This window comes from Diadema antillarum, unplaced genomic scaffold, assembly GCF_040938485.1.
Source record: "Diadema antillarum isolate AM-2024a unplaced genomic scaffold, OU_Dant_1.0 scf00000047, whole genome shotgun sequence".
NCBI classification, from domain to species: Eukaryota; Metazoa; Echinodermata; class Echinoidea; order Diadematoida; family Diadematidae; genus Diadema; species Diadema antillarum.
In genome coordinates, this window is record NW_027270936.1 from 607,025 (window position 1) to 667,972 (window position 60,948).

At 37.8% G+C, this 60,948-nt stretch overlaps 2 protein-coding genes across 2 annotated transcripts; both read right to left on the reverse strand.

The window, feature by feature from the left end:
* Positions 1 to 21,792: 21,792 nt before the first annotated feature.
* Positions 21,793 to 24,716, reverse strand: LOC139715365 (putative defense protein 3). The gene is made up of 4 exons (XM_071626939.1): positions 24,515 to 24,716; positions 23,170 to 23,389; positions 22,214 to 22,281; positions 21,793 to 21,797 (listed from the first exon to the last, which is right to left on the reverse strand). Exons 1-4 carry the CDS (start codon positions 24,714 to 24,716, stop codon positions 21,793 to 21,795), a joined length of 495 nt encoding a protein of 164 aa, XP_071483040.1.
* Positions 24,717 to 34,640: 9,924 nt separating this feature from the next.
* On the reverse strand, positions 34,641 to 59,056 carry LOC139715352 (coiled-coil domain-containing protein 22 homolog). Its single transcript, XM_071626930.1, has 17 exons — positions 58,968 to 59,056; positions 57,855 to 58,026; positions 57,116 to 57,248; positions 56,158 to 56,285; positions 53,630 to 53,714; positions 52,178 to 52,347; positions 51,037 to 51,240; positions 48,770 to 48,835; positions 46,305 to 46,424; positions 43,362 to 43,481; positions 42,084 to 42,200; positions 40,805 to 40,906; positions 39,669 to 39,776; positions 38,342 to 38,437; positions 37,521 to 37,580; positions 36,512 to 36,586; positions 34,641 to 35,959 (listed from the first exon to the last, which is right to left on the reverse strand). The coding sequence occupies exons 1-17, from the start codon at positions 59,015 to 59,017 to the stop codon at positions 35,846 to 35,848; spliced, it is 1,920 nt and encodes a 639-aa protein (XP_071483031.1). The 5' UTR covers positions 59,018 to 59,056; the 3' UTR covers positions 34,641 to 35,845.
* Positions 59,057 to 60,948: the final 1,892 nt, after the last annotated feature.

Below are 60,948 nucleotides of genomic sequence, written 5' to 3' on the forward strand. Positions count from 1 at the left end.
GAGTGAACTTGAAATTTGATGACGTCATTTTGAAAATTTACTTTTTTTACTTTATTAAGAAATTTGATATCTTTTAATCATTTTGTCAACATCGCCAACCCATGACATGACATGGACAACTCATCAGCTTTCAGAATATGTCAAAAAAATGGGAGGTCACCGTCCATCCTGACGAGTAAAATCCGATTTAAAATTGGCGGTTTTTTGGCATAGTTGCACTGTGTATCCCCATTGACGCACGCGCGGAATTTTGATTTTGACGGGCCTGTATGACGTCATATTGAGTCGGATCGACTTGAAACTTGGTAGAAATATTCCTTGACAATTTGGACATCCGAACCGTGTGAAAAAACTGAAAATTTCTATTGCATATGAGCTGTGCATGGGAATATGTGCGCGCGCGTACGCGTCCGTCCAATTTTTTTCAATTTTTCAAAAATGCTCCAAATGGTCTGAAACGTGTGCAAAAAAATTTTGAGCTCGATTTGAGCATACAAATATTTTAACGCGCGCGTACGCGCGCGTTTTGAGATAAAAATGAATTTTGAGAATATGAATAGAATCCACTTAACTTGAAATATATGTGACGTAAATTTCATTGAAATATTCTATTCCATTAATGAGATATGAATGAAAATGTGTTTTCATATAATGACGTCATAGTGACGTCACGGTCGACTGATCACAATGATACATTAGATTTGTCGTCTTTAGGACATGATGCATACATGGTATAAGTTTGAACTTCATAGGCATAGCACTTTCTGAGCTAACCTCTGCACAAATTTTGGGGAGAAATAAAGAAAAACTAGAGATTGTAATTTGTCATCACTGACAAATTAAGGTGATCCGATCTTTTTTTTAATCAATGATTCGAGTCCTGATACTGCAAAATCTCAGCTACAACATATTAAAATCTGAGAGAAATTCACCGAAGCATAAGTAAGATAGTGCTCGATAAAGAGAGTCATGTCAATTTTCACATCTAAAAAATTCCCTCCCATAGAGATAACACGTCATAGCAAAGATAGAAAAAGAAGTACATATGACCTTTGACCCCACTTTGCACAGACAAGATGGCATCTGAGCAAAAAGTGGTTATATTATGAAATGATCCCTGCAACATGGTCTTTACGTGTGCAAAATATGGGAAAGATAGGACATGTATTCACCAAGATACAGGATGAAACATCTATGACCTTTGACCCTAATTTACATACCCAAGATGGCGTCTGATCAAGTAGTTGTAATTTTATGAAATAATTTTCGTGACATGAACTAAACATGTGCAAAATATGAAGGTGATAGGGGCTGTTTTTCTTGAGTTATTGCAAAGAAAGTTGCAAAAAGAAAGAAATATTTCAATACATCGAAGATAAACTTTAATTTCAACCAAGTTTTTTCACGTGATCCCGACAACGTATGAAAAAACGAAGGGCACACTTACGATAGCCCTACATCTCAGCTACAACATATTAAAATCTTAGAGAAATTCACCGAAGCATAAGTGAGCTAGTGCTCGATAAAGATAGTCATGTCAATTTTCATTTCCATAAAAATTGCACTCCCATAGAGATTACACGTAAACTGGTCAAATTTGACAAGGTTACCTTCAATCCATTTTTTCGAGGTGATGTCGTCATCAAATCAAAATTGTTTAATTACATTTATGAAAGAACATTTCATAAGCTACAACATATTGAAATTTGAATGAAAATTGGCAAAGGATTAGTGAGATACGCTCGAGTAAACTTGAAATTTGATGACGTCATATTGAAAATTTACTTTTTTTACTTTATTAAGAAATTTGATATCTTTTAATCATTTTATCAGCATAGCCAGCCCATGAAATGACATGTACAACTCATCACCTTTCAGAATATGTAAAAAAAATGGGGGGTCACCGTCCATCCTGACGAGTAAAATCCGATTTAAAATTGGCGGTTTTTTGGCATAGTTGCACTGTGTATCCCCATTGACGCACGCGCGGAATTTTGAATTTGACGGGCCCGTATGACGTCATATTGAGTCGGATCGACTTGAAACTTGGTAGAAATATTCCTTGAAATTTCGGACATCCGATCTGTGTGAAAAAATTGAAAATTTCTATTTCATATTAGCTGTGCGTGCGTATATGAGCGCGCGCGTACGCGTCCGTCCAATTTTTTCAATTTTTCAAAAAATGCTCCAAATGGTCTGAAACGTGTGCAAAAAAAATTTGAGCTGGATTTGAGCATACAAATATTTCAACGCGCGCGTACGCGCGCGTTTTGAGATAAAAATGAATTTTGAGAATATGAGTAGAATGCGCTTGACTTGAAATATATGTGACGTAAATTTCATTGAAATATTCCATTCCATTAATGAGATATGCATGAAAATGTGTTTTCATATAATGACGTCATAGTGACGTCACGGTCGACTGATCACTATGATTTTACTTGCGCTGTCGTCTTTGCGACATGATACATATATGGTATAAGTCTGACATTGAGAGGCAATGCACTTTCTGAGCTAACCTCTGCACAACTTTTGAGGAGAAATAAAGAAGAAGAAGAAAAACAAAGAATCCGTACAGATACAGAAGGTGATCCGAGAGGATACTCGGATCACCTAACTAGAGATTGTAATTTGTCATCACTGACAAATTAAGGTGATCCGATTTTTTTTATCAATGATTCGAGTCCTGATCGCAATAGGCATGACCATGAAAGTTTCATCTGTGTTTAGAGACATTAGCCGTGTGATGTTTGGATTCTCATTTAGCAAAGGGACTCCAAAGGGACCAAATTTTGTATACACTATAACGAAGAAACAGCAACAAGTACATATAACCTTTGTCCCACCTTTACACTCCCAAGATGGCATCTGATGAAATAGTGGTTATTTTGTGAAATGATTCTTGCGACATCGTCTATACGTGTAAAAAATATGGGAAAGATAGGACAGGTATTCACCAAGATACAAGATGAAACATTTGTGACCTTTGACCCTAATTTACATACCCAAGATGTTGTCCGATTAAGTGGTTGTTATTTTATGAAATAATGTACGTGACATGAACTAAACATGTGCAAAATATGGAAGTGATGGGGCATGTTTCTTTTGAGTTATTGCAAAGAAAGTTGCAGAAAGAAAGAAATATCTCAATACGTAGAAGATAAGATTTATTTTCAAACAAGTTTTTTAACCTGATGCTGACATCGTATGAAAAAAACGAAGGGCAGAAAATAATAGCGCAAAAGCTTAGCGGCTTGTGCCGAAAGGGTGGGTTGGGTGGTGGCGCGTCGCGTTAATGGAAACACCACCCTTCGTCCAAAGCCCCCCCCCCCCCCCCCGGTTTTGCCGAAAGGGTGCGTTGGGAGCGTTGGGTCGCGTCGCGTTGACTGGAACCCCACCCTTCGTCCAAAGCCCCCCCCCCCCCCCCGGTTTTGCCGAAAGGGTGCGTTGGTACTTTTTCTTATGTAATATCAAAAGAATTGAATTTATATTTAACCTTCAAACAACCATTTCAAAGAGGCTATCGTCCGGATCAGTTTACACTCTAATACAACTTGGTCTACAGCCAGTTGGTCTAATAGACTGTTTAATATCAGTTGGTCTAATATGTACCAGTTGGTCTAGTCATCATTTCGTCCAATTACTGTTTGGTCTAATTGCTATTTGTTGTTTAATATCAGTTGGTTAGATATGAATTCAAAACTCGTCCTTTAACCCTATAAAGCCCAAGGGGGGGGGGGCACATTGTGCCCCCTACCCGATTTTCATTCGCCACTCCTTCGCCCTTAATTCAGTTTTAACCAAATTTGGTGACTTTTCTAAAAATCTTATTCCAAACATTTTGATATATGATTAAGCTATATTTGATATTGCTGGTTGCCATGGCAACAATAAAACTGACAACCATGTCAGTCAGATTTTGCATATTTTTCTGTTCCAATTCCAATTACCCATATTATAATGTATAAAATGGGCGTTTCTTGGCTGAAATTTGCTGAAGGAGCAAAATGTGAAGTAATTATGGCCCTGAAATGTTTTTCCTATTATTTCCTTTGTTTTTCTGTAACAATGCCATAAAACAGTAGATATAATAGAGATACTTGAAAATAACAGTATTTTCCAAAGATTGCCATTCTATTTTGTGTCATTTTGATTCCTCCACCCAAGTTATACCTCTAATATCATTTGTTTATCACATTATCAATCTGCAAACTTAAAATTCCGATATTATTGGTATATGAAATATGATAACTATATGCATGTACCTATCCCTAACAATACATCTCAGGTCTCATAATGTATTTCTTTATTTTGTTATGAATAGCGCCCCCATGTAGTGACCTTGAGAAATTTCGACCATAAAAAATAATGAGCTTTGACTTGCAAATCGTTTGTGGCAAATATGAAAAATATTGGTCTATGATAACACATAGTGGGGATAAAGAAATTATACAGAAAAATCATGTTTTTAGCATATTTCCTATGTATTTCTTTATATTTTGGTGAATAGCGCCCTCTATGTGTCACCATGAAAAAAATCAAGTATGCGGTCATGTAGACTATGAGTTGCTCTACCCATGTGCCGAATGTGACGATGAAACATCAAACAATAACATCAAGATAGCTTGGGCTTTATAGGGCTACATGAGAAAAAGAGAAAAAGTACCAACGCACCCTTTCGGCAAAACCGGGGGGGCTTTGGACGAAGGGTGGGGTTCCAGTCAACGCGACGCGATCCAACGCTCCCAACGCACCCTTTCGGCAAAACCGGGGGGGGGGGGGCATTGGACGAAGGGGGGTGTTCCCATTAACGCGACGCGCCACCACCCAACCCACCCTTTCGGCACAAGCCAAGCTTAGCTACCACATATTAAAATCTGGGAGAAATTCACCAAAGGGTAAGTGAGCTAGTGCTCGGTAAAGACAATCATGTCAATTTTCACATCTAGAAAAATTTTCTCCCATAGAAATAACACGTCATAACGAAGACACAGAGAGAATTACATATGACCTTTGAACCCACTTTGCACACCGAGAATGGCATCTGAGCAAAAAGTGGTTATTTTGTGAAATGATTCTTGAAACATAGTCTTTGCGTGTGCAGAATATGGGAAAGATAGAACATGTATTCACCAAGATACAGCATGAAAGATTTATGACCTTTGACCCTAATTTACATACCCAAGATGGTGTTCGATCGAGTAGTTGTTATTTTATGAAATAAAGTTCGTGACATAAACTAAACATATGCAAAATATGAGGATGATAGGGGCTGTTTCTCTTGAGTTATTGCAAAGAAAGTTGCAGAAAGAAAGGAATATCTAAATACATCGAAGATAAGCTTGAATTTCAACCAAGTTTTTTGACGTGATCCGGACGTCGTCTGAAAAAACGATAACGATAGCGCAAAGTCTCAACTGCAACATCTGGGAAAATTCACGGAAGGGTAAGTGAGCTAGTGCTCGATATAGATAGTCATGTCAATTTTCATTTTCAGAAAAACTGCACTCCCGTGGAGATAACACGTAAACTGGTCAAATTTGACAAGGTTCCTTTTAAATCATTTTCCGAGGTGATGCAGTCATCCAATCAAATTGTAACGTAATAATAATGAAAGACCATTTAATAAGCTACAACATACTGAAATCTAGGGGGAAAGCGGCAAACGATAAGTGAGATACGCTCGAATAAACTTGAAATTTGATGACGTCATTTTGAAAATTCCTTTTTTTTATCTTATTAAGAAATTTGATATCGAAATTCTATGGTCATCCATTTTACATTTCGAACGAAAAAAATTGACCCGTAAATAACGAAAATACAGGAATAAGAAGGAGAGCATTGCCAGTTTGCCGGTGCTATTTGGCAGTGAGTTACAACGGGGAGGTGAGACTACTCCCTGGTTAATATCAGCCTGCTGACTGGATCGTTGAGAAAGCAGCTGTCGTATTACATAAGAGCATGATAAGGATATCTGCCTGTGACAGACCATTCAAAGTGAACTCAATTTTCTCTATCCTTTCTAAAGTTTTCAATTTTATATCCTATTGAGAAATTCTATGGTCATCCATTTTACATTTCGAACGAAAAAAATCGACCCGTAAATAACGAAAATACAGGAATAAGAAGGAGAGAATTGCCAGTTTGCCGGTGCTGACAATGTGCTATTTGGCAGTGAGTTACAACGGGGAGGTGAGACTACCTCCCTGGTTACAAGCCTGCTGACTGGATCATTGAGAAAGCAGCTGTCGTATTACGTAAGAGCATGATAAGGATATCTGCCTGTGGCAGACCATTCAAAGTGAACTCAATTTTCTCTATCCTTTTTAAAGTTTTCAATTTTATATTCTATTGAGAAATTCTATGGTCATCCATTTTACATTTCGAACGAAAAAAATTGACCCGTAAATAACGAAAATACAGGAATAAGAAGGAGAGCATTGCCAGTTTGCCGGTGCCATTTGGCAGTGAGTTACAACGGGGAGGTGAGACTACTCCCTGGTTAATATCAGCCTGCTGACTGGATCGTTGAGAAAGCAGCTGTCGTATTACATAAGAGCATGATAAGGATATCTGCCTGTGGCAGACCATTCAAAGTGAACTCAATTTTCTCTATCCTATCTAAAGTTTTCAATTTTATATTCTATTGAGAAATTCTATGGTCATCCATTTTACATTTCGAACGAAAAAAATCGACCCGTAAATAACGAAAATACAGGAATAAGAAGGAGAGCATTGCCAGTTTGCCGGTGCTGACAATGTGCTATTTGGCAGTGAGTTACAACGGGGAGGTGAGACTACCTCCCTGGTTACAATCAGCCTGCTGACTGGATCATTGAGAAAGAGAGAGAGAGGGAGAGAGAGAGAGAGAGAGAGAGAGGGAGAGCGAGGGGGAGAGAGGGAGGGAGAGGGGGGAGAGATGGGGGAGGGAGAAGGGGAGAGCAAAATGGAATGACAATAGTTCCGGTCACTACAGTACAGGCATGCTCTGTCTGCATACGCTGAATGTCTACACTCACACACACACACGTATACACACACACGCACCATGGAGCTACATGGCCCATGCCAAAACCAAAACAATCTCCTCCTCTCGCGGTGCCCCCCCCCCCTCCTGTGGCGCTGTGGCGATGACTGATGTTTAGATTAGGCCAGGGTCAAGAAACAGGTGTTTTATATCTTTGACTTTAAGTCATTGATTGCCAAGATATGCACTGGCATTATTTACTGGGGTGTAGCCTCTTCAAACGAGAGTTTTAAACATTTTTCCAGCATCTCCAACCCATGAAATGACATGTACAACTCATTGGCTTTTAGAATGTGTAAAGAAAATGGGATATCAACGTCAATTAATTCTGACGAGTAAAATCGGATTTAAAATTGGCGGTTATTTCCAGAAAAACTGCACTCCAATATATAGAGCAAACACGCAAATGGGTCAAATTTGACAAGGTTACCTTCAATCAATTTTTAGGAGGTGAAGACTTCATTTGATGAAAATTTTGATTGATCAAAACTTATAGAGCATTAAATTAGCTACAACATACTGAAATCTGGGTGAAAATCGGCGAAGGATAAGTGAGATACGCTCGAGTAAACTTGAAAATTGATGACGTCATTTTAAAAATGTACTTTTTTTATTTCATTAAGAAATTTGATATCTTTTGATCATTTTCTAAGCATCGCCAACCCATGATTTGACATGTTCAACTCATCAGCTTTCAAAATATGTAAAGAAAATGGGGGGTCATCGTCCATCCTGACGAGCAAAATTGGATTTAAAATTGGCAGTTTTTTTGGCATAGTTACACTGTATATCGCCATTGACGCGCGCGCGGAATTTCAACTTTGACGGGCCCTTATGACGTCATATTGAGTCGGATTGACTTGAAACTTGGTAGAAATATTCCTTGACATTTCGGACATCCGATCCGATTGAAAAAACGGGGAATTCGTATGACATATGTGCTGTGCGCGCGCATATGTGCGCGCGCGTACGCGTCCGTCCATTTTTTTCAATTTTTCAAAAAATACTCCAAATGATCTGAAACGTGTGCAAAAAAATTTTGAGCTCGATTGGAGCATACAAATATTTCAACGCGCGCGTACGCGCACGTTTTAAGAGAATATATGAATTTTGAGAACATGAGTAAAATGCGCATAACTTGAAATATATGCGACGTAAATTTCATTGAAAAATTCTATTCCATTAATGAGATATGATTGAGAATGTGTTTTCATATAATGACGTCATAGTGACGTCACGGTCGACTGATCACAATGATACATTAGATTTGTCGTCTTTGGGACATGATGCATACATGGTATAATTTTGAAATTGATAGGCAGCGGACTTTTTGAGCTAACCTCTGCACAACTTTTGCGGAGAAATAAAGAAACAAAGAAGAAGAAAGAATCCGTACAGATACAGAAGGTGATCCGAAGGATACTCGGATCACCTAATGAAGCTAAGCTTTGATTTTAGCCGAGTTTTTCGACGTGATTTCGACGTAATTTCGACGTCGTAGGAAAAAACGGAGGACATATGCACGATAGCGCAAATTCTCAGCTACAACATATTAAAATCTGGGAGAAATTCACCAAAGGGTAAGTGAGCTAGTGCTCGGTAAAGACAATCATGTCAATTTTCACATCTGGAAAAATTCCCTGCCATAGAGATAACACGTCATAACGAAGATACAGAATGGAGCACATATGATCTTTGACCCCACTTTGCACAGACAAGATGGCATCTGAGCAAAAAGTGATAATTTTATGAAATGATTCTTGAAACATGGTCTTTGCGTGTGCAAAATATGGGAAAGATGGGACATATATTCACCAAGATACAGCATGAAACATTTATGACCTTTGACCCTAATTTACATACCCAAGATGGTGTCTGATCGATTAGTTGTTATTTTATGAAATAATGTACGTGACATAAACTAAACATGTGCAAAATATGGGGGTGATAGGGGCTCTCTCTTTTGAGTTATTGCAAAGAAAGTTGCAGAAAGAAAGGAATATCTCAATACATCGAAGATAAGCTTGAATTTCAACCAAGTTTTTTGACGTGATCCCAACATCGTATGAAGATACAGAGGGCACACTTACGATAGCCCTAAGTGTCAGCTACAACATATTAAAATCTGGGAGAAATTCACCGAAGCGTAAGTAAGCTAGTGCTCGATAAAGACAGTCATGTCAATTTTCATTTCCAGAAAAACTGCACTCCCATAGAGATAACACGTAAACTGGTCAAATTTGACAAGGTTACTTTCAATCCATTTGACGAGGTAAAGAAATCATCTGATTAAAACTTTAATTGATCAAAACTTATAGAGCATTAAATTAGCTACAACATACTGAAATCTGGGTGAAAATCGGCGAAGGATAAGTGAGATACGCTCGAGTAAACTTGAAAATTGATGACGTCATTTTAAAAATGTACTTTTTTTATTTCATTAAGAAATTTGATATCTTTTGATCATTTTCTAAGCATCGCCAACCCATGATTTGACATGTTCAACTCATCAGCTTTCAAAATATGTAAAGAAAATGGGGGGTCATCGTCCATCCTGACGAGCAAAATTGGATTTAAAATTGGCAGTTTTTTTGGCATAGTTACACTGTATATCGCCATTGACGCGCGCGCGGAATTTCAACTTTGACGGGCCCTTATGACGTCATATTGAGTCGGATTGACTTGAAACTTGGTAGAAATATTCCTTGACATTTCGGACATCCGATCCGATTGAAAAAACGGGGAATTCGTATGACATATGTGCTGTGCGCGCGCATATGTGCGCGCGCGTACGCGTCCGTCCATTTTTTTCAATTTTTCAAAAAATACTCCAAATGATCTGAAACGTGTGCAAAAAAATTTTGAGCTCGATTGGAGCATACAAATATTTCAACGCGCGCGTACGCGCACGTTTTAAGAGAATATATGAATTTTGAGAACATGAGTAAAATGCGCATAACTTGAAATATATGCGACGTAAATTTCATTGAAAAATTCTATTCCATTAATGAGATATGATTGAGAATGTGTTTTCATATAATGACGTCATAGTGACGTCACGGTCGACTGATCACAATGATACATTAGATTTGTCGTCTTTGGGACATGATGCATACATGGTATAATTTTGAAATTGATAGGCAGCGGACTTTTTGAGCTAACCTCTGCACAACTTTTGCGGAGAAATAAAGAAACAAAGAAGAAGAAAGAATCCGTACAGATACAGAAGGTGATCCGAAGGATACTCGGATCACCTAATGAAGCTAAGCTTTGATTTTAGCCGAGTTTTTCGACGTGATTTCGACGTAATTTCGACGTCGTAGGAAAAAACGGAGGACATATGCACGATAGCGCAAATTCTCAGCTACAACATATTAAAATCTGGGAGAAATTCACCAAAGGGTAAGTGAGCTAGTGCTCGGTAAAGACAATCATGTCAATTTTCACATCTGGAAAAATTCCCTGCCATAGAGATAACACGTCATAACGAAGATACAGAATGGAGCACATATGATCTTTGACCCCACTTTGCACAGACAAGATGGCATCTGAGCAAAAAGTGATAATTTTATGAAATGATTCTTGAAACATGGTCTTTGCGTGTGCAAAATATGGGAAAGATGGGACATATATTCACCAAGATACAGCATGAAACATTTATGACCTTTGACCCTAATTTACATACCCAAGATGGTGTCTGATCGATTAGTTGTTATTTTATGAAATAATGTACGTGACATAAACTAAACATGTGCAAAATATGGGGGTGATAGGGGCTCTCTCTTTTGAGTTATTGCAAAGAAAGTTGCAGAAAGAAAGGAATATCTCAATACATCGAAGATAAGCTTGAATTTCAACCAAGTTTTTTGACGTGATCCCAACATCGTATGAAGATACAGAGGGCACACTTACGATAGCCCTAAGTGTCAGCTACAACATATTAAAATCTGGGAGAAATTCACCGAAGCGTAAGTAAGCTAGTGCTCGATAAAGACAGTCATGTCAATTTTCATTTCCAGAAAAACTGCACTCCCATAGAGATAACACGTAAACTGGTCAAATTTGACAAGGTTACTTTCAATCCATTTGACGAGGTAAAGAAATCATCTGATTAAAACTTTAATTGATCAAAACTTATAGAGCATTAAATTAGCTACAACATACTGAAATCTGGGTGAAAATCGGCGAAGGATAAGTGAGATACGCTCGAGTAAACTTGAAAATTGATGACGTCATTTTAAAAATGTACTTTTTTTATTTCATTAAGAAATTTGATATCTTTTGATCATTTTCTAAGCATCGCCAACCCATGATTTGACATGTTCAACTCATCAGCTTTCAAAATATGTAAAGAAAATGGGGGGTCATCGTCCATCCTGACGAGCAAAATTGGATTTAAAATTGGCAGTTTTTTTGGCATAGTTACACTGTATATCGCCATTGACGCGCGCGCGGAATTTCAACTTTGACGGGCCCTTATGACGTCATATTGAGTCGGATTGACTTGAAACTTGGTAGAAATATTCCTTGACATTTCGGACATCCGATCCGATTGAAAAAACGGGGAATTCGTATGACATATGTGCTGTGCGCGCGCATATGTGCGCGCGCGTACGCGTCCGTCCATTTTTTTCAATTTTTCAAAAAATACTCCAAATGATCTGAAACGTGTGCAAAAAAATTTTGAGCTCGATTGGAGCATACAAATATTTCAACGCGCGCGTACGCGCACGTTTTAAGAGAATATATGAATTTTGAGAACATGAGTAAAATGCGCATAACTTGAAATATATGCGACGTAAATTTCATTGAAAAATTCTATTCCATTAATGAGATATGATTGAGAATGTGTTTTCATATAATGACGTCATAGTGACGTCACGGTCGACTGATCACAATGATACATTAGATTTGTCGTCTTTGGGACATGATGCATACATGGTATAATTTTGAAATTGATAGGCAGCGGACTTTTTGAGCTAACCTCTGCACAACTTTTGCGGAGAAATAAAGAAACAAAGAAGAAGAAAGAATCCGTACAGATACAGAAGGTGATCCGAAGGATACTCGGATCACCTAATGAAGCTAAGCTTTGATTTTAGCCGAGTTTTTCGACGTGATTTCGACGTAATTTCGACGTCGTAGGAAAAAACGGAGGACATATGCACGATAGCGCAAATTCTCAGCTACAACATATTAAAATCTGGGAGAAATTCACCAAAGGGTAAGTGAGCTAGTGCTCGGTAAAGACAATCATGTCAATTTTCACATCTGGAAAAATTCCCTGCCATAGAGATAACACGTCATAACGAAGATACAGAATGGAGCACATATGATCTTTGACCCCACTTTGCACAGACAAGATGGCATCTGAGCAAAAAGTGATAATTTTATGAAATGATTCTTGAAACATGGTCTTTGCGTGTGCAAAATATGGGAAAGATGGGACATATATTCACCAAGATACAGCATGAAACATTTATGACCTTTGACCCTAATTTACATACCCAAGATGGTGTCTGATCGATTAGTTGTTATTTTATGAAATAATGTACGTGACATAAACTAAACATGTGCAAAATATGGGGGTGATAGGGGCTCTCTCTTTTGAGTTATTGCAAAGAAAGTTGCAGAAAGAAAGGAATATCTCAATACATCGAAGATAAGCTTGAATTTCAACCAAGTTTTTTGACGTGATCCCAACATCGTATGAAGATACAGAGGGCACACTCACGATAGCCCTAAGTGTCAGCTACAACATATTAAAATCTGGGAGAAATTCACCGAAGCGTAAGTAAGCTAGTGCTCGATAAAGACAGTCATGTCAATTTTCATTTCCAGAAAAACTGCACTCCCATAGAGATAACACGTAAACTGGTCAAATTTGACAAGGTTACTTTCAATCCATTTGACGAGGTAAAGAAATCATCTGATTAAAACTTTAATTGATCAAAACTTATAGAGCATTAAATTAGCTACAACATACTGAAATCTGGGTGAAAATCGGCGAAGGATAAGTGAGATACGCTCGAGTAAACTTGAAAATTGATGACGTCATTTTAAAAATGTACTTTTTTTATTTCATTAAGAAATTTGATATCTTTTGATCATTTTCTAAGCATCGCCAACCCATGATTTGACATGTTCAACTCATCAGCTTTCAAAATATGTAAAGAAAATGGGGGGTCATCGTCCATCCTGACGAGCAAAATTGGATTTAAAATTGGCAGTTTTTTTGGCATAGTTACACTGTATATCGCCATTGACGCGCGCGCGGAATTTCAACTTTGACGGGCCCTTATGACGTCATATTGAGTCGGATTGACTTGAAACTTGGTAGAAATATTCCTTGACATTTCGGACATCCGATCCGATTGAAAAAACGGGGAATTCGTATGACATATGTGCTGTGCGCGCGCATATGTGCGCGCGCGTACGCGTCCGTCCATTTTTTTCAATTTTTCAAAAAATACTCCAAATGATCTGAAACGTGTGCAAAAAAATTTTGAGCTCGATTGGAGCATACAAATATTTCAACGCGCGCGTACGCGCACGTTTTAAGAGAATATATGAATTTTGAGAACATGAGTAAAATGCGCATAACTTGAAATATATGCGACGTAAATTTCATTGAAAAATTCTATTCCATTAATGAGATATGATTGAGAATGTGTTTTCATATAATGACGTCATAGTGACGTCACGGTCGACTGATCACAATGATACATTAGATTTGTCGTCTTTGGGACATGATGCATACATGGTATAATTTTGAAATTGATAGGCAGCGGACTTTTTGAGCTAACCTCTGCACAACTTTTGCGGAGAAATAAAGAAACAAAGAAGAAGAAAGAATCCGTACAGATACAGAAGGTGATCCGAAGGATACTCGGATCACCTAATGAAGCTAAGCTTTGATTTTAGCCGAGTTTTTCGACGTGATTTCGACGTAATTTCGACGTCGTAGGAAAAAACGGAGGACATATGCACGATAGCGCAAATTCTCAGCTACAACATATTAAAATCTGGGAGAAATTCACCAAAGGGTAAGTGAGCTAGTGCTCGGTAAAGACAATCATGTCAATTTTCACATCTGGAAAAATTCCCTGCCATAGAGATAACACGTCATAACGAAGATACAGAATGGAGCACATATGATCTTTGACCCCACTTTGCACAGACAAGATGGCATCTGAGCAAAAAGTGATAATTTTATGAAATGATTCTTGAAACATGGTCTTTGCGTGTGCAAAATATGGGAAAGATGGGACATATATTCACCAAGATACAGCATGAAACATTTATGACCTTTGACCCTAATTTACATACCCAAGATGGTGTCTGATCGATTAGTTGTTATTTTATGAAATAATGTACGTGACATAAACTAAACATGTGCAAAATATGGGGGTGATAGGGGCTCTCTCTTTTGAGTTATTGCAAAGAAAGTTGCAGAAAGAAAGGAATATCTCAATACATCGAAGATAAGCTTGAATTTCAACCAAGTTTTTTGACGTGATCCCAACATCGTATGAAGATACAGAGGGCACACTCACGATAGCCCTAAGTGTCAGCTACAACATATTAAAATCTGGGAGAAATTCACCGAAGCGTAAGTAAGCTAGTGCTCGATAAAGACAGTCATGTCAATTTTCATTTCCAGAAAAACTGCACTCCCATAGAGATAACACGTAAACTGGTCAAATTTGACAAGGTTACTTTCAATCCATTTGACGAGGTAAAGAAATCATCTGATTAAAACTTTAATTGATCAAAACTTATAGAGCATTAAATTAGCTACAACATACTGAAATCTGGGTGAAAATCGGCGAAGGATAAGTGAGATACGCTCGAGTAAACTTGAAAATTGATGACGTCATTTTAAAAATGTACTTTTTTTATTTCATTAAGAAATTTGATATCTTTTGATCATTTTCTAAGCATCGCCAACCCATGATTTGACATGTTCAACTCATCAGCTTTCAAAATATGTAAAGAAAATGGGGGGTCATCGTCCATCCTGACGAGCAAAATTGGATTTAAAATTGGCAGTTTTTTTGGCATAGTTACACTGTATATCGCCATTGACGCGCGCGCGGAATTTCAACTTTGACGGGCCCTTATGACGTCATATTGAGTCGGATTGACTTGAAACTTGGTAGAAATATTCCTTGACATTTCGGACATCCGATCCGATTGAAAAAACGGGGAATTCGTATGACATATGTGCTGTGCGCGCGCATATGTGCGCGCGCGTACGCGTCCGTCCATTTTTTTCAATTTTTCAAAAAATACTCCAAATGATCTGAAACGTGTGCAAAAAAATTTTGAGCTCGATTGGAGCATACAAATATTTCAACGCGCGCGTACGCGCACGTTTTAAGAGAATATATGAATTTTGAGAACATGAGTAAAATGCGCATAACTTGAAATATATGCGACGTAAATTTCATTGAAAAATTCTATTCCATTAATGAGATATGATTGAGAATGTGTTTTCATATAATGACGTCATAGTGACGTCACGGTCGACTGATCACAATGATACATTAGATTTGTCGTCTTTGGGACATGATGCATACATGGTATAATTTTGAAATTGATAGGCAGCGGACTTTTTGAGCTAACCTCTGCACAACTTTTGCGGAGAAATAAAGAAACAAAGAAGAAGAAAGAATCCGTACAGATACAGAAGGTGATCCGAAGGATACTCGGATCACCTAATGAAGCTAAGCTTTGATTTTAGCCGAGTTTTTCGACGTGATTTCGACGTAATTTCGACGTCGTAGGAAAAAACGGAGGACATATGCACGATAGCGCAAATTCTCAGCTACAACATATTAAAATCTGGGAGAAATTCACCAAAGGGTAAGTGAGCTAGTGCTCGGTAAAGACAATCATGTCAATTTTCACATCTGGAAAAATTCCCTGCCATAGAGATAACACGTCATAACGAAGATACAGAATGGAGCACATATGATCTTTGACCCCACTTTGCACAGACAAGATGGCATCTGAGCAAAAAGTGATAATTTTATGAAATGATTCTTGAAACATGGTCTTTGCGTGTGCAAAATATGGGAAAGATGGGACATATATTCACCAAGATACAGCATGAAACATTTATGACCTTTGACCCTAATTTACATACCCAAGATGGTGTCTGATCGATTAGTTGTTATTTTATGAAATAATGTACGTGACATAAACTAAACATGTGCAAAATATGGGGGTGATAGGGGCTCTCTCTTTTGAGTTATTGCAAAGAAAGTTGCAGAAAGAAAGGAATATCTCAATACATCGAAGATAAGCTTGAATTTCAACCAAGTTTTTTGACGTGATCCCAACATCGTATGAAGATACAGAGGGCACACTCACGATAGCCCTAAGTGTCAGCTACAACATATTAAAATCTGGGAGAAATTCACCGAAGCGTAAGTAAGCTAGTGCTCGATAAAGACAGTCATGTCAATTTTCATTTCCAGAAAAACTGCACTCCCATAGAGATAACACGTAAACTGGTCAAATTTGACAAGGTTACTTTCAATCCATTTGACGAGGTAAAGAAATCATCTGATTAAAACTTTAATTGATCAAAACTTATAGAGCATTAAATTAGCTACAACATACTGAAATCTGGGTGAAAATCGGCGAAGGATAAGTGAGATACGCTCGAGTAAACTTGAAAATTGATGACGTCATTTTAAAAATGTACTTTTTTTATTTCATTAAGAAATTTGATATCTTTTGATCATTTTCTAAGCATCGCCAACCCATGATTTGACATGTTCAACTCATCAGCTTTCAAAATATGTAAAGAAAATGGGGGGTCATCGTCCATCCTGACGAGCAAAATTGGATTTAAAATTGGCAGTTTTTTTGGCATAGTTACACTGTATATCGCCATTGACGCGCGCGCGGAATTTCAACTTTGACGGGCCCTTATGACGTCATATTGAGTCGGATTGACTTGAAACTTGGTAGAAATATTCCTTGACATTTCGGACATCCGATCCGATTGAAAAAACGGGGAATTCGTATGACATATGTGCTGTGCGCGCGCATATGTGCGCGCGCGTACGCGTCCGTCCATTTTTTTCAATTTTTCAAAAAATACTCCAAATGATCTGAAACGTGTGCAAAAAAATTTTGAGCTCGATTGGAGCATACAAATATTTCAACGCGCGCGTACGCGCACGTTTTAAGAGAATATATGAATTTTGAGAACATGAGTAAAATGCGCATAACTTGAAATATATGCGACGTAAATTTCATTGAAAAATTCTATTCCATTAATGAGATATGATTGAGAATGTGTTTTCATATAATGACGTCATAGTGACGTCACGGTCGACTGATCACAATGATACATTAGATTTGTCGTCTTTGGGACATGATGCATACATGGTATAATTTTGAAATTGATAGGCAGCGGACTTTTTGAGCTAACCTCTGCACAACTTTTGCGGAGAAATAAAGAAACAAAGAAGAAGAAAGAATCCGTACAGATACAGAAGGTGATCCGAAGGATACTCGGATCACCTAATGAAGCTAAGCTTTGATTTTAGCCGAGTTTTTCGACGTGATTTCGACGTAATTTCGACGTCGTAGGAAAAAACGGAGGACATATGCACGATAGCGCAAATTCTCAGCTACAACATATTAAAATCTGGGAGAAATTCACCAAAGGGTAAGTGAGCTAGTGCTCGGTAAAGACAATCATGTCAATTTTCACATCTGGAAAAATTCCCTGCCATAGAGATAACACGTCATAACGAAGATACAGAATGGAGCACATATGATCTTTGACCCCACTTTGCACAGACAAGATGGCATCTGAGCAAAAAGTGATAATTTTATGAAATGATTCTTGAAACATGGTCTTTGCGTGTGCAAAATATGGGAAAGATGGGACATATATTCACCAAGATACAGCATGAAACATTTATGACCTTTGACCCTAATTTACATACCCAAGATGGTGTCTGATCGATTAGTTGTTATTTTATGAAATAATGTACGTGACATAAACTAAACATGTGCAAAATATGGGGGTGATAGGGGCTCTCTCTTTTGAGTTATTGCAAAGAAAGTTGCAGAAAGAAAGGAATATCTCAATACATCGAAGATAAGCTTGAATTTCAACCAAGTTTTTTGACGTGATCCCAACATCGTATGAAGATACAGAGGGCACACTCACGATAGCCCTAAGTGTCAGCTACAACATATTAAAATCTGGGAGAAATTCACCGAAGCGTAAGTAAGCTAGTGCTCGATAAAGACAGTCATGTCAATTTTCATTTCCAGAAAAACTGCACTCCCATAGAGATAACACGTAAACTGGTCAAATTTGACAAGGTTACTTTCAATCCATTTGACGAGGTAAAGAAATCATCTGATTAAAACTTTAATTGATCAAAACTTATAGAGCATTAAATTAGCTACAACATACTGAAATCTGGGTGAAAATCGGCGAAGGATAAGTGAGATACGCTCGAGTAAACTTGAAAATTGATGACGTCATTTTAAAAATGTACTTTTTTTATTTCATTAAGAAATTTGATATCTTTTGATCATTTTCTAAGCATCGCCAACCCATGATTTGACATGTTCAACTCATCAGCTTTCAAAATATGTAAAGAAAATGGGGGGTCATCGTCCATCCTGACGAGCAAAATTGGATTTAAAATTGGCAGTTTTTTTGGCATAGTTACACTGTATATCGCCATTGACGCGCGCGCGGAATTTCAACTTTGACGGGCCCTTATGACGTCATATTGAGTCGGATTGACTTGAAACTTGGTAGAAATATTCCTTGACATTTCGGACATCCGATCCGATTGAAAAAACGGGGAATTCGTATGACATATGTGCTGTGCGCGCGCATATGTGCGCGCGCGTACGCGTCCGTCCATTTTTTTCAATTTTTCAAAAAATACTCCAAATGATCTGAAACGTGTGCAAAAAAATTTTGAGCTCGATTGGAGCATACAAATATTTCAACGCGCGCGTACGCGCACGTTTTAAGAGAATATATGAATTTTGAGAACATGAGTAAAATGCGCATAACTTGAAATATATGCGACGTAAATTTCATTGAAAAATTCTATTCCATTAATGAGATATGATTGAGAATGTGTTTTCATATAATGACGTCATAGTGACGTCACGGTCGACTGATCACAATGATACATTAGATTTGTCGTCTTTGGGACATGATGCATACATGGTATAATTTTGAAATTGATAGGCAGCGGACTTTTTGAGCTAACCTCTGCACAACTTTTGCGGAGAAATAAAGAAACAAAGAAGAAGAAAGAATCCGTACAGATACAGAAGGTGATCCGAAGGATACTCGGATCACCTAATGAAGCTAAGCTTTGATTTTAGCCGAGTTTTTCGACGTGATTTCGACGTAATTTCGACGTCGTAGGAAAAAACGGAGGACATATGCACGATAGCGCAAATTCTCAGCTACAACATATTAAAATCTGGGAGAAATTCACCAAAGGGTAAGTGAGCTAGTGCTCGGTAAAGACAATCATGTCAATTTTCACATCTGGAAAAATTCCCTGCCATAGAGATAACACGTCATAACGAAGATACAGAATGGAGCACATATGATCTTTGACCCCACTTTGCACAGACAAGATGGCATCTGAGCAAAAAGTGATAATTTTATGAAATGATTCTTGAAACATGGTCTTTGCGTGTGCAAAATATGGGAAAGATGGGACATATATTCACCAAGATACAGCATGAAACATTTATGACCTTTGACCCTAATTTACATACCCAAGATGGTGTCTGATCGATTAGTTGTTATTTTATGAAATAATGTACGTGACATAAACTAAACATGTGCAAAATATGGGGGTGATAGGGGCTCTCTCTTTTGAGTTATTGCAAAGAAAGTTGCAGAAAGAAAGGAATATCTCAATACATCGAAGATAAGCTTGAATTTCAACCAAGTTTTTTGACGTGATCCCAACATCGTATGAAGATACAGAGGGCACACTTACGATAGCCCTAAGTGTCAGCTACAACATATTAAAATCTGGGAGAAATTCACCGAAGCGTAAGTAAGCTAGTGCTCGATAAAGACAGTCATGTCAATTTTCATTTCCAGAAAAACTGCACTCCCATAGAGATAACACGTAAACTGGTCAAATTTGACAAGGTTACTTTCAATCCATTTGACGAGGTAAAGAAATCATCTGATTAAAACTTTAATTGATCAAAACTTATAGAGCATTAAATTAGCTACAACATACTGAAATCTGGGTGAAAATCGGCGAAGGATAAGTGAGATACGCTCGAGTAAACTTGAAAATTGATGACGTCATTTTAAAAATGTACTTTTTTTATTTCATTAAGAAATTTGATATCTTTTGATCATTTTCTAAGCATCGCCAACCCATGATTTGACATGTTCAACTCATCAGCTTTCAAAATATGTAAAGAAAATGGGGGGTCATCGTCCATCCTGACGAGCAAAATTGGATTTAAAATTGGCAGTTTTTTTGGCATAGTTACACTGTATATCGCCATTGACGCGCGCGCGGAATTTCAACTTTGACGGGCCCTTATGACGTCATATTGAGTCGGATTGACTTGAAACTTGGTAGAAATATTCCTTGACATTTCGGACATCCGATCCGATTGAAAAAACGGGGAATTCGTATGACATATGTGCTGTGCGCGCGCATATGTGCGCGCGCGTACGCGTCCGTCCATTTTTTTCAATTTTTCAAAAAATACTCCAAATGATCTGAAACGTGTGCAAAAAAATTTTGAGCTCGATTGGAGCATACAAATATTTCAACGCGCGCGTACGCGCACGTTTTAAGAGAATATATGAATTTTGAGAACATGAGTAAAATGCGCATAACTTGAAATATATGCGACGTAAATTTCATTGAAAAATTCTATTCCATTAATGAGATATGATTGAGAATGTGTTTTCATATAATGACGTCATAGTGACGTCACGGTCGACTGATCACAATGATACATTAGATTTGTCGTCTTTGGGACATGATGCATACATGGTATAATTTTGAAATTGATAGGCAGCGGACTTTTTGAGCTAACCTCTGCACAACTTTTGCGGAGAAATAAAGAAACAAAGAAGAAGAAAGAATCCGTACAGATACAGAAGGTGATCCGAAGGATACTCGGATCACCTAACAAAGAATCAGTACAGATACAGAAGGTGATCCGAGAGGATTCTCGGATCACCTAATAATACATACAATTTCTATAGCGCCGTTCTCCACTTTGATTAAATGCTCAAGGCGCTTTACAATTGTACATCAAAGCAAACAGATTGAAAATACAAGTACATCACAGTAATAGAAGAAGGATGAAGAAGCAGAAAAAAAAAAGACATGAAAGATGAAAAATGAAAGATTATACGGCAGCGATTATCGGTGATGTCATGTGCTGTTGCACACAGTTGACACCATTATCAAGTTATTGATAGTGAACAGAAAATACGCATAGCAGACTTATATACGGAGCCAGGTAGGGTACCTGAGGGATGATGTCACAGTCTTTTGTTACAGATTGGAGTGAAACCGGTGTGAGCATGGTTAGCAACAATAGTGTTTACAGATATTCGGGACAGGTGAGATTGTTTACAACCAGTTTCCATGGCGATGAATTGGCCATGACATCACACTTTCGTACTCTATTGTAGCTGTCAAAATGAAAAAGCGCCAACAGTGTTCGCCAAACGAGTTTTGAATAAATCCAGCCATTCTTCAACCTATATTTAGGAGGGGGTCATCATTCAGGGACTCGTTATAATCACTACAACGAGCAGCCTTAGTCCTCGTGACTAATTGTGTGTTGTCAAAGTCTGTCTAACACGTCTAACTTACAAGAATTAAAACGTGCATCATCAATAATACTTCAGCGTACTTAACACTTTGGACAGTGTGTATAACGCTATGGGGGTTTCTGCGTCTGTCAGCACTCAAAGCACACAATAGGTTAATGACGATATCTATATCGATGTATCCAGATTCGAGTACAGAGTGTCACATGACTAGAATACAGTTATACAGACAATGAAGATGATAAAAAAAATCAATCTTATTTCTAAATCATGGGTAAAAAAGAGATGGATAAACGCGTAGGTAATATACGCTGGAACAAAGACTGGTTCTGTGATGACCTTACCTGATGCTTGCAGCGCTTGGGATTCAAGTCCTACCCAGAAAATCTCGTATTCCTGCAGCAGCGTTGCCCTGTGACATAAGAAATATAGATAATGTATACGGCGTAGTAGGAGCATTACATTATAGGTGAGAAAAGAAGGGAAACAAGATTTACAAAATACCATATCCCTATATGATTTGCGTGAAATGAGACATCGTTTTGTTTAGCAAACTTTGTTATGCTGGTCTCCTTGCTTTATTCTGATTAATTTATTCAAATAACGTCAATCAAGACAGAGTTTAGCATTTCTATTCCCTAATTCTATCGGACACTTGTGTGCAATTTGAGAGACTAAATACATTTTCCTTCACATCCGAGGTATTTGTGGCCTGTGTATTGACCTACTAATGTAGCTGACATATCTGCGTTCTTTTTGTAGGCCTACCACATATCTAGCGTAGATCGTAAGATACTCCGTAGCCTGATATCAGTATTCGTATCCTCGCAAAAATAATACAGCACTGATATGAATCACGTCTATTTCATACTTTATGATATAAGTACTAAAGTAATATCATCATTATCACCACGGTTGATATCATCATAATTATTGACATCCTCTTCTCCTCATTGTTATCATCATGGGTTTAGCAGCATTGTTATTCTTTATAGAAATTTACTTGTTTTTGCAGGTGAGTTTTTGTTTTTGATTTTGATTACTTTCAGTGAAAGTCCAAGGGAGCAAGGGTTCGAAAAATGTATTTTGGCTTTTGTTAGTATAGGTCAAGCAAGCCCAATATGGTTTTGTATCAATATCTGATCACAAATTGCTGATTGCTGTATGCCCTACACACTGAAAAGTATTGCACCAACTATTGTACGAATCAAGGCGGTCACATTTTAATGTTGACGGGAACTACCGGAGCGACAATGGTAACGCTGAATGGGCATTGCGTGAAAAGAAGGGTTTTACGCACGTGAACTTGACCGCTCCTACGTCAGAGTCTGGTGCGGTCCAAGTGAAAGACGTCCCAGCGCTTTTCGGGTCCTGGCTCGAGTGCGTAACGCTGTCGTTCGCGTTGCGACACTGCAGCAGCTTCGTGTTCGCGGGAGGTGCTGAAAACGTTCCAACCACGGAGTCGTCGGTTCGTCTGGCTTGGAGTAAAATGCCTCGGAAATCTGCTCCAGTTACCGAGACTGTGAAGGAATGAAAATAAATGAACAAACATTTTGTCGTTTGTGTGTTGGTTTGATTCAGTGTGCCTGTGTATTTAACAATATTACTAATCGTGGAACACATTGACCTACTGGATTTTTTTCAGTAATAGCTATAGAATTCTCTTCGAAGCAGGTGGACGTTCTCTTGACGATAACATATAGCTGCCCCTGCTGAATAACAGATAGACCACGTACTAACATATTCCAAGTTATGCAAAATCTTTATTAAGAAAATGTTGATCACGATAGCCAGAAAAATTAGATTTGGCGTGGTCGGGCCCTACTTATATAGCAGCAAACAGCACAAGCACCATGCACATTGTATTACGTGCAAATAATTATACGCACTTAGGACATCTGCACTGATCAGCTTGTCTCTTGGAATTGAAATTATCCTTCGAGTTGAAAAAAAAGTAACCTATGTCTTATTCGTGTGAATGCGTGTGTGCGTGTGGGGGGGGGGGGGTGATTGCGTATGTACCCGGCCTTCCCCCTGAAATCCCTTCCGCCTCCACTCCCTTTGGTCGTCATGGTAACGGAAAATAAAAGTAGGCCTACCAGTGATGATGACCAAAAAGATTGGAAATGTGATGATGAAATGCTAGCATTCTTTTTTTCATAGAACTTCTGCTCCGAGTCTCGTTACGTGTCCCGTTGAATCCCGTTGTAGTGAAGCAAGACTTTATCTTTGACTTTTCTCCGCCCCCCCCTTGAATGAGGAAGACTGCAAGAACAACTGGGGATTTGTCGTCTCATAGGGAATATAAGAATACGTATCATGGAGGGGAGCTAAACTTCAGCAGTTGGTCAATATCTTTACAACATTCAAGCACACACACACACACATATATACAGACAGACACATACACAAACACCTATGCCTACACACCAACAAAACATTTTAATGAAATATCAATCTTATAACGTTGGATTTTGTCACTTTTCTGTTTTCTATACATCAGCCTTATTTCTCGCCTTGTCCCATCCTCCCAGTACGCGTCTTTTGAATAACCAAGCAATGAGTAAACACATAAACAAACGAACAAAATACATTTCAAAAACATGAGAAGACAGTGACTAAGAAAATCACTACGTAATTCTCACCCGTCACGGTACCCAATGGACTATAGGTCGCGACGTCGGCGCTAACCGTGTACGGACTGGCGCCGCTCTGGGGCGAAATGACAGTTCCGTTATCGCGGTGACCCGGGGTCAGATGGCCGCACGCACCGGCTGGAGCCCCGGATGGAAAGGCCATGGCAACCGGGAAAATCAGGAGGAAAACGAAGTTCCTTACATCTGCCATTGCTATGCTATGAAATCGAGATATCATAAGACGAAAATGATAAATAGCTAAAATTGACATGTGAACTGAAATGGCGTGTATAGATAAAAGTTTTGAGTGACACACGAAAGAAGAAGAAAACAAAAAGAAAAAAGTTTCTATTTCTTAGAAGAAGCTCCAGTGCATATATATATATATATATATTTATTTATTTACTTATTTATTTATTTATTTATACAGAGTCAACACTTTCTGTGAAGGATGATTTCGATGGTATCTCACTTTTACGGTTAGAGTGATAGATTATATGAATGATGTTTCGCGAGCCATTAATTCTCGTGTTGTTTGTTCTATTACGTACAAAACAGATGTATATCCATCAACTGGCTATGGTGCACACATGGATAAAATTGGTGATACCAAGGACGTACCTTGATGATGTCAAAACGACATATCGATTATCCTGTTTTTACTGATAATGGTAATGTTGACGACTATCAGACATCAGAGATATTGATATGAATAAACATATTGGTGATAATAGTATGGTAACAATGATGAAAATGATAAACGTTGCTGGCAATGGTAACAGCTATATCAGTGACAAAATGATAATGATAATGATAATGATTAGAAAGAAAACAAGTTGATGAAGAACAAATAAGAATGAAAAAGAAATTTCTTTATCACAGACATAGACATGAATATCAGTGAGCTTTCAAATCATTCAACGTGGCATGTAACAGATAATTATTATGGCAACAATACAGCAAGGCAGCAAGCAATGGAATTCTTCCAAGTCATTTGATCATGAGCGTGAGTGACGGCACAGATACGTCGTTACGATTCGTGATGGTTCGATTGCGCATGTGCAGCAATAGGCGGGGTGTTGTAGAGTACAGACAGAGTACAGACTATCAAATTAGATTAAATTATCAGCATCATTGAACGGATATTTAGCCGGATGTGTCGAAGACAAGTTATCTAACCGCGACAACTTGTTCCTAGCACTCTATCACGATTGTTTGTTTTGTGTGCAAATGTCATGATTTGCTGCCCTGGAAAATTGTCGAGCAACCCTTTAGAAATTAACTGAAAAGTTCTTTGTAAAAGCGAACGTAGTGTTTTTAATGGGATGACTGGAACATACGATTAACGAAGTCTTACCTTCTTGCTTGTTATAATCCAGCATGTCCTTCCAATAGCCTATCCTTGCCAGTATTAACATTATTTCAATGTAAAACATCTGTGCGATTAGTTTTGAATATTCGTGAGGATTTGGTAATGATGATGATGATGATGAGGAGGAGGAGGAGTAGGGGTAGAAAGTACGTTTGTGTGTTGGTGGATAAAAGGGTTTGATTTGGTTTGGTTACGTAAGTATTAAATTCTGCGTTTTCATAAAGTTTTTGTTTACAATTTTGAGACGGATTACATTTGTGTTTTGTTTTTTGTATATATACATGTATAAACAAAGCATGTGGTCTGCATTTTTAGAGCCTTTTCCGAAAGGAATGTTTCGCCTTTTCGTCGATGGAGAAAACTGACATTTCCATCCGGGTTTGAAGTTGAGTCATTTATCATAATGAATGTTGTAACCTATAAATCGTACTGTAACCTTGAAAGCAGGTATAGGCATTTTTGTACTTGTTCGAAATTATATACAACTGTACGCTTGAAAAAGGCTTGGTGCCTGTTTCACAAGTAGGTTCTGCACAGGGATCGAAGATGTTGCAACTTACACTCACTAGTTTACATCTGCAGTGTCGTTGCTTTTATCATCCTTGTGATCAAACGAGCGTGTAGTATCGGTGTTGTACTGACACTGGGATCGAAGATGTTGCAACTTACACTCACTGTATTTTACAGCTACAGTGCAGTTGCGTGAAACAAGTGGTGTGTGTGTGGGGGGAGGGGGGGGAGGATATTTTTAGCGGATAAAAAGAATGAGCAGGTGGAGAGTAAAAAAAGCCGTATTGACCTGAGTTCAGTTTGTGCATAGTATTCTGTCTAAGCCTGCTTAATTGTTGGCATAGCAGTCTTAAAATGGAAAAAAAAAAGATAGGAAAGAAATTCTACGGATAACGAAGTAACAATCCTAGCTGTATAATACCGTATCTACGATACAAACAAAATGCGTTATAATGGACAGGAAGAGAAAAAGAGAACGAGAGACCAAGGTAAGCTTCAGTTCCTGGGCCTCTTTTTAATGACTTAATCCGCTGAGTAATGGAGTTCGTAGATCACAACAATCTGGATGACATGAGACATAGGGCACACCTGTCGTCAGAGCCCTTATGGCTTTGGGTGTATTGCGTTTCCTCTTCGACGGAATGCCGTTTGCCAGATTATTTTAACTCGTTCATGCAGGGATCTCACCTCACTGGTTTTTCCATCACAAAACTGGGATTTTTTTTTTCTGTGCTTGTACATTTTTGATACTGTAGAATTAATGAAGGAGTCAACACCAGTGGCGGATCCAGAGGGGGGCGCAACCGGCGCATGCCCCCCCCCTTATTTTTCGTTAAAAACAAAAGAAATAAAAAGAAGAAAAAAATGAAATGAAACCCGGAAGTGGCACCAGAAATAATAGTCACGCCCCCCCCCCCCCCCCCCCCCCCTTTACAGAATTCCTGGATCCGCCACTGAACACTAATTCGTAGCTTCGGGCGTTTTCAAGATTGCTGGAGCGTATACTCGTACAAAGAAAACCATTCTGGTGTTATACCTGCGGGCATATCAAGTGTTATGAGTCTGAATCAATACGGAAGAAATATAAAAATTTTTACCCTTATCAGTGCAAGTCTAGTCCAGTATGACTGTCTGTTATTCCTTTCATTTAAGTTCCGTTGAGGCCTTATTTAGGCCAATTAATATTCTTACTCTCTGAATCTTGACAAAGAACTAACAGAAGGGAGAATTTTGCAATCTTGGCATTGATCGGTTGTATGATAGCACTTACGGGAAACGCAAGTGTTATGTACAAACACTAACATGATCACAGTGTGGCGCTGTGCAGAAATGGGTCGATACCAAAATGTGCGACTTTGCAAGATTAGCGCTATTAACGTAATCTAATCTTAATGTTGGGCAAACGATTCTTAAATGCTCGATACGTAGTAAAATTCAAAACAGGAAGTGACTCACCTATTATACGTGGCTGATGCTCAAACGAAGAAACTGTCAGTGAGCTAGAGACAGGACTTGTCAACCACCTGCTGGAGCGCCCTGGGTACACTAAATGACAAAGATCCACTTTACGATGGGTGCGCAAATTTCTCATTACACTTATACCGCTGCACAGCAAGAGTTTCGACCAATCACATTGCATTTCAGTTGATAGGAGGTAACCACCACCGCCCGTCCCCCCCCCCCCCACACACACACAAATGCGATCATTTTTATTCACTGATACAAGTCACCCTAAAGATCGTTTACAATCAAACTTCAGTAATTTCCGATGCTATATTACATACAACTCTCTAGAGGGAACCTCTTGATTACAAGCAAAAACTTTATGAGACACTGTATTGAGTATGCTTACAGCCACGACAACTTACCAAGTCGGTTTGTACATTTTCACACCAGTCAATAATGTGTTTCCATGCGATGCCCATTTCACACTTGTTCTCGCGTTTCCTTGAGGCGCAGCGGCGCGGCGCTTTGAATGCGGAAGTAAATAGAATGGTCTTCCGTAAAAGGTATGACGGTGCTGATATATCAATACAATTCGTCCCTCTCCTCTTAACCACCCCCCCCCCCCCCTCCACTTCATCCCCGGTTAAGACTATTACAGCTTTAATGTCTTCATCAACACTATCAGAACACTTTGTTCAGCCTACTCGGCACTTAATAAAATGACTGGATTTTTTTAGTCACCGTAAAACCATTTCATTATAAGGAGAATATATGTATAATGGCCTTATCGTAGACACTTCACAACTTTTATTATTGACTCTGTACATCACATAGTGATCGCTTAACTCTTTCCGTAAGGGATTATGGTATACCTATACATTTTGGGCACGATCCCGCAAACTGTGAGTTAGATTCCTCAAAGGGCCTCGATGAAAACAACAACAACACAACAATGTTGATCATGCTACTTTAAATTGTTTTTAAAGATGTGATTTAACCTGACATTAATTTTTGAAAACTTCGATCTTTAACCGAATTTTTGCGTGGTATATTTTAATGCTTCACTTGGTTACTATTAGGAAGTAATGAAGACTTGCAGTTTGTTTATTTAGAATTGATGCAAGCTGAAATTGAGTGAAAATAATTATGTGCCATTCTTCAAGCCTCATTAGACCGTTTTAAAGAGCCCACGTGACACTGTCACTCTCATACATTATTGTTGTGAATGGATTAACATTTCTACTCTTTGACATACTGCATGCACACAAACAAACGAACTAACAAGAAAAAAGACAATATTTTGGTGCAGTGACAGTGATATCCAAATACTTGTTTAATTTAGATTTTTGGTTGTGTCGGATTCAACATGCACCAGTACCGACAATCGTTGCTCACTTAATGTTTTGTTGCATTCACTTATAAAGTGAGTTGAGTAAATATACTTACGTACAGTCTCCGACTCCCAACGTTGGGTGATGCACTTTTAATACATGTAACTATCGCAAAAATGACCCATTTATTTCACCAATTTTCTACGTGTATGTCATATCATAATTGATTATATGTTTTTTTTTGTGTTTTTTTTTTGAATAATTGTGACTATCTAGGAAGATATGTTACAGAATTTCTAGATTCGCGGTGTGCAACTTGGGTGCCTTCCACTCCACAATGTGCGACCATGTATCCATCCCACGTTACTAATCAAAAGCAGAACACATTGGGAGAGAAAAATGTGCAAAGTTGCGCACTGTTATTGTGGTATTTCTTCTCTTCCTCTCTCTCTCTCTCTCTCTCTCTCTCTCTCTCTCTCTCTCGGAATATTTCAACTTTATTGAGACGCAGTATGCAACAAACCCTTGCGCATTTCCTCGTATCACGTAGGGCCTACAGTTTACTTTTACAAGGTCAGTTTAATTGATTAGCTTATCTAGGCAGTCTTGGAACTATCATCAGTCGGGGTCCTTCAAGAACCAGGAAATTAATTGATGAGCCTAGCGTTATGTTCTTGTCATCTTGTCTGTGTTTGATACGGGCATTACTTTGTTCACTATTGGACTGTTTTTAATGAAAATTGACTGGCTATTTATGAGTAATGTGGACACCAAATCACAAAATATTCATCAAAATAAATGTAATAGCTCACTTTGGCAAGCTATAGCGGCATTCAAGCAACAAGATAGGCATCATGCACCTTACGAATAAAGGTTATCACGACTATAATTATTGTCCTATATAGTGTGTAGCCCAAGGTGCAGAGCCCAGTAGTGGATAGCCTCTTGTCGATGGCCCTTCCGTTGTTGGAGTCCTCACAGATACCTGTAAACCACGGCTAAATTGCTCTTTTCACGCACCGTCAGAACTTAGCCTAGATATCGACTCTGTACAGACTCCCAACAGTGCCAAGGGCGTCGACAAGAGGCTAAGCAGTTGACCGGAATAATGAAAATGAAGACTGTCGATTCTTTTTTTTTTCAATTTCCATTAATCTGTCTTCATTGTCATCCTTTTTGTTGGAAGAGTGACAGAATGGTGGGCAACAATTATAATCCCATTTGTTAGAATTTATTTTGGCTGTGATATGTCCTTGAGAAGGTCAGCATGGCTTGAATATTCATGAACTTTTTTAAACTAAATTTTTATGTTTGTTTATATCATTTGATTGGTAAATGATAGTTAACTAGGGCCTATACTACTGTATACAAGCAGTGACAGATCGATCTTTTTCACGTAGGACTGTAGTTTAAAATAATGAACTGGATTCCTTTCCTGTTTTACAGTATCCTTGGGCGATTCGACGTATACATGTACAGGAAATCTATACTGAGGTCTATACACTAAGACAGACCTTGGTTACCATGGGATTTGGGGTGGAGTTAACAATAGATCTTTAATAGCGACGAAAGTAGACCACAATTTGCTGTTAAGGGGTTAAAGGGAGACGTGTGCACTTTTGGTTTGGAGATTTTCTCGAAACCTTTGACTCGTGGAATTTGAGTGAATGATGTCTTAACATTAAATCTGCTTTATATCATCGAGAAATCAAGATGATGAATCACCAATAGAGGTGATACAAACTGGACGGGAGACGGAAAGTATCAGTCCATGTTCCTCCCTCCATAAGTAACTCACAAATCTCCGCTGATCGATATCGAAATAGTGTGAGCCTCTTCTACCAATATAAAGTCAATAGTACTAGTTTAATGGTGGGTAAAACGTAAATATTTTTTCCTTTCTGTCTCCATCTATCAGTCTATCTATCTATTTATTTATCTATCTATCTATCATCTATCTATCTATCTATCTATCTATCTATCATCTATCAATCAATCTATCTGTCTGTCTTTTTATCAATCTATATCTCTATTTAGCCTGCAGTAACTGACAAAATTAGACTATATACGATAAAAGCAATTATTTTCTTTGAATGTGCATGTGATATTCATAACAAGAACACTCTTTAATGTGTGCTATCAGTATCATAGAGTTGTTTAGTTCCCCACCTATCCCCCCACCACCTGTCGTTGCAAAAAGTCGAATTCGATTCCATACAAGGAGCAAAATATTACACAATGTCTAATTCAATCAGGCACTGAATGCTTTTCAAAACTAGGGACATTAGGAATGCAAGAAACATTAAAGTCTTTCTTTACTCCAAAATTCTTTCATTTACTGACTTAAATGATAGCTAAGTTGTCTAATGCTCGCACAAAAATAACTCTGTTCAAATGGACTCTCCTAACCTGTATTGAGAAAAGAGGCTCCGAAGTATAGGGTCTAATCAATAATTTATAGCAAAATTAAATGTTTTTGATGTCTCAACCCTCCTATCAAATAGAGCTACACGAACTGACTCGGCAATAGGGGTTATAGACATAGTTTGTATATCATGAATAAAAAACATGACAATCTGGTGAGGTTTTTTGGTGCAAACAAAAACTAGAGTGATGCGCTGCAGCTGCGATCACCGCAATTACTTTGCATAATTATAATGCGGTCATGAGCGATATTACTGTTTCCTAAAAATGGGAATTTTTAAAACTTTATTTCATATGGCCTATTTCAATAAAATTTCCGCCCTCCTGTTCTATTTCATATGACTTTACTACAGCAAACCTGAACAAGGAGCGGCATTTTAATTCAAGTAAGATTTACTAAAGCACACACATCAATATTACAATAACACACACAAACATAGACACGCACACACACACACACACACACACACACACACACACACACACACACACACACACACACACACACGCACATGCACACAGATCGCCACTGGTCTTTAAGAGAGGGGGTTCTATTTTTTAAATTTTGTTAATACTTGACAGGTATAGTTCATGTTTGTTATCTGTTCTTGTTCTGTTGAGGTAAGGCACATGTCGTGTTTGCATGTAACAAGTTAAAGGAATTGTATAGTTTTGGTTGAGACCTAACTTACAGTTTCTAACATTTTTGGTTGAGATTATGAGAAACCTCTTATGACATTTGAAAGAGTAATTCCAAGAGGAATTCAACATTTATTTGATGTAAACTGGTTTTGAAATGGCCAAGATATCCACAACAGTGCAATCCTTTTAAAAGGTGGGACCAACCTGTCATTACGATGGCTTTATTTTATTTTGTTTTAGAATGTCTCAGCCATTCCAAAACAGATTTTCAGCAAATAAACTTTGAATTCCTCTTAGAATGGCATGCTCTATACTATTTCACAAGTGGTTTCTTGGTACATGTATTTCGTAAAAAGTTAAAAGCCCAATCCTTATCCCCACCAATACATGTACTATACCATCCCTTTAAATGTTCATGTTTTTTTTTCCAACATCACATCAACCCCCACCCCCAGAAAAGAAGAAACAGGAGAGAGAGAGAGAGAGAGAGAGAGAGATGGAAGGAGAAAGAATTGACTATTGCTGCGGGTTGTATTCAAGACTTTTGGGCTCACATGTCCCCCCCCCCCCCCCCCCCCCCCCCAACAAGTGGCGGCTCCAAAGCCCTTTTTTTATTTTATTCTTCATTTCATTTCATTTTAATTTGTTTCCACCTTCATCATTAGGTTAGAAAACAAACAAACAAACAAACAAAAAAGATAATAATGGTATCAAATATGATAGGTGTGGAATCATGAGAAGCACAGACATGTATGCTTATTGAAAATGATCCTTTTTGTGAAGAATTTTGCGAGCTTACGTTACATCGGAACTACACTGTACTTTGAATATTACTACAGTTTTAGATAAGTATACAGCACCTATTGATGTGTTTTTGCTTGGTTTAGTTGGGCTGTTAGTTTGTTCAGTAGTTTTGTTTAGTCCTTTCATTTCTCTTTCACACAATTTTTGAAATCTAAATTTGTACTTATTCACAAAACGTAAAGGTTATTCCTTGATCTGTTCTTATTCTTGCTTCTTTGTTTCACATTGACATATAATGGGAACATGTAATAATAAATATATGTACAGTTTGTCTGATCTTGTGAATGATATACTAAGAAAGCAGAAATTAACATGATCTTGTCATTATGAAAGTGGTGTACAGTCTACATGGCTTTCGTTAAACAAACACCTGCTTTGAGTGTTGAGGTTTGAAACACCTCATTATTATAATATCATTGAAAGAAAGTCATAATTACAACACATGCTCACTGTCAATACAATTTATTGAAATATATAGAATGGAATCGATGAGTAGTACATTACAGTGATCAAGAATTGTGATTACAGAAGCATTAAGATTATTCATAATTTCAAAGCCATCTGTGGGTCTCAATGTTAAAAAAATATCTTGACTTAATTAAGCCTGGATGTTTCAATATGTGAATGTGAACCGTAAGGTACGAGGCAAACTTTATGATTCAAATTTACTTCATTTGGTTGTCTGATTAATCTCTTCAACATACAATGTAAGACTTAATAAACTTGTATGAAGCATTATGCTCGCAACAGGTGAATACCTACAATACAGTTGTATACGTAATTCGAAGAAGATGAAACAAGTTGTAAAGCCGCCTCATGGAAAACACAAATGATGACAAGATTCAAAAGGCTACTAATTATTAGCCTGAACCAACAGTATCATGAAAGAACAACTCCAAAGAGTTTTCCAGTTTCACATTCGACACACACTGGAAAAGTACCAATATATTCCAATTCATTGTCTTTCTGTTTAGCACCTTGAATGGATGTCTATTCTTTCAATCTATCAAAACCTCAAAGACAATGTGGTCTCCAGGGAGTATTTCCATCTCTCCTTCAAAATGAACCATCCACCATATACCACATAATAATAATAATAATAATAATAACTCAGTATTTATATAGCGCTTATCAATGTTAACATGTCATTGGGCTTTGAAAACTGGTTTATGGTTTGCGAAGTACATAGCTTGAACAATACTGGATGGTTCCAGACCGTGCAGAGACAATGTGTTCACTCAATGATATAAAAATCCTTCCTTCCTTCCTCCACTTCTGGCATGCCTCCAGATCGACAAAGCCAGCAGCCAACTGCGTTAACAAATTTTGCAGTTGCTGCTGCTAGCAATGTGTAATATATCATTCCTGATAGTTTCCATTAGAGTGATAATGAGAGTTCCAGCAGTAAGTTTTGGATCGGGGAGGGGGGGGGGGCATTTCATCAAACGTTTTGTCAGTTATTTTTTTCTGACAAATTGCTCTTAGCTAATCATATGCAAGGATTTCAGTGGCTTAAAACAGTTTCTCAGAAAAAATATCAGACAAAACACTTGTTGAAATGCCCCCCCCCCCCCCCATATGATGGCAACTACCATTACAACACAGTTATCAGGACCAGCAGTCTTCCCTCATTATGCCAAATTTCCTGATAGCCAAACATTAAAGTATATAAAGATATATAGATGATAAGTTTGGGACCTGAATTTTTACTTGATTGTAACAAGAATGTTGTTATAACCGTGTTGGTTATAATGGGAGTGCACTGTACACATACTCGGTCAACAAATTTCCATTCAACATGGGTGATTTGTCTAATATGAATTTTATTTTCATGTCATTGTTTGAAATTTTAATAACTCAAGATGCAGGGCAAAACATAAGTTGTCATTGGTTGCTAGGATAGTTAAATAGTAGTATGAATGACTATTAAATGGCATTAAAAAAATTCACCAACAAAATTTGATCTGCACTTAACAACTGCATGCACTGGCATGCACACTAAGAACAATAACATTGGGACAAGATCGTTCTTTGATATTCAATATCAGTTTGTTCTGATAATTAAAGCCAAAATGGGCAAACCACTCCCCAAAGCTATGTTCATTGTCTCAATATCATACGGGTTCATTTTCCTCATATCATCTGCTACATGATTGGGCATTTCACAGACCTCCCCTTTCAGAGGATCTTTTCTATTGTAAGACCTATCAAAAACAAAAACAAGAAAACTGAAAATACATACACTGAAGAGGTGAACAACTGAATAGGTGGAATTCTACACAGCATGTATCATGGGAACATAAAGCACACAGAAGGATGGGAACAGTGATGGTTTCTATCTGATTTCTCTCACATTCAGTGCGTATTTTCTCTCCCTCTCTCTATTATAACAGCGTCATTGATGGGGTGAAAAGACCTTGTATCTCAAATTGTTGGTAAAAATCACTTTTCTTGATAAATCATCAGATAATCAGTTAAGTGATGTCTGGTCAAAATCCACACTGTCTTACCCCCAAAAGAAGCCACCACGGCACGTCCAGGGAAAGGCGATCCCATTTGTTACAGTGCTTTGGCTGCCTTGTGTTTACCTATTTTTTTTTTCTCTCCAGAATGTTTGACACTTTTGAGATACAAGATTTGTCAACCCAACAGCATTATATCTGTATATCTCTCTCTCTCTCTATCTTTCTTTATCTATCACCCTATGTTTCTCTCTCTTTCTCTCACTATCTGTTTCACACTCTCAAGCCGTAAATGCACATGTGACCACACTGCCCCCCCCCCCCCTCATCCTGGGCAGGATGGGTGGGGCTACTTTCCCTTGAGTTTGGCAATGAGGGCAGCATTCTCCTGCTTCATCTGTTTGTAGTCTGTTGAGATCTTCTCCAGGTTCGCCACTGTTTTCTTGCCGCTCTCGCTGTCGATCTGCAGCCAAGGAACAATCAATGAAGAAGGAATGAGCTGACAAGATCAGCTGAAAACACTTGAAGCTTACACCATTGTTGATTTGAATGGCGCCATTATTCAATTTGCTGTGGATGCTATGGACTTGTATTTGCTTTGCCCATTTGTAATCATTGCATGCTCAGATGAAGGTCACTACAATGCTTATTCGGCATTCACCCTCTGTTCGTGTAGTACAAAACAGCGATCACTTGAAAATTGTGAAAGTAGTACAAGTAAGGCCTTCATCTTTTGATAGCTCAATTCATAGAAAACATTCTACAGAAATTATTGAGGTACAGATTGTAAACCAAAAAAAGAAATAAAAAACAACAACAACCAAAACAATAGGTGTTTACACAATACCATGTCTGTATGAAATAACAATTTTGGATGATTTCTGGGATTAAAGTGTTGTGAAGATGATCACACAATCATTTGGAGCACATATAGGTAATGAGAGATTTAGAAAACAGGAAGTGGCAATCAACTAGTTCATTATGAATCTTTACCATCCCAAGGATTAATTCTCACCTGGTCTTCAAGCTCTCTGATTTCTCTCAGTATGGTTCCTGTCTCCTCAACTGTCTTGATCAGCTGATCAAAACTCTGGTTGGAAAAAAAAGAAGCATAAAATTGTCAATAACTTATCCATATTGATCCAGAAAACGAGAAAAGAAAAAAGTCAAACCAATCACTCTTTAAAGGCTACATTCATATGAATGCATATCACTCCAAACAAGCAGGAATGTGTACAGATACAAATCTAAATGTCTGAATTTATGTATCTCTTGTCAGTGCAAATCCAGTGGTATAAAACTAAATTGGGCTCAGCAGTAAGCAACTGAGTATTCAAACTAGAAAGATCCCTACTATTTGCTTTACTTCTTTCCACAAACAAATAAACAAGATATAACAAAACAAAACATGAATAGGATGAAATTAAAAAATATTTCATTTTGAAGCAATATCAAGCACAACAGAAATTTGATCCTCAAGGCAGTGAAGTGGAATTGTTTCATCAAGGCTGTACTCACAGAGATGACGAGTAAAGTCTTTCCTCAAATTTATTTACAAAATATATGCATAGTGTTTAGAAAAGATGGTACACGGTAGTCACATTACAGCAAACATGCTTTAAAATGAAAAGTTTGTTATAATGAAGTAAGAATTCCGGTCCTGAGATCACATGTACATTTTATTTGTTCCGTAATACAAAATTTCTGATACAACGAAAGAGAAGTGAAGGTCCCCAGAACTACATTATAACAGGAGTCTCTTGTATTGAATGGATAATACTGACAAATAAATGCACGCCATATTGCCTCAAACCAGTATTATTCACTTTTTTATGTGGCATTATTGCTTCACCTGCCGAGGAACAGTATGAATGGTTTATGTGTTACACTGCAGCACTGGAACAAAAGTGACATCACATACTAGGAAAACATTACGAATGGTTTATGAGTTACACTGTAGCACTGGAACAAAAAGTGTCATCACATCTAACATGCCAGGGTTGGTTCTACATTATTTTTCTCACCTCGTGTAATGCTGCAAGGTATTTGTAAGCTTTCCTCACTGCCTCGTCTTTCTTGGCATCCTGAGGGACACAGGGGGGAAAAAATCACATTTCAAAGAAAACTTTGTTTGTTTGTTTGTTTCTGTTTATTCTTTGAACAGGTGAAGTAATCAATAAGATAATCAGCTGGATTGTCTCCTCAAACTTTAATAGTGGGCCAGACATTAACAATGAACGCTGCACTAACATTACACTAAACTCAATGACTTGCTAGGTTTAAAACATTTGCTCAAAACTAAATGAACATATTATTTTAAATGCATTGACAACAGTGAGAAGAAAACTGAGAGAAAGTGCATCACACTTTACTAATTCTCTTTGATGGTTTACACAGAGTACACTATTTGTAGTTGTTACATACTGAGTGAGATGTACCAAGTGTCTGTGATTCTGTCCATTTGTGGAATTATATTCTTCAGTAGTTAAGGTACTATGAGCACTCTTTGTGATATAGAAATTAGAAGCATAATTGCTGTATGATGCCCAAACATATTTTTACTCAAATATAGACGAACGAGAAGATAAGTATCAAATACAGGCCTTCTGATTTCCCTCATTAGAGAAAATACCAATGCTGTTTTACATCAAATCAAAATATTTGCTGGCATAGACACAAACTGACTACAGTACAAGTATATTCAATAACCTAATAAAGTCATACAATACATACAACACACAAGATCACTTAGTACTTCCCTGATTCTTTGTATTAAAAAAAAAAAATGTTGGCAATGAAATTGTATTATTATACATATACAACTACAATACATATGTCCTCTCACCCTAAATATGAGTTCATCGGTGACAGTAAAGGTTCTGTCCAGTTTGCCAGAGAGTTGATTGATTTCCTTCTGTAAGGTCCTCGTGTCAACCAGAACCTAGGACAGAGACACAAAGAGAATTTCACAGGAAATATAAAAATCACACTCAGAAAGATTTAAATGACATATTGGGGATACAAGGATAGACATTTGAGTGATTCCCATTCCGACACAAGTTGTCCCCTAAGAGGTGACAGAACTTTGCATTTCATCATGGGTACGCACAATAGCTCGGTACTAGAATCATGAAAGGTGGGTAATGTCTTATGAATGATTCATACCTCTTTCGTAAGACATTTTCATATGATACAAGCAAGCAAGTACAATCTCTTATCGCCGGGATCTCTACTTGCTTCCAAGCACATATTCAAAAGTTGCTGAATATCAATGAGCAGCATTTGTAGAGACGTGCATAATCACCACACAATGGAGACATACAAAATTAAAAACAATAACCCCTTTCTTCTCTATCTGGTGCACACTGCAATACCTTTTCAATTCTAAGATTTACATTAGACACAGAAAAATAAATAAACTGGAGGAAGATAAAGTACTAGCTGGTTTTCATACTCGTTGTAACACATACACTTATATGTACATCACCTCTAATGTTTAGAGGCATTTCCTTTCTCACAATGATGCAAAGAATCAGACAGACTCTCTCTATGCAGTTAAGCCTCAAAGTTGCTACACATCATTCTTGTTTTGACAAAATAAACCAATATCTATTTATCTATCTATCTATCTACCTTTCTATTCATCTACCTTTCTCTCTATCTCTCTATCAATCTATCGATCTACCTATCTATCTATTCATCTATCTATCTGTCTACCTATCTACTATCTATCTATCTATCTACCTATCTATCTACCTATTTATCTATTCATCTATCCATCTATCTATCCATCTATCTACCTACCTACCTACCTATCTATCTGCTATCTATCTACCTATCTATCTATCTATCTATCTATCTATCTATCTATCTATCTATCTATCTATCTATCTATCTATTTATTTCCAAAGTGCAAGTTTGACCTCTCTAGTCCTGCAAATTTAGTCACGCTTTATCACGTTCCCCATCAGATACTGAAATTCAAATTGACCTCTCACATGCCTCCTAAGGTTACCACAGACAGGGGATTAATCCTTGTGCACATTGAGAGCCCATTGGCGCAGATCCCATAGCACTATACACACTGTCAAAAGTCTCTGGCAAGGAAAGAGTTAATATCCCAAATAGAAGTACATACAAATATAATGATCTCACTCTACTGGGCTTCTCACTTTTTCAATGTCATCCTTCTGTTTGTGGATGTTGGCAACGATCTCCAGGATCCTTCTGGTGTAAGCTGAGCGGTTCACATCCTTGGCCATGCGTTCATATTCAGCAACCTGCAAGATTGGCATGCACACTAAGAAATTTCATTTTCATTTCATTTTATTCAGATAATTTCTTTTCCTTATTTTTCCCCCTATTTAGGCATACAGTCATAATCATTATTCTTAAAACTCAATCATTCATAAATAATTTCTCAATGGATATCATGATTAATGTAGGTAAAGAGCCATGGAAGCAATAATTATTACTTTTTAGGAATGATGCAACATACAAAACAGCTTATCCTCAGTTCACCAGAACATCAAAGCAAAATCCTAAAGAACCAACTCTTCTTTTTTTCTAAGTGTGCAATGAAGACTATGGCAAAGCCACCAAACTAACTTTTATCCTGAATGATTGCATTGTTTCTCTATCATATAAGAGAGTAACAGAGGTAGTGTATCTTCAAAGTATGTCACAATGTGTCACTCTTATTTGAAATTTCAATATGATGCTTTAAAGAATTTCAAACATAAATAGTTCCCCAATTGTAGCAGTCTTTAAATCACGACTCAAAACACACCTTTTCATTTAACTGTTCATTATCATCAAGAACATCAGAAGCTTTTGCAGTACAGAATTTATGTCTATAGATTTTGCGCTTTATAAATTGATATCATTATCATTATTATTATAGTTCTGAAAAAAGAGCAATACCTCCTCTTTATCTCAATAGTCCTAGACAAACATTACAAGAAATTCAACATGAAAACTGATGTCTTTGTTACATGTATGGTTCTCTCTGTTATTGATGAGAGTTATGAAATATGCAATATCACAAATGATTCAACAGAAATCAGTGCACCGAACAACATGTAAAATGGAAACTTTTGACACCACCCGGGGCCCGTCGCATAGAAGTTATTATTATGGTAACTTTGCCATCCAATGGTAACTACCATGGCAACAATACTCAACAGCCAATCAAAATCAAGAATTCCATGGAAGTTACCATTGGATGGCAAAGTTACCATAAGAGTAACTTTTATGCAATGGGCTCCAGATCTCCTACATGATGCTATCCCATGGACAGATTTCTCACCAGTTGTTTCAGCATGTCCTCCTTGGCCCGCGTTTCCTCGGCAACCTTCTTCATCTTCTCCCGAAGTGCCTGGATGTCTTCTAGTCTCTTCTGGGATTCGGACTGGGGTCAAGAAGAATGGAATGATGACAAAAGAGATGGACATTAACACGGCTGAAAAAAAAATACTGTACATGATTAGACTGATTGATCAATTTGTACACTCTCCTTCAATCTCAAAGGTCCTATTTACCTTTGGGAACAGCGATTGAAAAAATGTTCAAGATATCACATTTGATGCATATGTGTAGGTCTGTTGTATCACAAAACATCTTACCATATGATATTTTTGCTATATAGCCTAAAATACTGTAAAACAAGGAATTTTCGCGTGCACTGTAATTTCGCGAATTTCGCTGGCGCCAAGATTCGCGAAATTAAAATGCACGCGAAAGTCCATGTTTACATTATATGCATTGAGCGCCAGTGGCACTTCGCGAAAATTTCATGCCACGAAAAAGGCTGTCGGCTGTCCCAACCCAATGCCTGTGGACAGGGCACATTTTAAAGTAGATATACTGGTTACTTTCAACACAGCAACTGTGCAACAAGTGCTCAACAAAAAATAGTCAACAGATGGGAGAACTGATATCAATTGGCTATATAATGGCTAAATGCAAATTCACCAGAGTACAAACAAAATTGCAGCTGTTATTCTGAAAACATAGCTACGCTTGCTAATGGAATGAGTATGTGGGGGAAATAGTGTTCATTATAAAACAGCTATCTGATTTCAAGCATGGTAATTGGTCAAAACAACATCTTTTTCGCACTGCACAGGAGTGCAGATGTCACACAAAAAAGGTGATATACCACGCTCACGATATTACGTTGAGTTTGTGTATCATTCATCATGTATTTGATCTAGCATAACCGAGCTCTTGCGATGCTACATCCCAGAATTTCAGTGTGAGGTGGCCTTTAGACTACCGATACCTGGCATTATCATGTCGAAATTCGTCTATCATTCATCATGTGTAATGCCGTTTCTTCCTTTTTTTGGGGGGGGGGGGGGAGAGTTATTCATCAAAACTCGCTATCTTATAAAAGAAATAGCACACTTGTTCCATTGTATGACAATGTTAAGTGCAGTGGACACTCGGTATCTTTAGATGGTGCACACTGCGTACTCGCCTAACAGCTCATACGCAGAGGTGGCACCTATCTAAAGAAATCTCATGTTCACTGCACTCACACTGTCGCACTCCGTGCCATGCGCTATTTCTATACTCCATCGCACCTCTTTGTTGGAGACAGCGTCCCTCGCCTGGCGGTAGTCCTCGATGAGGGGCGCCCTGTGCTCCTCCCATTGGTTCGCTAGACTCACCAGCTGCTTGGCACTCTTCTCCACCACACCCTGGTAACAACAATCATTGTTCACTTGTTGAGGATGAAATGATTTTGCTACAACACACATTTCTCATGGACGCCTGCCGGAGTGTACTCAGGACTAGCCTTCAGCAGGTCAAGACTGAAGACATACGTACATTATTGTAGCATACAGTGTCATTTTCAAACAAGAAACTTTGTTTTTTTACAATAGCACACCTTCCTTGGCATTTGCTACTGAGATATATCAGCACATAAAAATATAGTAGAATATATTGTTATAGTAGCTGTTTAATGATTATAAGTGTCTTTATTTATCATATTGGACAACAAATATGCAAATAATAAAATATTTGCAAAATGAAAATGCATCTTTTTGTAGAGAAGCTACATTAGATGCTCTTCTCATGTCTCAGAAAAATTGGTGTTTGCAAAATTCTTTGTATTTCATTCACATCATTCTGCTATGGTGATGTCATAATTGCCTGCTTTGACTCCAGAACGAGAGAGGGCAGGACACAGCATTGTGTACAGTTCTGGTTGAGGTGAGGATTTAGCTTTAAATGTTTTGCGAGATATTCAGAAACCACTCTATGAGATGTCAAAGAGCATGCAATTCTAAGGGGTATCAAATGTTTAGTTGATGAAAATCGGTTTTGAAATGGCTGAGATATCCAAAAACAAGGTAAAACAAAGATATCCTAATAAAAGGTGTGGCCTGTCGTCTTTTATTATTATCACTTTTTTGGATATCTCAGCCATTTAAAAACCAATTTTCATCAAATAAACATCGAAATCGTCTTAAAATTACATGTTCTTTCATATTTCAGACGAGATTTCTCATTATCTCACTTAGGAATGTTCAAAACATGAATCCCCACCTCAACCAGTACTGTACAGTCCCTTTTTAAAGATTCATTCAGACTTGTCTTATGATCCTCAAACCTTTATCTAAGTGTTCCACTCCTCTATTACGTACATCATTGTACCAATATGTTTATTCTGAGGAAACTTTGCCTATAATTCCAAGAAATCCTCATGTAACAAAGACAAATAAAAGTTAAAAAATTATTTGATTTCAATGACTTGTAGCAAGTGAGTCACACAATGACCTAATGTCACTGCATGTGCAAGTGTGATGTTCCAGCAACCATTTAAGTTTAGTGAGAGTTTACAAGTTTGTCTTTACCTGTAGTAACTTGATGTTGGTCTCTGCATTGGGTAGAAGGTCTATGGTCTTCTTCTTGACTTTGTACGATGCCTCCTTTTCTGAGTTGCTCCGTTTCTTCTCAATCTGCTGTTCGTCCATCTTTTACAATGAAGAAGAAACAGACTGACCTCCATTAATACCTACAAAGTTTGTTTGTTTACATAGATTATCACTCACAGCACATCTCTGTTAACCCGTTCCTTACGGGAACCTGGTTTACCAGGTTCCCGTGGGAGCAACTGATATACGGCAGGTTACCAGGTTCCCAAAATGAAGACAAGGGTGCCTGCTTCAGTGGCCTAAATTCATGTTTCTTTGTGTTAAAATGCTCAGAAAAGTGGGTTTGATAAAAAGATCAGAGTTTATTCTATCAGGATTTGTTCTCCTGCTGTTTAAAAAAAAGGGGGGTTTACATCCATGTACCTTTTCCTGATTTAGTTTTTTGCTTGTTCTGCTGTAAACTCGTACAAACATGTACATAATGATAAAGGCTGAGATCAGTTAGAAATGCGGGTTCGCTGACCCCAGTCACCTCATTCAGGTACCTAGTTTTGTGTAGAACAAATGATTCTGAGAGCTCATCAGCGCACACTCTATTCATGCCTCACACCCGATCAATATTTCCATTGTTCACGGGCACATGTAGTTGACCGTAGAAAGGGGGACACAGTGAACCGCTTGACTGCCTTCACACAGCTGGATTACCAACCTGTGTGCCTCTCTGTCGACGGGCGAAAAGAATCTCGTTTGGGGGCATTAAAGGCACTCAGAGAAATGCGGAAGGAACGGGTTAAAACAACTACAGTTGGGAGAGCCTGTATTACACACTATGCTACCAGTGGGGACTGTTAGAGTTGAACATCGACAAAGCAGACAGCTATGGGATGACATTACTATGAAGTACTACCCAAGCTGAGAATGTGCCAACATCATCTTGCAATTGTCCTAAATTCAGCATACAATGTTTGCATGTGACATCATGCCCAGTTTTCTTCAAAATGTCCATCACTGTTTGTGGATATGTAGGCCTACCCGTCACTGAAGTAACAGAGGTTTTCATTGCTTGCCAACTGGAGCAATTGAGTATGTTGTCGCAGAAGACCAGTTGACTTTTAAGTCCACACAATCTGATAGGCTGTAATTGCATATTTGATTGCTTAACTGCCACCTCGTAAAACACCTGGATTATCAGGCGGTATATTTTGCATTTTGTTTAACTCTTTGTGTACCAAAGTGTAAGTCCCCTGTGTACCACCCTATTCTGAGACTGCAATGCAGAAGTGTTTCTGGTAAAAATTCTGTTTTTCATGGCCATGTACCTTATCACACAAATGTTTATACTCAAAGTGCAGTTGGCAAAGTTGTAGAGAAAATTGCAGCTTTGCTTTGATCTATGTCAATGTTAAGACAGAGCTAGGGCTATGACACTTTAGCAAATTGCAATTCATTGATTGGTTTAGTGTGCAGTTGTGCCTTTGAGCACAACATATATGAAGGTAAGCCATTCTGTATAAGCAATATATTTAGCAAATCTAATTTTTCAAGAATCAGGACTTCCCAAGAATTTCACAAGTGGTAAAATTCGCGATTGTTGAGTACAGTACTAAACAGAGAAATGAACAAGATGTACGTATGCATGTCACATTCATGTTGGGATGAGAGTTAATAATTTTGGGTGTTTTTAAATTCGTGAATAGCATCCCACTTGTGAAATTTACGAAAATAAAGCCCTCACAAAATATTGGGTGTATACAGTAGATTGAATCAAGCATTGGAACATGGCATACACAGTAAAGCTGATAGGTCTAGATCCTTGCTGCTACCCTCAACCAGTATCCATATCACAAATTTTTATCCTAATCACAATCCTGAACATTGATTATCAACGTATTATCCCTGTCCCTCAGAGTCTGGACATACCATCACTGAGAATCGGAAACATGTAGAGTGTGATATGACCAAATGGCATTCATCCTATATCTTACAGCAACCAGTTCTACCCTCTATCTAATCTGTGAAGTATTATCTCATTTTCAAAGCATTGTGTTTAATCGTACAAGTTTACCACCCTTCAATGACTACATCAGGGTGGACAACATGACAGAACATTACAATCAGTGTATGTTGCTGATGGTCTTGTGTTTACAGCACCATTATGAAAACAGTATGCAAAGCCCATGTGTAGCAAAATTTCACTTTGGACTTTGCTGCTAACACTACCAACCCCATTTCCTATTTATAAATACATACAAAACACACATACCTACGCCTCACACACACATCCACACACACAGAACAAGAAAGCATAATAACAGGGACAAATCTGAGCTCTCTCATCCTATCACTTTGACACTCACATGTGGTAATCCTACAGATTACACAATCTCCACAGTATCATCATCCTTATCTATTGCCAGGTACTTCTTGCCTGGATCAGTCACAGTTGTGGTATCCTTTTAACATCATTTTCTTTCTCTTAGCAATTCGTTTTTCACCACAATAATCAGCTCAATAAAGTACAATCTCACCCTTTTATCTAGCACCAATCGGGGCCATTTTTCACCATAAAGGGTTTTTTTCTTCATATTTGGTATGTATGTATTTTTCCTCTCTATGTGATCTTTTTTAATCATTTTTGTACACTGAACCTAATGTGTTATGTTTCTTCTACATTGTCTATGCAGACTTGCAAAATAATAGGCACAAATTGTTGAGCAACTTCCTTTTATCACCATGTTGAAATAAAATGAAAATGAAAATAAATTTATTTGAATGAAATGAATCCTACCCTCTGCTTTAGGGGAAAAGAAATATCTGCCTAAATCAGCAGTCATTACAACTGACAGTATCTCCATCCCATTGCCTAGCAACAGCTCCAGCTTCCACAACCCTGCCTCCTCCTCCTTTTAAAGGACATGTTACCTGTTGCACACTGGCTGAAAGTTTCTTGGATTCTGTCTCCATGGACTCCAGCTGTGATGTCAGCTGGCTCAGCTGCTCCTTGAGCTCTGTCTGTTCATCTTCTCGCTTCTGTCTCAGTTCCTAAGGTATAGAAAGAGAATTATCAAAAAGTTACTTGATATAGAAGAAGAATAAGAAAGAGCTAGTTCACTATCACAGTGTGACCTCAGAAAGCATGTCTCACCAACAAACTCACTGTACATTAATACTAACATATCGAAAATGGAATTAGGTTTAATAATCAAAAAGATGCCTATGTTTATCAAAATATGGCCAACAAAGTAACCAAACATTAATTGATTACTGTAGCAATCTCAAAATATAAGGTGGTGTGTGTCATTGCTTGGATTCTGAAGCTGAATCTCTACACAATTCTTCCCTCAGATTTAATAACTGTAAACATGCAGAAGATAAATAAATGCATCAACAAGTAATGGTGACATATCATTAATATCCTTGTCCATCTATTTCCCCTTGCCATTGTTTTGATTGATATCACATTTTGATATGGAACATAAAGATTTCTGCTCCCCCTCCCTCTCTCTCTCTCTTACTCTCTCTGTCATTTTATTAATTTGATGGGGTTTGAGTGGATGATGTTGATATTATCTATGTTCAGCTATGAATCTTCTTTTTATACTATGGTTTAAATACAGTATTTGCAATTGTTCAAATTTGTTTTGTTTTTAACATGTACAGTGCATGTATGTACATCCTCAACAAAATGAGAACAGTCTTTGAATTGAATTATAATGGCACTACTCCTATAATCACTTGATGCTGCTGTTGTATGTGCTGATCACAAAGGCTTTGCTACTGTAAATCATTATCACTGACCATGGTTCTTTCATACATTCCCAACATGACAGATTGACACCATTAGAGTATGCTTATTCATTGTAAATAGGACAGACCAACAAGCCACTTCGGAGTTCCACATTGTACATGAGCAGAAAGGTTTTAGACATTTATTTATTTTTTTATCTCTTTTTTTCTTAATGAGGTAAGCATCAGTGACAACTAATCGTTCATAATGCAACAGCACATCGACATGACAGCAAGCTTGGGAGTTAGAAATGTTAAAGATAATAAAAAGTTTTGGTACCTCAAAAGTGTCCTTGAATTTCCTTGTCTTAGTTTGTGTTTCAGGTTAAAGTACCTTTCATATAACTAACACTGTGAGACTTACTCGCCCCAATGTGCTCTCATGTCTTAGTAATCATGCAATTAACTGCGATCAGCAGCCCCATACGCATAACGACCAGCAGTCCCATACGCATAGCGTAATCGGGCTTCGCATTGTAGCATTCAGGATCATGACAGATTTAGTATCGCAGGGTAAATGTCAACTTAAAATCCCATAAATTCTTCAATTTGAAGACTTACCAATTAATTTGAAGTATTGAAAACAGGCTTCGGGCAACGTTTGGTTCTGCCTATAGTCCCTTTCTGTTCGAATTGATGACTGAATGTGACTTGGTCGACAGGACCTTAGGAGAGCTACATACAGTACACTGAATACTACAGCCAGTGCATGCGAACACATCACATGCACACAAATTTCAAATCCATGAACGGATAAGATGTTTGTGTGCGCATGCGCTGGCCATGGTATCCAGTGTATGTAGCTCTCCCAAGGTCCTCTCGACCGAGTCACATTCAGTCATCAATTCGAACAGAAAGGGACTATTGGCAGAACCAAACTTTGTTCGAAGCCTGTTTTCAATACTTCAACTTAATTGGTAAGTCTTCAAATCGAAAAATTTTTTGGATTTTAAGTTGACATTTACCCGCGATACTAATTCTGTCATGATCCTGAATGCTACAATGCGAAGCCCCATTACGCTATGCGTATGGGGCTGCTGGTCGCAGTTAGCTATGCGTACAATGGGCTGCACGCTGTTGGTCGCAGTCAGTGGTTTCGTACAATATTTATCGACGCTGGTCAGCGTCGGCTCTGGTACGAAACCATTATTGCATGATTACTAAGACATGAGAGCACTTTTGGGCGAGTAATTCTCACAGACAACGTACTTTAACATGAAACACAAACCAAGACAAGGAAATTCAGGGAAGCTTTTGAGGTACCAAAACTTTTTATTATCTTTAATATGATAAATTTGTTAATACGTTCAATGCAAAATAATAAAATGGAAGCTTTCCCAAGTTTTAACTGATGGACCATTCTGGTCACTTGGTCTACGCAAGGTCATTTTTTGTTTGAATATGGTTGATGAATTCCAGAAATTATTACGTCAGGCAAGCTAATGCATTATATTGCTTTGAAAAACAAGTGAAGTGCCTAAAACCAATTGAGAAAAAAAAAATGCCATTTGCACCAATGTGCGCATGAGCTATTAACTCTGAATTGGCTATTTGTGTCACAGTACAGACAGACTGGGGGAAAAAAAGAGGTCAAAGGTCACCTCTTCAGTGTCCGCTCTTGGCAAGCCTTCACCGATCCCAATCTGAGCCGCTGTCTTTTCCTCATCCTGTTTTTATAAGGAAATGAACAAAAAATGACATTTAGTCCAAGTATATCATTACATCTAATGATAGCACTGCAGTCTTGAAACATCACATCGCTCATGGAAAATTGAGACTGGAATAACATAGACAAAAGGCTCTTCAGAAGCATGAGAAGGACATTCACATTATCTTACTTTATGGTTTTTTTTTTACTTGAATCTTAAGATCAACTTTTAACAGAAGAGAAACAAGACATGAACTCATCACTGGGATAAGTTGGTGATATAGCAGATTCAATATAAGTCACTCGTGATTATCATCTTTGAAACTAGATAATTCCAGATCAAAGCAGTTCATTTAGGAAAGTACACTATTTTCAGAATACAAATAATTGCACCCTTGTATACCTCAATTTTGGCTCTTGTTTCCACCGCAAAGGTGGTGACATACGGACTGGAAGTTAGCTTGAGATACATTTGTCTTGTCAACTACTACATACACACACAATTTGGGCTCACTTGGACAAACAGTTCCTGAGAAACAAAACAATCAATGGATATTGCTACTGTTTTAATCAGGAATCTAAATCAAATGAGAAAAAAAATGGTATTTCTAACTTAGGCATGCACAAAGTGGCAATAAACATTTGCATGCAGACATTTTTAAATGCTTTAATTATTGTCTGAAATGCACACAAAATTGGTCAGGAAGTTATTTTGAGTTCTTAACTTGCTTGCAATATTGTTGCATATGACTTGAAGTCTATGCAATGAAAATAATAAAGAAATGACATTTAGTTATAAAGAAATAATCATTTGATGCCATCTCAAAAATACTAAATGTGACCCTGCACCTCAAAACAAACAAAAAATCGCCAGACATGAATTTTTAGTTAAGACCATATTCTGAAAGAGCAGACTTTAAGCTTTAAAATGATGTATAAATCAAATCAAATGGACTCCCCTAACCTATCTAAATATTGGAAAGAAAGCACAAACTCAGGAAAAGTGTGAACTGAGAAAAGAGGCTCTGAAGTACAGTGTCTATTCAAGCGCTTAATCTTTACCAAACTGTGCTGACTGTGCGATGAATGGGACAAAAAACAGAGAGTAAACCACCAGAATAACAGCAATGAAGAGATTATGAGATTAAACTGAAATTAAGCATGCCTCATAACACATGCCGACCATAATTAATGCTAACTTTCAAAGCAGTAGCACTATCCTTTCAAAAGTTATTAGAGTTGAAAGTGAAGAGTGTTCACAAGGTTTTTCAGAAATGAAAAAGGGATTCTAAAGACACACCTAATCACACTATTCTACCAAAAAAGTTCGAGATAAACTGCTGAAAAAACACACTTTCCTGCTCGTTTTATGATACCAAATTTTAGCATAATGTAAAAGAAGACCCGCTCTTTCAGAAAATATGAAAAAGTCAAGTTCGGCTAGGTTAACCCATTTCACTTATTTTCAGTCCTCACGCAAAATCAGTGTGTGCGACTTTATGTTCGTTTTGAGGTGCACGGTCACAAATGGTGCTAGAATGGCGTCATACACGAGTGATTACGCTAAAAAGATCAGATCGAGTAGACATTGCCACAGACATCTCCATGGAAAATTTCATGTGAATTGCTTGGTCATGTAACTTGAGATAAACATAGCGCCCACAAAATTTGCCAGAAAGAAAGAAAGATACTAAAAAAAAAAAAAAAACAGAAGAAAGATTCCTCACAAATACAATTGATGATACACTGATAACATATCGCCTAATGACTTCAACTCTGCAGATTACAGTAGCCTTGACTATGGAAAACAGTACCTAGTAAGCACATTAATCATTTATCTTTCTAGAAATTTAAATTCTACTTATTTATCTATTTCTTTTTTTGCATAGAGCTATTTTCACAAATAAAAATGCTTTTAAATCATATCCTTTTTTTTGGGATTCAAGATTAACTGAAAGTTTGTGAATTCTCTTCGACAGTACAGCATGTCTGTAGGTTTTCGGCAATATATTTTTGTGTATGGCTTTTTCCCTTGTGTATGCCTTTTGGTGTGTTTCCTTTTTTCATTGATGGCAATCAAATTCAAATTTCTAGCTCTCCGAAACATACACTTGACAATCATGCTTCAATCTGGATGATACACCATCACCTAGTAGTACCACAGGACTAAATGATACTGAAAAGAAATAAACACCAATATTTTGGATGCTGGAATCTGACCTGAGCAAACTGCAACTTCTCTGTGTGGGTGAAGCGCGAGCCCTTCGTGCCCTTGGTGGCGCCCTTCTGCCCCAGGAGGTCCAGCATCTGCATCAGGTCGGCGGTGGCGCTCTTGCGGTCACCCTGCTCCAATTTCTGTAGCCCCTGGCGGAGCTCGCTCACCATCCTCTTCATGAGGCGTTCCCGTTTCTTGGCCTTGTACTCCTGTGTGTGTGTGTGGGGGGGGGGGGGGGGGCAAGAGAGGAATAGCATGTTGTTTACTTCTATCGGGAGCAAATCATCCATGGTTTAAAAGCGACAGGAATGAAATATGAAATTTATATCTGAATGTGTCCAAGGAGACTTACCCCTCTTCCGTTCAAAGATGCTGAATGAATCATTACAGTGGTTTATTAGATGGACTCTCTCTCACTCTCTCTCTCTCTCTCTGATTGAACAACATCAACATATAGAGTTCAAGGACAGCTCAAGATGATTTTTAGAATTTTGCATTTGAACACCTATGAATTGGTTATACTGGGTACAGAGTTTCAGAACTTATTTTGATTGGGATGAAGAGTAAGGATTGCAACTGATTGACAAATTGCCCTATATCGAAGTAAATAAGCACTGAATTGATCAGTGTTTTAGTAGTAGCCATGATAAAAAAATCATGGGCGTACTTAATTTTTTACTCGAGCAGGATTTGAACCTCCTGATCACCGGACAGGCGTTATCTCCACTAGACCACCGAGCTTTCGCTGGACAGCAAGTGTTGGTTCTAATCCTTATACACTGTAGCATGCAGCAGGTACTGCTTTGTTATGCAAATTCATGAAATTCTTCCGTCAAGATGTTTTCATTGCAACTGATTGACAAATTGCCCTATATCGACGTAAATAAGCACTGAATTGATCAATTCAGTGCGGAAGAATTTCATGAATAGGAATAAGGATGTTTTCAAAATTTGTAATAAATCACAATGAACAAGGATGATGTCATAGCAGCTTCCCTTTAATGGTTTCAGAGGAGAGAGCTGTCATCTCTACAGCGTCACAGCAAATACATAATTCATGGCTAATAAAGACAGGAATGAAAAGAATTTCCTGCAAGACTTTCCCTGTGTAAACAACATACCACCACCTGATTCTAATTCCAATACCTCTTGCGACAGCCGAGATGGAAGACCTGTTGTGTTCCATTCTGTCTCCCACTCCTGTGCCGCAGTTACCGCGGCAGCGTTGCGTTCCAACAACGAGGGCACTATGTCCTCTTCCCTCGCTGGCTGATCTTTGACCAAAGGCATGTGGTTGTTGTAGTAGCTCATGATGTCTGTGAAATGAAAGAATGTCAGAAAGGAGGTGTTACAGCATCAATAGATAATATACACATGTACCTCAGACTGGGGGAAGCACATAAAAATCATATGTATGCACCATGAATTACCTCTGGTGTTCATGAAACACATACATCCAAGTTTTGGGAGTGATTACAAAAATTTCAGAATTTATTTTGGCATCATATGCATTACGCTGCATTAAAATGACTCAGAATGTGAAAGATGCTATGGCTGATGTCTACTTTCAAACATAAACTCACTTTGAAATTTCTGTCAGTCAATGACATTTTGCTACAGTTGTACCATCACCTCACATACACAGTTAATATTTCACTCAACACCGATCACAATTTCCACAACCTCTGTCATTCATTTCACACACACTTTCTTCAGTAACAAAGAATATCTATACAATTGTTTAAATTGTTTAACAGCTGTGCAAGACACAGTATCAGTCCTTTTGGAATTATTGCATTATCTAAAAACTATATATGTTTATCTAGGTCAAGGCAGAAGAGAGGATGAAAGTGGTTCATGGATGTATAATCATTTAAGAACTTGTATTACACAGTTTTGCAATGCAGTGCATGGCTCAGCGAAAGAATCAAAATGATCATGACGAAAATTCTCGGCAGTTGAGACACCTGATTGGTTGATTTCAGCCACATAAATTGGTGAGCTTTCAGAGAAATGCCAAACTAGAAACATTTGCAGCATGAAGCTTAAAGGGGAAGGCTAGTAACTGATCAGTGGGAATCAGTGGAAATGCTGGGAGATGATTGTTCCAATCCTTATGGGATTCATTCAAGAGTTCATTGTATATCTATTGTTGTGTGAAAATGATTTGCTTCAGAACGGTCTCATATTCAAGTAATGTGCAGATTAATGCTCCGTCACTGACCAGGGACGCTAACCTGGAAGCATTAAACTGCACATTACTTAAATATGAGACCATTCTGAAGCAAATCATTTTCACACAACAATAGGTATACAATGAACTCTTGAATGAATCCCATAAGGATTGGAACAATCATCTCCCAGCATTTCCACTGATTCCCACTGATCAGTTACTAGCCTTCCCCTTTAAGCAAATTTGAGCTGACAGCCTTTTTCTGGATATAACACTTTTGCAAACACCAACACTTTTGTGTTTATTTTGCTTTCATGAATCTTTGCCCAGGCAAAATTCACCAAAGTTTCATGCATGTGAGAATTTCTAGCTTTACAGTATCATTTTCTCATGTCAAGTTTTAAAATCTATGTATGATAAACAACCTTTGGGAATCTTCCTGGTGAGGTCCCCCAAACCTTCTGGGACGGCCAGAGGGACACTCCTGAAGGCATGGCTGCCTGATGCTCCCTGTCAGAATCAAAAAATAAATAAATAAATAAACACACACACTTTATAGGCATAATTCACCATTGGCAGATGAAACAAAAACCCAGCATCAGTGCTTTAAAATAGTTCTAAAATGTGAGTTAAGGATAGAAACATCCATGGTACAAATTTAAATCGGTAAAATTAATGTTAAGTATTGTTAAATAAACAAAATGTGAACAATAGTAAAATAATAAAAATGTTTCTAGACTAAACCGTCTTCAGTTACGGTATATTGAGAAAAATACGGACATCTCTTTATATTTCAGGCTTTATTGCAAAAAATTTTATATGATAGGATGTTCTGCGAAACAACACACCTACACATATGAATTAAATGTCATATCTTGAAAATTTCAATATGCATATCAACATCAGAGGACAACTATTTGATCATGTTTTGAAACCCTTGGTTTTCAACAGTTTGTCTCCTCAGTCATCCAAGACAAAAATTGAGGAATTCAAGTTCACCTTGAAAGCACTTTTATCTTAAATCTAGAGTTACATTCTTAACCCGTTGAGGACTAGTCCCGAGAATACTTAGGCAGGTGCCTATGGGAAATGCATGTTGTAGCAAAATCAGTCCGTCCTCAACGGGTTAATTGTGACATCACATCCAAACTCTCATCGTATTCATGCATCCCCCAGACCTTAATTGAGAGGATGTAGAAACACTTCTCAATGGCACTTTAGTAGTGGATACCTTTACTAGTAGCACCAGTGGATGTAAATGGGGCTCTTGTTTACTCAACTGAAAAATGTGTTCACAAATGGGACATGAAAAATTGATGATATCTACACCCAAAAGGATGACACCATCAAGGCAGAGAATTCTGCAGTAAACTCCCAATCATTGTAAATGGCAATGTGATATCATGTTTTGGTAAAATGTAAATCTCACTGAATTTTACAGAAATTACTTGATATGAATACTCAACTGAAAAATATGTTCACAAGTGGGACATTAAAAATCTACAATATCTACACTCAAAAGGATAACACCATCACAGCAAAATTGAGAATACTGCAGTGAACTCCCAATAATATCACATGGCAATGTGGTATCATGCTTTGGTATACTGTAAAACGAGAAATGTTCGCGTGCATTTTAATTTCGCGAATTTCATGAGCGCCAAGATTCGCGAAATTAAAATGCACGCAAAATTTCTTATCTACACTATATGCATTGAAAACAAGAGGCAATTCGCGAAAATTTCTTGCCACGATAAAGGCCGTCGGCTCCAATTCGCGAAAATTTCGTGCCGCGAATATATCATGTTTTACAGTATCTCTCTGGATTTTGCATAAATTACTGTACATGAATGCACAAGAATTGCCAAAACAACTTCTCCTACCATCAGATCTGGATATAACAATATAATGGGGTTACCTACTTGAGTTACCTCTCTTGAATGTCATTATTATTATTCAGGCTTTGATAACCACCGCTACACCTGGGTGAAGGGGGAACTTTGTGGGTTAAAAAATGTTGTCCAAGGACATACAGTACTAGTGTATGCACTTGGCAGGCAGGACTTGTCCACTATACCACAGATACCCTACTTGTGATGAAATAATACCCCCATGTAATTGCTATGGAAATGGTGAAAGTGCAAGATTTATCACACTTTTCTCTAAATCTTATCAGTAAATTGTCCCATCATTTTATGCCTGTCCAACTGCAGAGTGACAACAAACCTCAAAAGTGGATGCCAGGTGTGAGGCCAAATTTCAAAGGAATATGTAGCCACCCAGCTCAAAACCCGCAACGAGTTGCAAGTTAGGATTCTCCGTAACTGACCACGACATGTCAGTTGGGTAGACCGAAACAAATTTTCAAAGTTTGTCTTCCCTGGAAGAGCAATGTTTTCTCTACCTCTGTCAAACTTTGATGGCATGAAATAAATATAAAATCTGGAAAATAGCAGTATTTTCTAGACCACTGTTTTTCTTTCTTTTTCTTTTTTTTTGACAGGCACTGCTTTCACTAGAAAATTTGAAAATGTTTTCATGGCTACTTCTGCACAGCATGCCTGAGTGATTCTAATGTTTAACCCATTGAGGACGAGGTGATTTTGCTATAACACATGTTTCCAATAGACACCTGTCTGAGTATCCTCAAGATTAGTCTCAATGGGTTAAATCCTTTTTTTCTCCCTTTTCTGGGAAGCTGCACCTCCTAACTCTCTCTTATTTCAATCATTTTTTTAATGGGTTAAGATGGTCCAATTTAACAAGTTATGTATCATCTTAAAACCTAGAACTTACTCATATTGTCTTTTAAACTATGTGGAAAAGTGGAAATTCATTTTGGCCTACTTTTTGTAGGTTTTGAACTGGGTAGTCACATAATTATGAAGATTGGGTGGACACTGCATTACACCACCTGTGGTATAATATAAAACACCAGCAGAAGCCAACTGACCTCTCTATGCCACTCCTTTGGCCCAATCCATCTGACAGACCTCCTCTTACATGGCGGAGGCACCCATGGACACTGGAGCTGGCGTGAGATTTCTGCTGATATCCTCCGGCTCAGCATCGCCGATGTTCCTGTTTTGATAAATCAAAGAGAAAAGTATCACGTTTAGACTTCCAACTCTGTGTTTCTCATTTCACCCCCTACTCTCTTCCTCTCCCTTTCTCTGCTAGAGAATAAACCTGTCATTTCAGTCTATCACAACATAGGTTACATTTAATTGAGCATCTTGATAAGATCGATTGTTTGAAATAGAAAATTAAAACTATCCTGTTTAATGATTATGGTACCTATATTGACCAGCATGAACTTTTTCTACTTAATGAAATTGTAACAATTACATATAAATCTTTATAGATCAACAACAGAGTTCCAGCATCCAGAGGAATTAACACATCAAGACTAAACATTCAAACATTAGCAATCACCACGCACATATAATTATAAAAATTTCCTTTAATAAGATGGCAATATAATGATATCCAGGAAAGATTACAATGCTTCTTTTTGGCCATCAATATTTTGACCCCTTAATCTATGATAATGTTCATCTAAATGTGCCCATTTCTTCTGCAAATAAGGTCTATTGAGGATTACTCTTTAGCATGTAGGACAAGGGCACGTACAATGGTGCATGTCCAACGTGACAGTGAAATTAAACAATAAAATAATGCATTTGTTTGTATATATCTATACATAAATGTGTATACAAATATTTATATGTATGTATGAATGTATGTATATGTGAGTGTGTATAAACCACACTTTCCAGATGGTTTCTGTAAATCATATCTTCAAGAATCTTTAAGAATAAGGGAGTGAGATTAATCTGAAGAAGCAAAATAAGAGAACAAAAATTGTTGCAACCTATAGATTCCTTCTAATCAAAGTTTTTGTACTTTACCTAATGGCTCATCTGTGCTTGCTGCAGACTCCTTGGGCAGCTTCTCCACCAGAAACATCATGAGTCGTCGGATGTCAGCCTCGTTGGGGTACAGGAATGTCTGATAACCCATGTCGCCACGGTAACCAAGAGACTGAAGATGAAGACAGCAAGGATGTAAGCATTCATTATATCATTCCACAGCTGGGCCATTTGCATTTTTAAGAACTGCAATGACTTTATGTGGTTTATAAAAAACAATCAATCTAGAAAAGACTCAAATTAATATTGTGATGAAGAGAAATGATGAACGAAATGGACAAATTTTACTCTAAAAAAAATGTGTCTTTTCCTGACAAAATTGCGAATGGTATCTTTCAGTACAAGGAAGACATTTTTGTGATGCATTCATCATAACCACAAAAATAAGATGATAGATAGAATTGATTGTTTTGAATGCCTTGCACAATCCATTGTGTACAAATGGCAGGTCACGATTTCTGTTTGGTGTACAGGTGTGTATATGGCCATCATTATGAGAGTGACTCCTACTCTGTTGTGTATTACAATCTTGTGGATCTTTAAAAGGGGATGCCTTTTGTTGTTCCCACAATTCATAACTCTGAATTCTCTCTATTTTAATCTCACCAAAATGCAGAACTTTTACTACAGGCATATGATTGTTTTCACCATCTTGATCACACATGATAGTACCTATTTTCATGGAACAGACTAACAGCGCATATGGGCCTCCTCTTACCTGCAATGCATTCGCCAGATCTGTGCCCAGTCTGAAGCGAGCTGACATACCCGGTGGCAACGAGTGGGGCAGGTTGGTGTTGGTGTCGATCAAACGCAAACATCGCACGGTCGCCTCTACAACATGCTCGGGGGTAAACTGGCGAAGAGTCTCGATGTCTTCATCCAAATCACTAGGAAGTCAGAATTAAAATGAAATACGTTACATCACTTACATGTACATATACAGGGCTCGACATTAGCGATGGCCTGGTGGCCCCGAGTCCATTAAGAATTGATGTCGGGCCACCAATTTTTTGTTTTGGTGGTCTAATCGGGCAACTACAATCCAAAATCAATTTTTATATTTCCTATAGTATTATTTCGTGTGAGCGTCCTGCAGCTGCATCCAGCACAGACAGTGCACAAGCCATGCAAGCTAAGTAGGGATTATCAGAGCGAGCTTGCACACATTCAGGAGATTTCTGTACATGGCGTTTTATGGCATGGCTTGCACGCTGTCTATGCTGGATGCCACAGGAGTCACGTACGTCACGACACTTGCACGAAAGGCACCCAAAAGGCTGGCGGATGCCGGAATTCACAAAGAAAGTGAACCTGTACTATCTACAAAGTGATTAGTTTACTGACAAATTCTAGTACCTACCTGCTCTATCAATGTGGAATGATAGTAATTTGGAATATGTGCACAAGATCAGGTTAGTTCTGATTTTATTATTCTCTTCATGAATAATTGTAAAATCATATTAGACTTCACTTTCAATTATAGGGCTGATTCGTGCGTGGAGAGGTGAGAGCCACACAGAAAAAAAAAAAAAAACACCAAAAATTTTGAGTCGGATCAGGCCAGTAAGTTGCGGTAGCCCTGCATTGAGCAAACCTGCTGGTACCTGTGTTTTGGTGAGTCACTGCACTTTTGTCAAAAAGCGCAGACAGAATTTTTCTTCTTCATGGTCTTAACGCTAGAACGCTCTACCACACAACACAAAAGTGAATATATGGGATCACAGGATATGCCACACAGACCCTCCCCTTCCGGTCAATTATCTCCCGATCTGGTCCTACTACCTACGACACGAAATAAGGTCTACACAATACTAGTTGAAATGCTTACCAGCCAATTTCCCGAAATGTGTGTATGATAATGTTGTCAACTTCAGCCATAATCCCTCCTGTTTAGCTCTTTTCCTTGTAGAATTTTATGACACGGTTCTGTCGTCTACCCTGTCGCGTCCCCGTCCTGGCTGGATCATGGAGCAGCTGCTGCAAGCTGAATCACATGACTTGGAGATCACCTGATCAGTGTAGGGCTGGTGGCGCAGTTCCGCTACGCCGCCGCGAGAACAGGATTTTTGGAAGTTCTAACACAGAAACAAAAAGTAAGGTTTTATTTGGATGTCAGTTGTTATTTTGCTTAGCTTAATGTTGTCTTATTCATATGATAAAGAGCTTTGTATTCATTGATTTATTTTATTCAATAGAGAACATTAAATTGTATTTTTTTTTTTTAATGGGAGGTATTTGAGAGCTTCTAAACATTTTTTAAAGAGCTTCTTATACATCTTTTATGTGTCGTGAATAATAACTGGCAAGAGTGAAGAAAATTGGGATAGGATGGATATCGATGATAAGATGATGTGCGTAATGTGATATATACGTATATAGTATACATGCATACATACATATGACTTTTCCCTCAAAACTAAAAAAAAAAAATGGACTCCTGAAAATGTTTGGTGTATTATGGTAGAGGCAGAATTCTTCTTTGTTTTGGGATCATTCAACTCCACAAAAATCCACTTTTCTAGCAAAATGAAAGAACATTTGTCTAACCGCTAACATATTATTTCAATTTATTTTCATATTTCTCGATGAAAAATTACATCAAATATAACAAAATTAAATGAAATACATGACATACATAGAATATTGCAAATATGTAAAACATAATAGTGGTCGATCTGTTAAGTTTGGAATCTGTGAATGAATGCTAAAGAAATATGAAGGAACCTACTTAAAAGCGAGCTTGTTGAGCGTAGGTCCTGGTTAAAAACGAGTTTAAGATTGAGAAGGGGAGCACGGGTACAACAATGACCGGAACATAAGAGAAAAACAAAATAAATAAGTAGAAATATACAGTTATATAGCAAATTCTTCTCTAGTGCAGGTTAGGGGTCGGAAAAGCCACATGCTGTATATAGGCGGATGAACCGTTGTCGTTCTGGCAATACAATATGACTTAATATAATTATAATAACATTGATACCGTTTAGACAGTATTAGAAATGTGTACATTGCGTGTATTAAGAAGGGAACACAGTCATACACCTGCAAATCCATTAAAAAAAGACATTCAACAACCAGTTGCAGTGCAGTGAGAATGTGAAATACCAGCTGTTTCCTCGTCCCAGCTATCTTTAAAGAAGGAAAAATAATCATTATACATAAACACAGTGATAGAATTTAAGGGCGCAAACAGCTGGGCTCTTAAAGTCTGGTTTAACATGACAACAACCCTGGAGTACAGTATAACGGGATAGTCCTGGGCAGCACAAAACAGAATTTCAGTGAGCTGATGTAGCGTAATTATTCAATAAATACTGTCTTAATTTGCATTTGAAGGATGATAGTGATAAACAACCTTTGAGTTCAGGGGGGAGGTCGTTCCAGTATTTCGGTCAGTATCAAGTTGGTGGAATGTGTAATTTTCATGAAAAATGAATTTTTGCGGACGTTCCCTTTATATTTTCTTTATGTTGTTGTCCACACATGACGCCATAACCTCTAGTAGTCTCCTCATCCAGCAGTTCTAACACCAAAACTCAGTAAAAATTCATAACTTTTGCATTGATTGTCCGATTTTCCTCAAACTTTCACTGATATGTTCTACTAATGTTGCTGCTTTCACTCAATCCATATTTCTCTCTGGGTTTTGGTTTTCTCTCATATAGAGCTACTGAAATTAGGAGGAAAGGCAATAGATTACTCGAGAAATCAACAATGCCTCTCCATCATCATCATATTTGTCCGATTTCACTTGATCATCACTGACCTCCTGCCATTCTTTCATAACTTCACTTCAAAATGATCTCACC

What these genes read in the sequence shown, in the direction of transcription:
- LOC139715352 (XM_071626930.1), bottom strand. Translation starts at nt 59,017, where the DNA reads ATGGCTGAAGTTGACAACATTATCATACACACATTTCGGGAAATTGGC. An exon ending in CATCTCGGCTGTCGCAAGAG is followed by an intron (nt 51,241 to 52,177) that starts GTATTGGAATTA and finishes ACACACACACAG; the next exon opens with GAGTACAAGGCCAAGAAACG. An exon ending in CCAACATCAAGTTACTACAG is followed by an intron (nt 42,201 to 43,361) that starts GTAAAGACAAAC and finishes TGTTGTTACCAG; the next exon opens with GGTGTGGTGGAGAAGAGTGC.
- LOC139715365 (XM_071626939.1), bottom strand. Translation starts at nt 24,716, where the DNA reads ATGGCAGATGTAAGGAACTTCGTTTTCCTCCTGATTTTCCCGGTTGCC. An exon ending in TCCATTGGGTACCGTGACGG is followed by an intron (nt 23,390 to 24,514) that starts GTGAGAATTACG and finishes ATTCCTTCACAG; the next exon opens with TCTCGGTAACTGGAGCAGAT. An exon ending in GTAGGAGCGGTCAAGTTCAC is followed by an intron (nt 22,282 to 23,169) that starts GTGCGTAAAACC and finishes CTTATGTCACAG; the next exon opens with GGCAACGCTGCTGCAGGAAT.